Source organism: Medicago sativa, chromosome 7 (assembly GCF_051527215.1).
Source record: "Medicago sativa cultivar Bolivia chromosome 7, Bolivia_mono, whole genome shotgun sequence".
Taxonomy (NCBI): Eukaryota; Viridiplantae; Streptophyta; class Magnoliopsida; order Fabales; family Fabaceae; genus Medicago; species Medicago sativa.
The window spans coordinates 49,592,790-49,664,878 of record NC_140755.1 but is presented as its reverse complement, the minus strand read 5'-3'; the positions used below and the strand labels follow the sequence as shown (position 1 = coordinate 49,664,878).

The window sequence follows — 72,089 nt, the reverse complement described above, 5'->3', positions numbered from 1 at the left end:
ATCTCTTGCCCTAAATCGCCACATGCATTATTAGGGCCTCTCCCAGTAGATAAAGAAAACCCAAAAAGCCTTAGCGTTGTTTTCCTCTGTTTTGAAGAACAACCACCTTTGATCTTCACCAAAGGTCCGTACGACCTGAGTTTCTTAAAATCCAAGTTCAGAACAGCCAAAAATTGATAAAAATGAACCTTACATTGGCTGGTTGGACAAGATAGAAAAGAAGAAAGGCCAATTTTGGAAAGATGTAGGAATTTTTGACCTTGTCCAGCTGTCTAGGCAAGGACCCAAGTATCATAACGAACTGATAATTGCTGCTTTACACTTCTGGAATCCTTCGACTAGCAGCCTCCACTTGAAGTGTGGTATGCTTACACCCACTTTGCTAGATGTCGTCGGCATTACTGGCCTCAAACCTACTAGCCAAACCTTTGATCCTGATAACCATCATCCTGAACTTTCATTTGACTTTGCCAGACCTGCGTATGGCAATTTCATTATAGATCACCATGATGCTTCGACTGCTGAAGTTTCTGACATAGAGCACATCGCCTTTTTGACTTATTGGTTATCTAGGTTCATTTTCTGTTCAAGGTCTATTCAAATTCCTAAAAAATTGACAACCCTAGCCATTCAGTTACATGAAGGTAAAGACATTTGTCTAGGCAAACTCATTTTAGGATCTTTGTATGAGAATTTGAATCAAGCAGTGGCTAGTATTAAAGAATACCCATCCAGGGACAGTCTTATTATACCTGGTCCCATTTGGTTGTTTCAACTGTGGCTTTTGGCCACTTTTAGGATGAAACTGGCAATAAGCCTCCCTACCCATCTTTCAAAAGCATATGAAAGCAGATCTACCGAAGGAATAGGCCTAGCCATGCTTCAATATGGAAACAGGAGTGCTAAGGATCTGTTTTCCATTGCTTACAATGCTCTTCTAGGGTGTGATGTTTTCACCCCTGCCATGGCCCCATTTGCCATTAGATCTCGAGGGCCCACTTAGTTTGTAAAGGACTTCCCAGCAACCTCTATCGAAGATGAGGCAGAAACCAACGCCATATGGAAAGCCTATTTGACTCCCACATTTTTGTCCAGCAGGATCACAGCTGGTAGTCCCTATGGGGTGTATGGCTATCAGTCATATCATGTGGCCAGACAATTTTGTTTGGTTCAACCAAAGCCTACCTCCTTGTATAAAAGTGTAGATAACCTGAGGCAGTTATTGATAGAACATGTATGGAGATCGACTTTGCGCAAGGCTGAGAAACAAACTCTTGCTTTCAAGCCACTTCATTTGTTTTATCTTATGCATGCACTGAGGCATTCTTTCGATGTTGGAGAGATTATTATAAGCGCCAGACCAATCGAGTGAATTCGGACACTTTGCTTCCTCATCTGATTCTTGCTTTTAACATTGTGCAGAGCAAAACAAAGAAGAGCAAAGATACGCATTTTCGAGAAATTCAAGCTTTTCAAAAATACTTTCAAGCTGCATATGACCCTTTGCATTTAAAAAGGACAGTTTACTATGCCGCCCAAACTTTAAGAGATAAAATTTATGACAAACTTCCTTCGATGAAGTTTCCGCCTTTCACTCCCAGTAAATATCTTTTTGCATTACATTTTAAAATGATATTCCCACCATTGCAAACCAGTGAATTGGCGTTAGCTTTTAGGCCACCATATCCAAAATGGCTACCCTGTATTTCTTCACTGGGAATGAAACAAAAACTAATAAAGAAAGATGAGGATAAATTGACTGCATCCAAATGTGATCTATACACATTTAGAGGTCATCTTCATTTAAACCTACCTCACATTAAAATCACTTCTCCAATAGGAGTAGGTATGAAATCTTTCGAAAATTTCTTCTTTTTTTGAAAAACGAACAAACAGTTTAGAGAGAAAAAAAAATTGCTACTTTTTTTTATCCATTTGCTTGCAGCTGTTTCCCTAGAATCAGGAGATGGAGACAAAGGTGATGGTGAGGATGTACAAAAACCATCGAATTCTAGGTTAGGGAAATCATCAAAAAAGAAAAAATCTTCTAAATCAGAGAAAAAGCAGGTTGCACCCTCTCCCGAACCGTCTCCCGAACCATCTCCCAAGGAAACTGGGGACCCTGCACCTGAAGATCATGTAAGTCCCTTTTATCTCAATCAATCTTCGAATACTATATCGTATGATAGTATCTCAACGTTGAATTTTTCTGAGGTTCTTTTCAGCCTGACTCTCCCTCTGAGTCCATCGAAGTTACCACAACCTCAGAAGTACCCAAGACCAAACAAGGCTGAAAAAAGAGGAAACACAAGGTCCGGGAAATTATTGTCGAGACAACGCATACTGAAGGGTCTCCGGCCAAATCAAGCTCCAAGAGAGGGAAACATGGCCACAAGGACTCCAATCACAACAGTGCTCATTCATGTGTATGTGATAATGTATCAAAGGTAATTTATCGAACTAATGCCACACTTGATATATTTTTATTTCAACGTTATTTCGACAATCCCTCACAATATTTGTTCTGTCTCTTTCAGGGTATCGAGCATGACATTGTTGATACATCTCAACAAGGTCAGCTTCTATCCGCTGATGTGGTAACTCCCACTCCTATTGTTGAGGAAGAAGAGGGTGTCGAGACCAGTACTCCTCCTGATGTTGTAGTTACTTCTCCTAATCAACCACCAGAAACACATGATGAGGGTTTAGACTTGGATAGGTTGATTGAGGAGGAAGGGCCAGTTCTTGTGAAGAACGCCTCTGACCAAGGTGTCCATTCATCGAAGAAAGTCACGTCAATGGCAAGCCTCGATGTGACAGATGCCATCATTAGTCAAGAGGAACTCGATCGTCTTGAAAAGGTTAACCCTCTAGACGCCTTCGATTTCATGATGAAAAATGACATGCTCTTCTCGAAAAGTAGTGGAAAGTCCTCAAACGTCTCCACTGATGATCCGTCAGAGACTTCGAAAGAAAACCTCTTAGCGGAGTTCCGAAATAAAGTCTTGAAAATCAACCTGTTGGAGGCCATTGAGCATGCAAGATGAGAGCGTTATCGATGAGGTGAAAGGACTGCTTCATAAACTGGGCAAACTTCCTTCTTGCTTGAAATTTTGAGACCTTTCTCGAGCGTTGGAACCTCTTCTCGAGGATATCAATCAAAGCTTCCAAAAAAAGAAAGCTGGTCAGGCCTAACTTGAAGAACAAACGCAGCGTTGCAACCAACTTTTGGCTGACGTTTCTACTTTTCAAGTAAAGTTCGAGGCCTTTCGACAGGAAACCCCATCTACTCAACAGAAGGTTGAAGAGATTGATGCTACCGTTGCAAAATATAAGGCAGAAATCCAGAAACTGGAGGCCCAAAAAGCTAATCTCTTAAACAAGGAGGAGCTCATGAAGCAAGAGGCTCTTGCTGTCATACAAAAGGCCAAGGATTCGAAACGGTCCCAGCAACAAATACTGATCCTTACTGACAACGACAAGGCTCTCGATGAAAGGCTCTCTGAATTTAAAAACCAACTCGACAAGCTCTTTTCTGAATTTGTCATTTAATACAAATTCTTTGTAATTTTCTTTTTGAAGTGCTTTGTTCCCTTTTTAATTTTGTATTCTATGACGGTATTTCTACCGTTTTAATGGCATTTTCATTTTTATTTCTTAAAAATTTTGTTTGCCAATTTATTTTCTTTGAAATATTACAAAATTACTATTTGGAACAAGTCTCAAGAAATAGTAATGATGAGAAACTAAAAAGTTTCTTTTGTTTAACCACACAAGTTAAACTGCCTAGGGAACCGTATAACTTCCCTCTTAATGATGACACTTGAATAAAAATAAAAATAAATAAAGATTTTACAACTTCCCTCCTTTCCCAAGGTACATCCACAGATATTACCATGCCACGTGTATGCATCTTTATTATGTGGGAAACCGTAAAATTGTAACCTCTCACAACTTCTTCCTTTGTTATAAATACCTCAACTTCTCTTGAAAGTTCTACCATCTTCCCTATTTTCTTTCATCTCTAGAACAAAAACTTCACCAAGTTTTCTTCTTACTTCAAAAATGAATTTTCTGGGCGATGATCTCCTCCTTAACATTGCTAAGAGGGTCGCTACTGATAGCTCATACGCTCTTTGCAGTTTCATGAGAACTAACAAACGACATTGTTCTCTTTTCCGAACTGATGAAGTTTTAAGGGTTCTCAACAATAGCTGTGTATGGTTGCTCATTGAACTTGACCTGACCTATGATACTCTCAGGTTCATGTGGCGCTTGTGGAATGCTGCTCACCCCATGTTCTGCCTTGTCCGATTCACTCAACAGATGCTTCATCCCAGACCACACCTTGACATGGTAAAGCACTTGCTCCAGAAGGCTTCGAATGCTGGCTCCAACAGCGCCAAGTACTTCGTCGTTTTGACCAGTGCTACTAGTTATCTTGCCCCTGACTACGAACAACTCTTCAAAAATTTCTTGGAACTCTTGGAGACCAGGAAACTTTTCCAATACCGTTATGACATTTTGGGAATAGGTACTTCCTATCGATATTATTGTCATTGGCACAAACAGAGGTTCCCCCTGCACATGGTTCGTAGGATTTACTGCAACAACTGGCACAACTGCCCTGGTGATGGAAGGAGGGGAGGTTATCGCGGATTCCTCCCTGCTGAAGACGATGAGTATGATTTTCGTAACTTTTGTGTTCGCTGTCGTCTCGACAGCGAAATTAGGTGGATGGTCGATGTCTTTAGCTTTGACCATAATGCCTAGAGTGTTGAACTCCAGTTCTTCGCATCTTCTAGCGTTTTAAACTTTTGCTTAGTTTATTTTCTTACACTTTTTGTTTTGTAATGGCTAGTTTTATCCATTTTGGGACTTATGATGTAACCTGCCCGATAGTTGGCACTAAATTTCCAATGCCATATTTCGTTTTCTTTCAGAACTACTCCTGTGCAATTTTAATTTCTTGTAGCATCAGTTTATATTTTTTTAAATACTTTCCGTTTATGCGCATAACTCTTTGATCATCATTCAATTCTTCAATTTCATACACATTATTCGAAAAAACTCTCCGAATTTCCCATGGTCCTTCCCAACTAGGAGACCATTTCCCCAACACTTGACTTTTCTTGTCCATTAGAAAGATGACTTTCCACACTAGATCTCCTTGAGCGAAAAGTTTCGACTTAACTTTTTTGTTATAAGCCTTTGTTATACTTTCTTTCTGTTTCGTGAGAACTTCTAGTGTCGTTAATCTTTCTTCATCTAGATCCACTAACTCATCCAGGATCATATCCCAGTAATGATTCGTTGGAATTTCGAATTGTCTTTGGACTCTAGTCGATTGAAGCAAGATTTCGACTGGTAACACAACATCATGGCCAAATGTGAGTCTATAAGGTGTAGTATTTGTCGACTCTTTGGGAGAAGTTAGACATGCCTACAAAGCCTCACCAAGAAATTCATGCCAACTCTGGGGTTTGCCCTTGGATTTCCTTTTAACGATGGAAATAATATTTTTATTTGCTGCCTCGACCTGACCATTTGCTTGGGCATAATATGGTGTCGAAGTTAATAACTTAAAACCTGTGTTTTCAGCAAATTTCACCATCTTTCGACCAGTAAACACAAATCCTTGATATGTTGTGATAGTCTATGGAATGCCAAATCTGTAAACAATATTTTTCTGGATGAAGCTTATGACCTCATATTGGGTAACCTCTTTTAGTGGGATTGCCTCTATCCATTTGGTAAAGTAATCTATACCAACTAAAATATATTTGTGGCCTTTCGATGATTTAGGTTTTATTCCCCAATCACATCTAAAGCTCAGCCCCTAAATGGCCAAGGTTTGACTATCGAATGCAGTTCGCTTGCTGGTACGCGTTGAATCCCGGCATGTTCTTGGCACCCTTGGCAACCTTTGGCAAATTCTATGCAATCTTTTTGCATGGTTGGCCAATATACCCTTTCTCAAAACAATAACAATTTCATCTTATGGCCTGCTTGGTGCGTGCCACATGCTCCACTCTGAGTATTGGAAATAGCCAAATATGCCTCAGTTTCTCCGAGACACTTGAGTAAAACTCCTCTGGAGTCTTCTTGAACAATTCGTTCCCCATAATTACATAGTTCAAGGCTCTATATTTTATTTTTCGACAAGTTGTATGTTGGAGTAAGCCCTAATAGCCAATCCATGTTGATTGGGTTTGGCTTTGTATCATGATATTGATATAAGTATATATTGTGAATATATAATAATAAGGCATTTCTTTATTGATTTTGTTCTGTTTCAAAATAATAAAGTCCCTAGAATAGTTAGTCCGTTTAATGGAACATTAAGTATAACTTAATTGTGAGACCCCGTTAAACATAAGGAAACTATTATTAAAGTATCCGTAGTCAAGCTTTATTGAGAAGTGGGATATCATTAAAGCATAGAGATTATTATGTGGGTAGACTGATGATCACATCTCACAGATCATGGATAAAAGAGTTATCAAGTCTTCACATAGATATAAATATTAGGAGTAATATTTATATTGGATTGACCCGCTATGAGAATACTACATAGTAAAAGTTATGAGAAGTGTCATAAGATATTCTCATAGTGATAGTGGTGTATTCCACCCTTCGACCTGAAACCGCTATGTACCCTAGATGTTGAAGTCGAGTGCTTTGTCACCATTCAAACGTTGTCCGTAACAGGATGACTATAAAGTTGGTTGATGGGTACTCCATGAATCATGCTGAGGGACATGAGTGACCTAGATGGAATTTGCCCCTCCTACATAATAGGAGAAATGTCTACGGGCCCAATATTGAACTAGACAAGGATGACACGGTCTATGCCTTGTGTACAATATAGACATGAGGGCAAAAGGGTAATTATACACATGTTCATTATCACAGAAAGGTTTCGTCAGATCACATGACATTCTCGTCACTTGGGTAGCAGTGATGTGTTGCTAGATACCGCTCACTGTTTATGATATTAAATATGTGATTTAATATTATTGCCAACGTTATGAGAACCTATAGGGTCACACACAAAGGACAGATAGATGAGAGAAATAAATAAGTAAGACTTATTTATAAAATAATAAGTAAGACTTATTAGTAATTAAATAATTAAATATGATTTACTATTTAATTTACGAAAATAGAGAAACGCGGTCCACCGTAAGGTACGGTGTGTTTAAGTGAAATATGATGCACCGTAAGGTATGGTGTACTTAAGTGCTTGTCTTGCTGACCACACAAGTGATTCTATAAATAGAACCCTTGTGTTGAAGCATTACTAACCTTTTTTGTGAGTGCTTAACCGAATTCACAAAAGTTGTGAACCCTAGCCGCCGCTCTAAACCTTGTTCTCTCTGAATCTCCGTTGGAATTGGCTAGCACCGGTCATCGGAGAAGTTTTGTTCGTGTGGACTGAGTAGAGGCATCGCTGCTTTGTTTTGCTCGTGATCAGAAATATTTCTTCTACAAAGGTTATGCGCTTCAAGAGGTAAACACGTAATCTTAAAGTGTTTAAGAATGTGTTCTCGTTGATTAATCATGATTTAATCAAGATCTGTTTTCAATGGGATTTGTTCCGCTAAGAGGATAAATTTTTGAAAAACCTCTCTTAAAATCCCTTCAGTGGTATCAGAGCATGGATTGTGATTAAATCATTAGTTCGAATTTCTTTGCTTTACTTGACAATGGCATGATTTAAGAGTTATTGATATTTGATGCTGTGAGTATCGTTTTGAATAGCCCGTGTTTGCTTTTATGTTATGAATTCGATTGATCATTATTTCTGTGGCGATAATTGTTATAGCTGTAATAAACTTATCGATTAATCTAGTTTGTTAACGATTGACTATTTGAGAGCATGTCTCCATCAGTGCAAAACGATTTTAATTAGATTGAAATTAGTTTGCTAAAAATTTCTGAACGCATGTCTCCACGCATTTCTGTTTCTCTATGGTCATGTGTATGCTAATATCATCGCAATATTTTATTTAATCCATGAAATTGTATTCAAGTTGAATTGTTTTTATTGCCCTGCAATGAATTATCGAAAGAAAAAATAAAGGAGCTAATCTGGACATATTTCTTTTGATTTTATTTTGACTTGAATACAATCGAAAATCATGAGATTTTAAATCGGTTTTAATACAATTGAATGACATTAATTCAAAGAAGATATTCCTTTCAATTTTGGAATTGATTGATTTTGTGAATTCTAGAGAATTGTATTAGAACAGTGAATCAGAATAACACATTTAAGTGACCAGTTGTTGATGCAAATTGAATAGGCACAACCAATTGTTTTGTTTGCTTCTGTGTTAATTGGTTCATGGTTAGTGTTTTGAAATTGTTTCAAAATACTAAAGATTTAAGCTTTAAAATTGTTTTAAAAGATATTGTATATGATATTTGGCAAAACTAATATTCCAAAGTTGTTTGTGAAAACGGAAAGTGATCCAAAATTTTCGAAACCGAAATTTGCGATTGATTACATGCGGATTTGACTTGAAAATTAGTTTCTTTTCAATTGATGGATATTATTATAATGGTTATAATAACAAATAAAATATAGTTGGTTTTGAAATACCAAATGTGTATAGACATGATTCAATTGCAGCCATATGGTATTGAATAATGATTAATATACTATTGATTTTGAAATCGTTTCAAAGAATAATGATCAATATACTATTGATTTTGAAATCGTTTCAAAATAGAAATATTATTTCCAAAATCATGAATGATTCTAAAATTGTTTAAAATAATAATAAATAGTTATTATTATTTAATATATGGTATATGGTTATGACCTTAGTTTATATTGGCATTTGTTCATTTATTTAAATATGACATGCGTGTCATAATTTATTTTATTTAAATACGGCTTGCGTGTCGTGATTTATTTTATTTAAATACGACATGTGTGTCGTGTTTTACTTTAATTATTTTATTTAAGTGTTAAATATTGTAAATGCTCAAGTTGAAGAGAAGACGACGCCAAATGATGATTCCAGTTGGAGAAACTTTTGAAACTTGCTCGTGGGTCAAAGAATTGTAATAAAGTAGTTTATTTAATTCTTACGCATTAGAAGGTCATAACCATACTACCTAATTTATTTTATGTATGTGATGCATGAAATGTATGTTTATTTAGCGCATGTATGTGATGTATGCTTAACATGTTTTAGATGTATGTTAGCATGTATGTTTAGCATGAATGTCATGCATCTTTAAAGACGCTTGTATGAGATACATATGTCAATAAGATTAAACTAAATAAAAATCCTTCAAATAGAATATGAAGTAAATTGTTTTCCAAAGTATAACACACTTCAAGACTAATATCGAAATGTGTAGGTTTCGCCTCCGCGAGGTGCACTTTATATACTAGTAAGTTGTTGTGCGGTAATTCAACTTACTGACTGTTATTTTTGGATCTAACTTAACTAGATTATTTTAATAAGATTAAAATATATATATATTTACTTCAAATGAAATATTAAGTTTAATGCTTTCCAAAAGTTTAACACCCTTCAAGACTAATATCGAATATGTGGGTTTTGCCTCCGTGAAGCGCATATTTTATACTAGTAAGTTGCGGTGCGGTAATCCAATTTACCCAAGTGTTATTCTTTTGGGTTTAACTTAACTAAATTAATTTTAATGAGATTAAAATAAATTTAGAAGTAATGTTTGGGAACATCTATATGATAGATTAGAGTAAGGAGTTATTCACTCAAATGATTTGAAAGTTGTATGAGATACAATTGGAAGGAGTTCCTACCTAAATAACTGAGTTTTGAGTACAGCCCCCGTTGACTTAAAGCAAGGTGAAATATGGATTTCAACCCACTAGAAAATCATGATACATTTATTGAAATATGGATTCCAATGAGATTTTCCGATTCAAATGTTGAAGGTCATTTGTTTTGAGTAAAATAGTGGGAGCATATTTAATTAAAGACCTAATTAAATATGTTTTTCAATCATGATACATTTTTTATTTATTTTCTGTATTTAGAATTTCTTCGGCATATACATTTTTATTATACTGTTAAATGTTCTTATGAAGAACAAAATCTTCAGAAAGGAGTTTCTGAATTGGTACAAAATTAAGAATTGTTCTTTAGAATGAGAAAAACTGTTAATGTTTTGAAAGAGTCAAAATAGAAGTAAGACTTCTTATCTACCCATATAGTTATAGAAAGTTAAATTTCTACTTCTGCATCATAAGTATATGATACTTGATGATTAATCTCATATTTGTTGAAATATAGAGAGTTTTAAAGAAGCGGGACATTAACTATAAGTGAAGTCCACTTACGTCTAGAATGAAACAAATTGTTTCATTGACATAGGAACTAATGCTTGGACTTAAATTTAACTTGATATGAACCAAATAATTGTTATTGAGTTCCATGTAAAATAGAAGCATTAATCTTAAATCTTGTATTTACAAGTGAAGGATTGTGTAGTTGAATAATAGACAAATGTTGTCCGATTATTCCAATAATGTTTTCTATACAAGTATGCTAATCAAGTAATGAATTTGAGTTCCATGATCTTGATAAGCTGATCTATGACATATGTGAACAGAGGATCAAATGAGATTTGAACCTTTTGTATATCATTGGCATTATTGTTTAGTACAAACAGGTGTGATTCACATTTCCAAAATCCGTGGATATGGACTATTGGACTCATTTGATTTTATATCATTTGAAGGATGTGAATCCCACCTTTCAAAATAGATTAGTATACCGGTCACCAACAAAGGTGAAAGGACACATAATTTATTTGAGTTTATATACATATGAGATGTATATGCAGAACTAAACATATTTGCTAGATATTTTGTTTGTATTACTTCATCTAACATTACTAAATCATTTAGTAGATAAGTGTTTTATCTTGGTTTTCGGGTGTCAAACATTGATTATGTTTGAACCTTTTTAACCGGTGATATCTTATTTTTTTCTTGGGAAGGGAAAAAGTAAGCAAAACCCTTGAGAATCGAGGTCCGGGAGTTGTTTTCGCTACGGGAAGGTGTTAGGCACCCATAACGACTATAGTATCCTATAGGAACCGTCTTTACTTTCTACGCGCGCGCTTTATTTTTAAATGCTATTTTGAAAGATGATATTTATACCTAAGAGTTTACTAAGTGAAGAATTTGAGGGAGAGGAAAATGTTTGAATTTTTGTTTTATTTGAATTTAAGGAATTTTTGTTCCTTGCCTACGTACCTGTTTAAGGGATCAAATCCACCGTAGTTCTCTTCCAAAAATGTTTTTGTTTTTGTTGATTGATTTTAAGTTTGAAAATGGGATTTTGAAGAATGGAGATTGAGAGGCCTTAAAGGCATGAGATGGTGAAAATGTGAGGTTGAATTAGTTATTTTGCAAAGTGAAAGTCAAAGTATGATTAAAATGCATTAAAATTTGATTAAGAAAACAAAAGAGAATACAATGGGATTTTGGACCCCAAGGTTTATTATGAAAAAGATTTGAGTGATGTTGTTCATATTTTTTTTTGAAAAGAGGTTTTTCTAAGTGTAAATCCTAAGCATTCATCTAAACATACAATCCTAAACATACATCTAAGCATGCATATCCTAGCCATATACCTAAAAATATCCATGTGATGTGTGTGCATGTGTCGGTGTACATCATTAGAGTCCATTGTCCTTTACATCATTGGCCTAGATACATTCTATGGTCTTGCAAGAATTAAAAGCATAGGAAAATATTACAAAATTCCTAGGTTTTACATTCTAATTTTTGGTGAAACTTAAAGTGCAAGAAATAAGATGGAGGAGGAGATGAAGTATGGAATGCTTATGAATGAATGAAACATGAAATGAGACAGTTAGTGGCATAAGGAATAATAGGAATTGAAAATGATAAACAAAAGGAATGCTAAAACTTGGCAAAAGTTAATGAAGTTCCTAACCTAAAGGTGGCAAAATACACTTGGAATTTACCATGGCATCCAAACAGATATATGACCTATAATCCTCATATCATGACAATTTTCTAAAGGGTTTACTTACAATTAATGACATGGGAATTACAAGAACATATTCAAGCCAAGATCCATGATATATTTAAGCATATTTGCATCATTTATTCACAAACATAACTTGCAAACCAAGCAATTGAACACAATTCATACACATGCAGCCAAAGCACACACAAACAGTAGCTAAAACTTCACAAAGTCATATGGTATATGTCACAAACATTTATCAAGAAATTGGGACTAGAATCAAGCAACTTTTTCACCAATTTTTGATTCAAAACAACACAAAGTAGCGAGAAAGTCAACATAGTATTTTGCACCAATTTTTAAAGTACAAAGATCATCTCAAAACATTACAAAACTATCAAGAAGCCTATATGAATTTTTTTTAGAATTTTTTAAAGGATTTTTGGGCTTAAAGATGCACAAGAACATCACAAATTTTAACAAGAATAGTAAACAAACTAAAAAAATGTTATACATATTTTTAATCAAGATTTAACGCATAACAACATCATAGAAATATCAAGAAAATGATCAAAAATACATAGGAAATTTTTAGGAATTTTTAAAAGAAATTTTGAGTGAACAGGGGTGTGAAAAGCATGTCACATGGTGCACACAGCAAGAAAACCAAGGAACAAACGAAATCCAGTAAAGAGGAGACCCAGGCCCAAGGTCTTGATGGATCTGGATCATCCAAATGCCTCAGAGGCGTTGGATTGATCCAATCTCATCAAAACCCTAAATCCAAGGGTTAGGAACACACAGCGCATGGTAAGACGAAATGGATACACAGGAAGGGATAATCACGTCCGTACACCTCATCACCAAACAAGATTAACGGCTGAGATTGAAAGAGTGGACTGAACCAAGTGAACCAGCAGGGTTTGGGTGAACCGGCCGGTTCAAAACATTTATAAAAGGAGAGTGAGGCCGGTTCACCTCATTCCTTCCTTCTCACTCTCTCTCTAGGTTTAAACTTAGAGAGAGAGGCTCCTCCTTCTCTCTTCTTCTCCGTCGTCTTCCCTGCCGGTTTCTGGAACGAAACGGCCGGAGAAGATGAAGATTCATCGGAATCTTCATCAACCCCGCCGTGAATTCCAGATTCCGGCGAGCTTCACACTCGAATCAAATGAATCCAAACCCTAATCTATTCTATTTTTCATGCTGATCATGAATTTGAACTTGATTTTACGAAATAAACAGTGAATCATCCTAGATCTACATGTTAGGGTTTCGACTTTGAACTTTTTCAATCTTTTTCAAACTTTTTCGAAAGGATGAGTCTCAAAGCTTGTTGATCTATTCAGTTTCACCGTTTATTTTTTGTTACGAACTTTCGATGATGAGTTGGAACAAAATGAGAAAAGTTCGTGTGTTTACCTGGCTTTTAATTTGGAGATTTGAACAGATAACTCTTCAGAAAGCTTCGTTATGGCTTTAGATTCCTCTGGTAAGTTGTTCGAAACTTCTGAAACCGAAAATAAATCGGTGAATCTTCTTCTCCTTTCTCGCTGGTTCAAAACCTTACTTCGTTCCCTCTTCTTCTCTCTCTGAATCTTCTTCTTGTGATCGCTCTATGCTTGAATTGCAAGAAGAGGATGAAATAAGAGTTCGATGATGAAGATTTTCATGGAAAATCTCTGAGGACTTGGTACGAACTCAATTGAATTTTGACGAACACTTGTTGAATTGAGATGGTTTTTGTTTGGATCTTCTGGAAATTTGCGTTGATTTTGTGCAATTTGTGACGAATTTGGTGAAGATTTGAGTTGGTTAGGGTTTGTTAGATGATGAAGTTCTTCGTGAGCTTCATCATGTTCTTGATGAGAAATGGTGTTTGATTCTGTTAGAGGAGAGAGAATTGGTGGAAACGTGTTTGTTGAGTTGGCCAATTGTGATTGATCTGTGATGATTAGACCCTTTTATAGCTTGACATGTGTTCCTGAGATCAAATGGCATGGTGACATGTGTCCTGGACCCTAACTGATTCGGCCTTGGACCAATTTAGACTCAGGGGTCTCTTTGCAATTTCTGGAAAATTTGGGACCAACCTGCAATTTTTAGAAAAAGGACTGGAAAACAAATTTTAAAATGATAAAGGACTGGACTGCAATTGACCTAAAAGGACCAAACAAAAGTTTGACCTAAAATTAAAAGGACCTAAAATAAAATGACACAAAGGGGCTAAAATGCAATTTTAGAATTTTTTTAGGACTAAAATGAAATTAAAATAAAATTGAATTAAAATTGGCAAAATGGAAAATAACGTAAAGTGAAACGATTAAAATTGACAAAACGGACTAAAATGAACCAATTACCTAAATGAGGTACTTTAAAGTAACCTCTCTCTGCCGAAATTTCGTGTGAAATGACCAAAATGCCCCTGGGGACTAAAACGACTGAAAAAAATGACTCAGATGCAATTTTAAAATGGATTTTTAACAGGGAATTGAAGCAAGAGCTTATACAAGCAAATTAAAAGACTCTGAGACAATTTTTTGGAAATTAAACAAAGTTTTAACACTTGAAAAGACTAAAATGCCCCTAGGGGCTAAACTGACTCAAAATGACTTCGAATGCAATTTTTAAAAGGGATTTTGACATAGAATTGAAATAAGGACTTATTCAAACCAGTTGAAAAGACTCAAACAATTTTTCAAAGATTAAAATGAGCTTGGACACAGGAAATGACTAAAATACCCTTTTATATGAATTTTGTAAGTAATATTGAAATAAAATGCAGAGAAAGATGTAATTGATCAGAGACAGTTCAAATGACTTGAAATGCAAGAAAAGAAGAATTGAACAAGTATTTTTAGGTCCAAAATTAGGGTATAACAGCTGCCCCTATTTAAGTTTCTTTGTCCGGAGAGTCAAGAGACGAAGTCTTTGATTTGACGGGACGAAGATACTTAAATATTAACATTTGCACTGTTTTTGGACATAAAAATACGTTCTTAGATTTTCAAAATTATGAATGCCATGCAATACTATGAATGTAAGACAAACAAAACTGTAGTCTATGGAGCATGTCATGTCACTGGGGATTCCGGTGGACACTGACAGGGTAGACAAACCAGGGGATAGAAAATAGGGTACAAGTTGTTCTTTGGATCGAACTAGCCACTTGACCAAGGAATACAAAACAAGAGATAGGTACAAGCTGTTCTTGGGATCGAACTTGACACTTGACCGGAAACATAGACATATAGGCAGACACAAGCTGTTCTTTGGATCGAACTTGACACTTGATTGAAAATACAAATAGATAGACAAGTACAAACTGTTCTTTGGATCGAACTTGTTGTTTGGCTGGAGATATAGACAAAAGGGTAGATACGAACTGTTCTTTGGATCGAACTTGCCGAAATTTCATCACCACATCATGTGGGTAGGTGCAAACTGTTCTTTGGATCGAACTTGTCGTTTGACCGATGACAAAGCATAAGTTGGGTACAAACTGTTCTTTGGATCGAACTTGTTGTTTGTCCGGAAGTATAGGTATATAAGCAGGTACAAGCTGTTCTTTGGATCGAACTAGCCACTTGACCAATAACAAGATACAAATTGGAAGTTGGATTTAGAAAGATACAAATTGAGAGTAAGTTGATATTGACTTGGCTTGAAGATAGACATGACCATTTTTGTTGGCCCAAAAGTAAATTGAGAGTTGATTAATATTGACAAAGACATTGAATTGAAAGTTTGAGATTGAAAGAGAGATTGAAAGTTGAGATTGATCAGAGACATAGACATTGAATTGGAAAGTTGAAATTGAATTGAATTGGAGATTGAAATTGAGTCGAATTGGAAATTGAAATTGAATTGAATTGGAGATTGAAATTGAATTGAGTTTTTTTTTTTTTTAAGGCAAAGGAAATTGTAGCATCAGCTACAACCCCAAAATATATTGAGATAGAAAGTCAAAAGTACAAAAAGATAAAGAGGGGGGACAGGAACCAAAAAACCCTCAAAAAGATTAAGAAACCCTAAAATTAGGTAAACCTAGCTGATTAGTAACCAAGTCTGCCCTAATAATAGAAGGTGCATGATTGAACCAAACATGAGAATCAATGGATAAGCCAAGATTAGCAAGAGCGTCAGCGCATTTGTTTCCTTTTCTATATATGTGGGAGACATGAAAATTCATAGAGGAAAGGAGGTGAAGACAGTTGCTCCATCTATTTTGCAGATGCCAAGGGATGATTTTGGAAGACTTGAAGGCCAGGAAAACAAGCTGAGAATCAGTCTCTAACCAAAGAGAGAGCCAACCTTTATGATGAGCAATTTCAATAGCAAGCATTGCGCCAATGAGATCAGAGCAGAGAGCTGAAGTAATACCAAGATTAACCGCAAAGCCACCAAGGAAAACTGAGTTTGAATTTCTGAAAAGGGCGCCACATGCAGCCTGTCTGAATTGCACTTCGTCCAGTTAAGAATTGCACTTCTGAATTGCACTTCGTCCAGTTAAGAGGCGCCATCTGAATTGCACTTCGTCCAGTTAAGAATTGGAGGATTCCAAAGCACCTCCTTAATGATCTGAGGTTTGGGAGGTTTGATTGAGACATTAAACTGCTTCAGGATGGTAAAATCTGATATGGATGAAGAAGCAGTGAGGGAGGTTAAATTACCAGACAAAGATGTTCCAGCAATTATTAAGTTGATGGCTGATCTGAAGTTGATGGATTTATCATTGAAGATTTTTTGGTTTCTGCAATACCAAATTGTGTGAAAAGAGTGAATAATTGCAGACAACATAACCAGTTTACATTGAGGAGAAGCTGCATTGTTGATGACATCTAGAGGTTCACTGAAAAGGAAAGATTAATGGCGCAATTGAACACTCCACTAAGCCAATTCCAAATCTGAGCAGCAAAGTTGCAATTTAGAAAAAGATGTGAAGAAGATTCTGCTGATGAATTGCAAAGACTACAAATAGAAGGTATAGAGCAACCTCTCTTGATTAACTGATCATCCGTGGGCATTCTATCCAACAGGATTCTCCACATAAGCTGAGATTTTGAGGGAGGGATGGCTTTGTTCAAGATGCGCTTTGCCCAACTAACATTTTGAGAAGTGTTTGAATTATGAAATAGGTAGGCATCCTTGAAAGATAGGTTGCCATCATGTGAGTTTGTCCAGATCCTTCTATCCTCCTTTTGAAAGAAAGGAATAGTAATTAAGTTTAACTTCTGTTGAAGAGAAGGGAAGGCTTCTTTGATAACTTGAGGAACATTCCAGCCACTATTATGAATGAAGTGTGCCACTGAAGAGTGCAGAGAGCTATGAAAATGATCAGGAATATTGAATGCAAAAACAAAAGCTTCTCCGCACCAAGAATCGCACCAAAAATTAATCTTTTCACCATTACCTAACTGCCAAGATGAATTGTTAAGAATGATTGGAAACTTATGTTTTGCGCTGCACCAAATAGAGGATGAGATATGGTGAGATATTGGTTTGTTGGTCCTCAAAACCCTACTCCTGAGAAAGTTAAATTGACATTGAAATTGGATTGAAGGTTGAAATTGAATTGAATTTGACAGTTGAAATTGAAATTGTGATTGGATTGAAATTGGAGATTTGAAATTGAATTTGACAGTTGAAATTGGAATGAGTTGAAATTGAGATTGAATTGAAATTGGGATTTGAGTTGAGTTGGAAATTGAAATTGAGTTGAATTGAAAGTGGAAACTGAGTTGGACCGAAAGTTGAAATTGGAAATGCAATATGTATGTATGGTATAACAAGATTATTGAATGTATGAGCACATAAAATGCATGATTATGCATGTATGAATGCTTGAAATGCATGATTGGTTTGTAGTTTGACAGAGAAATTTCACAGAGACAGATGAAACATTGGAAGATTGGGCACGTAGTGGCTCATGCTGCAACATATTCACATAGAAATCCTCTTTGGAGAGACCGTCGTTGAAAGACGTATTAAAACCATGGCTGAGGGCAATATAAACTTGTAGAGGAGGGAACCTTGGGAGATTCTTGGATACAGGTCGCCGTTGTTAGGCGTGTCAGTGCTGGGTGAACATTGGATGTTCGCATCTGTGGTCAACACTTTTCAATATTTCATTCTTTCATTCTTTTATTTTTCAATCCCATTTTTGCCTGAACCGCCCTTTCGGGTTTTCGATTCAACGGGGAATAAAATTCTTTTCATTGCCCCATTTTTGCCCGAATTGCCTTCATAGGTTGTCAATCAGCGGGGTGCTCATTTTTGCCTAAGCCGCCTTTTCGGGTTTTCAACTTAGCGAGCTTTTTATTTGCATTTTTTTCAAGGATTCACTTTCATTCTGTTTTTCCATTCTTGCCATCGACCACAGATCATCCTGGGAAGTAACCTGCTTGTAACATGTATTGAAATAGACATTGACACTCATTCATTCGTGCATGTTTCATTGAAATGTACCCTATTGCTCAGATTTGCTTTCAAAATAGACAGAAAAAGATTTTTCAATTTTCAAAAATGTTTGTTTCAGACATTGACATCATCAAATAGAAAGAAAATATTTTGCATATAGCATTGAAAACAGAGATAAGAATAGAGTTTCAGACAAATAGCACAGGCTCAAATTGATGTAGAAGAGTGAGGGTCAGCCAAAGGCATGACTTCACGGGTTTACAAGGCTTGGAAAATGGTAATTTTATTGGTTGGTGATACATTGAACACGATGACCACTACATTTCATAGAAATTTTGAATTCACAAGTGCAGAAGCTTCTGATGAAGAAAATCATTGACAGTTGCAGATGCCCCAAGGAGTGATGGTGGTTTGCCAGATATAGTTACTTGTCTTTTATTGTCAACCTCCTTTTTGCATGAACCGCCCTTTCGGGTTTTCGGCTCATCGAGGCGCTCATTCTTGCCTGAGTTGCGTACAACCTCAGCGAGCTTTTTCATATATATATTTTGTCCCTAACTTTTGCCTGGATCGCCCTTTCGGGTTTTCGATCCACCGGGAAGCGTATTTTTGCCTAGGCCGCCCTTTCGGGTTTTCGACCTACCACGCTATTCTTTTCTTTTTAGACAAAGTATTTCTTGACTATATCGGCATTAACAGGATTTGGAAGTTCGACACCATCCATGTGTGTAAGAATCAAAGCACCACCAGAGAAAGCCTTCTTGACAACATAAGGACCTTCATAGTTAGGTGTCCACTTGCCCCTTGGGTCAGGTTGCTGGCTTATTCTTCTTTTCAATACAAGTTCGCCTTCCTTGAATTCTCGAGGTCGGACTTTCTTGTCAAAAGCATTCTTCATTTGTACTTGATACAACTGTCCATGAGCCATAGCATCCATACGTTTTTCTTCAATCAGATTCAATTGATCATACCGAATTTGACCCCATTCAGCCTCGGTTAATTTTGCTTCCATGATCACTCGAAGAGATGGAATCTCCACTTCCATAGGGAGAACTGCTTCCATACCATATACCAAAGAGAAGGGGGTTGCCCCGGTTGAACTGCGCACTGTAGTACGGTAACCATGCATGGAAAACGGTAGCATCTCATGCCAGTCCTTGTAAGTAGTGACCATCTTCTGAACAATCTTCTTGATGTTCTTGTTAGCGGCCTCGACTGCACCATTCATCTGAGGTCTATAAGGAGAAGAGTTGTGATGTTCAATTTTGAATTCTTCACATAAAGCTTGCATCATGCCATTGTTCAGATTGGAACCATTGTCAGTGATGATCTTGTTGGGAACCCCATATCGACAGATGATGTTATTCTTGATAAACTTCACTACCACTTGCTTGGTCACATTTGCATAGGAGGCAGCCTCAACCCACTTGGTGAAGTAGTCAATTGCCACTAGAATGAAACGATGTCCATTGGAAGCTTTTGGTTCAATTCATCCGATCATATCAATGCCCCACATAGAGAAAGGCCACGGGGAAGAGATAACATTGAGGGCATGTGGAGGCACATGAATCTTGTCAGCATAAATTTGACACTTGTGGCATCTCTTAGCATATTTGTGGCAGTCACGCTCCATAGTTATCCAATAATAGCCGGCTCTTAACAGTTTCCTTGACATGGTGTGGCCCGAAGCATGGGTCTCAAAAGTACCATCATGTACATCATGCATCAATTTCTCAGCTTCTTGCTTATCAACACATCTTAATAAGACCATGTAATAGTTCCTCTTGTATAGGATTTCTCCGTCCAGAAGGAATTTGCTAGCCCATCTTCTCAATGTCTTTTTATCCCTGTTGGAAGCACCAAGTGGATACTCATGATTTTGCAAGAATTGTTTGATGTTGAAATACCAAGGCTTTTTATCATTCACATCTTCATCAGCCCGATCTGGTATATTTTCAATAGTAAACACATGAGCGGGTCTATCAAGACGCTGCACCTTGATTACGGGCACGTCATTCCAATGGTTCACACGAAACATGGAAGACAAAGTAGCGAGAGCATCAGCCATCTGATTTTCATCCCGAGGGATATGGTGCAGCTCAACCTTGGTAAAGTATGTCAACAGACGTCTTGCATAGTCACGGTATGGGATCAGTTTCTCATGATGAGTCTCCCATTCACCCTTTATCTGATTAATAACAAGTGCGGAATCTCCATAGATGTCAAGGTGCTTAATTCTCAGATCAATGGCTTCTTCAACGCCCAAGATGCATGCTTCATATTCAGCTATATTGTTTGTGCATTCAAAAGTTATTCGAGCAGTGAAAGGAATGTGGTGCCCCTGCGGAGTTACAATGATGGCCCCAATTCCTTTACCATAAGCATTAACAGCACCATCAAACACCAACCCCCATTTGCTATTGGGATCTGGCCCTTCATCGATCAGTGGCTCTTCACAGTCTTTTGCTTTCAAGTACATAATCTCTTCATCAGGGAAATCAAACTTAATCGGCTGGTAATCATCAAGAGGTTGACAAGCAAGATGCTCAGCAAGGATACTTCCTTTGATTGCTTTCTGAGCTTTGTACACGATATCATATTCAGACAACAACATCTGCCAACGTGCGATCTTTCCAGTGACAGCAGGCTTCTCAAAGATGTACTTGATTGGATCCATTTGGGATATCAACCAAGTTGTATGATTCACCATATAATGACGCAAGCGTTTGGCAGCCCAAGCTAAAGCACAACAAGTCTTTTCAAGCATTGTATACCGAGTCTCACAGTCGGTGAACTTCTTGCTCAGATAGTAGATAACATGTTCTTTCTTTCCGGTCTCGTCTTGTTGACCGAGGACACAACCCACAGAATCATCTAACACTGAGAGATACATAATCAAAGGCCTTCCCTCCACTGGCGGGACAAGGATAGGTGGTTCTAACAGGTATTCTTTAATGCTATCAAAAGCTTCCTGGCATTCATCATTCCATACAACAGGCTGATTCTTTCTGAGCAATTTGAAAATTGGTCCACAGGTAGTAGTCATGTGAGATATGAATCTTGAAATATAATTCAGACGTCCGAGGAAACCTCTGACTTGCTTTTCAGTTTGAGGGACCGGCATCTCTCTGATGGCTCGGACTTTGTCAGGATCAACTTCGATGCCTCTTTGACTGACAATGAAGCCTAGCAACTTCCCAGATCTTACACCGAATGTACACTTGTTAGGATTCAACCGCAGCTTGTACTTTCTTAATCTTTCAAACATCTTTTTCAAATACGCAACATGCTGCTCCTCATCACTTGATTTCACAATCATGTCATCAACATATACTTCAATCTCTTTGTGAATCATATCGTGAAACAGAGTTGTCATACCTCTTTGATAGGTTGCACCAGCGTTTATCAAGCCGAACGGCATCACTTTATAACAGAATGTTCCCCATGGAGTGATCAAGGATGTCTTTTCTCTATCTTCAGGAGACATTCGTATCTGGTTATAGCCAGAGAAACCATCCATAAAAGAGAACACTTTAGATTGAGCAGTACTGTCAACAAGCACATCAATATGAGGCAATGGGAAGTTATCTTTGGACTGGCTTTATTCAGATCTCTGTAATCAACGCACATCCGAACTTTCCCGTCTTTCTTTGGTACTAGCACAATGTTGGCAATCCACTCGGGATATTCAGCTGTCATGAGGAAACCCGCATCAATTTGCTTCTGCACTTCAGCCTTGATCTTAAGAGCCATGTCTGGACGAGACCTTCTCAATTTCTGTTTGACAGGAGGACATTCAGGTCTTGTCGGTATCCGATGTTCCACAATCTTGGGATCTAGACCCGGCATATCTTCATAGGACCATGCAAAGACATCTGGATAATCATGGAGAAGCTGAGTAATCTTCCTCTTTACTTCTGGCTCAAGTGCTGCACCGATCTTGATCTCTTGCTTGTTCTCTTCAGTACCCAGGTTGATAAGCTCAATCTCTTCCTGGTGAGGCTGAATGGCACTTCTTTCTTGCTCAAGCAGTCGAGTGATCTCATACGGTATCTCTTAATCATCTTCCTCATCTTCAGCTTCATATACGGGGAATTCAAAATTTGGAGGAACCATAGGGTCACTGTGTTCAACGGGTTTATTGTGGTTCAATCTGCATAATATGATTGGGATGATTTTAGAAAAATGTTTTTTCATGCAGATTTTTGAAATTAATAAGAAAATACATATGTTTTGGTTTTTTCTGGCATTACCATTATTTCCAAGAAAAAGGCACTAAGAAAAAGAATAAAAACAAAGAGTCGTGAGAAAGACGACAACTTTTATTGATAATGGCAATGCCGAAACAAACATGCCCTTACAATGATATCACTTTTGCCTTGGGCAGAGCGAAAGGATTGTTATTTTGAAAACAAAAGCATGAGCAACAAGACACATTACATGGAAGCATGCATGACTAAAGGAACATCAATGGCCTCCCAATTTCTCACAGTGCCTCCTGGTACAACAAATGTAGGCACATAACTACTTTCAGCAGCATCTTCAGCAATAGCATTAATGAACCCAGCACTGTAGAAAGTTCCTGTTGAAACGCCTGAGGTCGGGGAAAATCAAAGGCCCTCTTTACGCTTGTTTTCCAAAATCTGAATCACTTTGCCCCAGCCAGCAGCTTGCCCCTCTTGAATAGCCTTCTGGGCGTCTTTCAATGAAGCCATACTAGCACCAGCTCTCCGGGGTTCTGCACCTTCAACAGTCAAGCCTTGAAATGACGTCCCTTCAGCGGACCGATTCCTCATAAACTTGAGCTTTTGGTGCAGAGTAGAAGTTACTGCCCCAGCGTCATGAATCCACGGTCTTCCGAGGAGACAACTGTAAGAAGCATTGATGTCCATGACCTGGAAAGTGATCTGGAACGTCTCAGGACCAATAGTAATTGGTAGATCTACCTCCCCAAGAACATTCTTCCGAGATCCGTCAAAAGCCTTAACCAAATAGCTACTTCCCCTTAGAGAGAGCCCATGATGACTCAACTGTCTCAGTGTGGACTCCGGCATTACATTTAAGGATGATCTAGTGTCCACCAGCACATTGGATATCATGTCAGACTTACAGTGTACTGAGATATGCAAAGCTAAGTTGTGATGTTTCCCTGCTTCGGGGAGCTCATCGTCACCAAACCCCAAGTTGTTGCAAGCAGTAATGTTACCCACTATTCCATTGAACTGATCCACAGAGACTTCATGATCAACATAAGCTTGTTCCAGTACTTTCATCAACACTTTCCTGTGAGCCTCTAAGCTCAGGAGCAGAGACAAGATGGATATCTTTGACGGAGTTTGCAGCAGCTGGTCAACAATTTTATAGTCACTCTTTTTAATAAGCCTCAGAATTTCGTCCAGGTTAGACTCGTCAATAGAATGGCCTGATGGGCTGGTATTCTTGTCAATAGGAGGAGCAACTGGTGGAACTATTGTGGCAACAGGTGTAACCACCTTCTTTTGGAACAAGGGTGGACGGACTTTTCCGCTTCTCAGAGCTGTAATTTCTTCCGCAACATTATCAACTGTAGCTGGGGATATCAGAGGCACTTCCACTCCATTCTCAATCATGGTTGCATTGTACTTGTAAGGGATTGCTTTTGTAGAGGCGTAAGATACTAGACCAGGTAACCTGATCACTAAGGGCTCAACATTCCTTGTCTGGGATACACCTTCAATCGGAGAATCATGAAACACTGGCACAATCACACATACATCACTGACAATCAAGTGTTTGTCATCCATCAGGCTTTGTATATCATCTTGTACCACACAACAACCCATAGGATTTTGAAGACATTCTGAACAAGAAGCGTGGTCGTGATTGAACAAAGAAGCTCGGCAAAGTTTGACATGTAATGGTACCAAGGGAGTAATAACATTGCGGACATCCAACATGGGATCCTCTTGAGGAACGGGGGTTCTTTCGAAAGCCTCGATCATGTTAACCGCAGCATGGTTTGGAAGTGGATTGTCAAGAACATGAGGAACACTATTTTCAAAAGTCAACCGTCCTTTTTCTATCAGGTCCTTTACAATATATTTCAGAGCATAGCAACCTTCAACATCGTGGCCTTGAGCGCCCTGATGGAATTCACATGTAAGATCCTGTCGGAACCTGGGAGGCAATGGCGTAGGCGGAGGCTTGCCTGGTCTAGTGACACAGTGTCCCTTAGCAAGTAAAGTTGAGAGCAGCTCAGCATACCGCATTGGTATTGGTGGGAAATAAGTCTTGGGCCGAGGACCCTGTTGTTGCTGCTGTTGTTGTTGAGCAGGAGGCTGGTGTTGTACTTGCTGAGCAATGGCATTGACGGGCACTGGTGGTTGACCCGGTGGCAGAGGATATTGCTGATAGAATGACGGGAAGAAAGGATGTTGAGAGTACTGCATGTATTGATAGGGTAAAGGTAATTGAGTAGCATTGGCAGATGTAGACTGATTACCAGATACCATCCCTACTTCAGATTCTTTCCTCTTATGGTGGCCATTACCATACTTCTTTGGTGCACTGGCTGAAGATTCACCCTTTTCAAGAACAATGATACCCTCTCTGACAGCCTCCTCTAGACGAGTTCCCATAGTAACCATGTCAGAGAAGTTGTTTGGAGCAGAGACTATCATTCTTTCCTTATATTCCTTCTTCAGAGTCTTCAGGAATGTCTGTGTTAATTCTTCCTCATCGAGTCGAGGAGAAACACGGGCAGCTGCCCCTCTCCATCTCTGGGCATACTCACGGAAGGTTTCATCCGATTTCTGAGACAAGGACTTAAGAGAGTCCCTATTTGGCTTCAGACGGGTGTTGAACTCATAATGACTTTCAAAAGCAGCAGCAAGATCCTCGAAAGTATGGATATTGTCTTTGCTCAAACCAGTGTACCAATCTGCCGCATCTTCTGCTAGGCTGTCTTGGAAGCAGTGTATCATCAGTGCATCATTATCTGCATAATTGGCCATCTTCCGGACGTACCGAATGACATGGCTATGTGGACAGGAAGATCCATTGTATTTGTCAAAATCTGGCACTTTAAACTTCTTAGGAATCTCAAATCGGGATACCAAGCACAGATCACGAGCCTTAGCAGAGACATTGTTTCCATGGCTAGCTTTGACCTCACGGAGTTCTCCAGCCAATTCCCTTAACTGTTGTTTCATAGCCTCCATTGCAGGGCTTTGTCCACGCAGAGTATCGACATCAATTACCTGTTGCACAGTGTGGACAATAGGATCGGTAACAACAGTAGTCACTTGAGGCATAGAAGTGGATACGGGAATCTGTCCTTGACCAGCAAAACAAGAGACACCAGCAGCAGTATTAGGAGAATAGAAGGCTGAGAGTCCATAAGGACGCCCATTGGGCATAACAAACCGAGCATCAGACACCACAGTAGATAGTGGGATAGACGGAATCGCTTCAGTAGAAACTGGAACAGATGTGGCTGGTTGTTCTTGTGCAGCCATCATGGTGGACATAGCGTCATGAGCCTTAGCCAGGTCTTCTTTCATAGCAGCCAATTTGGCACGGAGCTGAGCAATTTCTTCTTCAAAGTTAGCCATGATTCTTCTCTTGTGAAATCTTGTTTGATGAACTTTATCTGGTTGGTAAACCTTACGAACACGAGCCACTTTTCAGACCGCGGCGGACAAAACCAGGAGGCAATGAGCACGAGAGAAGTCTTTTGTGACCAATGAATGCATATGATGCATGAAATGTGTAAATGCATATGCAAAAAGACTCTTTTTTGGGTTATCGAAGGGTTTTAGACAAATTGGGGCTCTTGCAAACATTACTAAACAATAACTAACATAAACGGGAAACAAACAACCAACATATAGTTTTACAAGACGATTCCCTTTGAAATGCTAAGCCAAAGGATAGACTTTGAAATGTGAAACAACAATAACAACTGGAAATAACAACAGGGAAGAAGACATCCTCAAGCATAGGAAGTGGAAGCATCATCCTCAGGTTCAGACCCAGACTCATAGCTACAGTATCGTGCATAGAAGTCACGGGCACCCCTAGCCCTCTTGGAGTCTCTCATAAGCAACCTATCTTTCTCTTCAATCTCTCTCTTAGCCTTAGCTAACTCTTTCTTCAGTGTCATCACCTCATGAGTCTTCTGCTCATCCTTTCCATCCAAAGTCATGATCAAGTTCTCAGCCTCATAGTATCTAGTCTTCCACTGATGCTTCTCCCGACTCTCCATAGCTAAATGCTCCTGATACATCTCCTGGGTAGGTGGGAGTAGAGGCAAAGGCATGGTAGGAATGGATGCAGACACATATCTCATAGAGGGGTAAGGCATACCAATCTCCTCAGCTTGGTTTATCACCCACTGTGTATAAGCCTCATGAGCAACACCGGACCTTACACCCATATGCTTCACCTCTTTCTTCCGAAGCTTAGACCAAGCTTCCATGAAATCTTCTCTTATTCCCGTGGGAGCATTGGAGTAGTGGAAGAAATAGGGAGATGTAGCAAGATTGATGGGCTTTTCTTTCATCGGGAAACCAAATTGTCGCAAGGCGAGCTCCGGGTTATAGTTGATTCCACCCCGGGTACCAAGAAGAGGTACATTAAGAAACTTCCCACCACCAAAGATGATTTCCTTGACTCTAGAAGCTGGAGTGGGCCAAACCACTTCATTAGGAGTGAGAGCCATAATCCTCTGTGAAATAGACCAATTCTCCGGATTGTCGTGGAAAGACTTCGGAAGGTGTGAAATAAACCACCTATAGAGGAGAGGCACACAACAAAGAATGTATCCACGACCCTTGCCGGATCGATCGTGAATAGCATGGTATGTGTCAGCTAGCAAAGTAGGAACCAGATTCTTGGAGTGAAAGATCATAATAGCATTCATATCCACGAAGTCATCAAGATTTGGAAAGAGAATAAGCCCATAGGTGAGGAGTGCAAGAATAGCTTCAAGAGTGTCCTGACAAGTGGTGTTGAGGTTGGCTTTCTCAAGTAGATACTTCGAAGTGAACCCTCGGATGCGAGCCTTAGTGACTAGATTCTTGGAGACATCAGAGGTCATAAGATGGAGATCCTTAGCAATAACCAATGGAGTAGGAGGATTCTCAAGTCCCGCGAAGGGCACCCCCTTAGCAATAGATAGACCCATCAAGTGAGAATAAGCCTCTAGAGTAGGCACCAACTGAAAGTCGGGAAAAGTAAAGCACCGATACTCCCTATCATAGAATTGCACTAGAGTGTACACAAGCTTCTCATCCACATTAGTCTGGAGAATAGTAAGTAAAGCCCCGTAACGATGTCGGAAACCAGTCGGATCCTCAACCTTGAGTGCCAAATCTCTCAAACTAGCCAAATCCACTTCCTTGAACTTGTAGGACTTAGTCTTCCCCATTCCTACAATGTTTACAAATTCAATTTGTCTAAGCCCTTCGATAAATGCATGGAAAAAAGTTTATGCATGAATGCATGATTATGTTCAAGTTCAGAGAAAACATGGTGGGTTGAAGTTCAAAGTCGAGGAGCCATGGGTGGACACGGTGTCCGGTGAAACTAGGGCTTTAGGATAATAGTAACCGGGTTCTAAAAAGGTTCCCAAGTTGCAACCTCTCCGACGTATATCATGGTGTCACGAGACAACACTCGCTCCATGATTATGCGTAAGAAGGTCTAACTTGAGTGTAGTATCGCGTGTTAACTAAAACTCGAGACAACACTCGGTTTAGCCTCCACACTACGTCCTAGGAAATGGCCATGGATGGGTTCGGTTATCTACGGTTCATAGCGTCATAGAACAATTAGAAGTAAAGTGCCTAAACGCGACAACACGCGCCGACAACATCACCCCCAAAATGCCTCAGCTATCTGGGATTGATCGCATAATCCAAAACACGAGGCAACCCCCGGAATGAATTGTCGATTATATCCCTCCTAAATCCTAAGTTCACTCAACCCGGGTGCAGGACTTTTGATATTCTCACCCCACACGTTTGCAAGAAATTAAACATTTATTCATATAAGAAAGCAAGTAAAGGAAACAAGTAAAAACGAAGCGCAAGCGTGGAAATAAAGACTAGGCGTAACTCTCGAATCTCCCCAGTGAAGTCGCCAGCTGTTTTATCTTGGTTTTCAGGTGTCAAACATTGATTACGTTTGAACCTTTTTAACCGGTGATATCTTATTTTTTTCTTGGGAAGGGAAAAAGTAAGCAAAACCCTTGAGAATCGAGGTCCGGGAGTTGTTTTCGCTACGGGAAGGTGTTAGGCACCCATAACGACTATAGTATCCTATAGGAACCGTCTTTACTTTCTACGCGCGTGTAGACCAAGATTTTCGGGTGTCAAGCCATTGATTGGACTTGAACCTTCAATCTACCGGACTTGCTCGATTTTATTCTTGGGAAGGGAAAAAGAGATTGAAAAACCCTTTTTGGATCCGGGGGTCGGTTACGATTCGGGAAGGTGTTAGGCACCCGCGTCGTTCACGGTACTCCGTGAGAACCTCTTTCTAACTTTATTTTTATTTGGAAAATTATTGCTTAAAGTATAAGTGAAAGAATGGAGGGAGAAGAAGTTGGAGTTTTTCGTTATTTTTATTTGATCGATTTGAAAGGATTAAAGCCTCTGCCTACGTACCCTTAAAAGGGATCAAAACCGTCGTAGTTCACTCTCAAAAATATTTTTGTGGGTTAGGTTGATTTTAATTTGATTTTGAAAATGATTTTGAGAAGGGTTGCGAGACCTCAAGGTATAGAAGAATAAAATAGAAGTGAGGTTGTTTCATTTTATTTGAGAAATTGAGTCTAAGTTTAATTAAAGTTCAATTAGGAATTTGATTAAGAAAATAAAGAGAAAATCTCTTGGATTTGGATCCAAGGTTTATTAAGAAAATAATTTGACTTTTGCTTATTTGATTTTTTGAAGTAAAAAGGTTTTACTAAATTAACGATAAGCTAGCGTAACGACGTGAAAAATTAAAGCGAGCGCGAATAAAATGGTGTAGTGTCGGTGCTAGTGTCGGTGCTTGTGTTACCTACATTATTACAAAAATTCCTAGATACATTCTATGGCCTCTTTGCCAAGCTACAAACCAATGGAAAAAATATACATCCATTTCCTAGTTATACACATTAATATCATGGAATTTAAATAAATTGCAAGAAGAAGGAAAATGCAAGAGATCATACTAGAATTAAAGCAAGCAAGATAATAAGAAAGCTTAGAGGTATGACCTACTAGGATGACTTATCAAATAAAATGCGTGATGTTGAAGTTTTAAGGAAATGTATGAAGAAGAAATTGAAATATTAAAGCAAGATTAACATAAGATATTATGGAGTAAAAAACATTTAGGATGCATGAAATAAAGCCTTTTAAAACACTAAAGCAAAATAAAAGCCATGGAGATTAAAGTTTTAAAATGCTCGGAGCAAAGCCCCCAAAATGAGTTTAAAAATGCATGAGATGATTTCTGTGTTTAGAAGCCTGCATATGATGAAAATCACGTTGATAAACAAAACATGTAATGAAACAAATGCGTGATATGAGAAATAATTTAAATTAAGAACGCACGGAAGCATTACTAAAATTAAGCAGATTACGTGACGAAACGATGCATGACAAAAATTATTTGAAACGCAGGCATGAGAGCGTAATTAAAATCAAACAAATTTCGTAGTAAAACAATACATGATATATAAAAAATGATTTGAATAAAAAAAAATGCCTGATACTAGATAAATAAGATAAGTAAACCAATGCATGATATGATCTTGTTTAAAGCCTAAAATGCATTTGGTGTGAATTGGACGCTACATAACTTATATGATAAAGAAATGCATGCGTAAGATAATGAAAAGGAAGGAAATAAATAACAACAGAGGGGGTGCGGTACCAAAATCAAGGGTGACAATCAGCAAACAGTAAAGAAATTGCAAAAACATAAACGGGCTGATGCAAAGAGTGAACTGGGCTAGGGTTAAAGCCTGCTGGGTATTGGTATTGGAGCGGGTCAACCAAGCTGGACCGGTTCAGGAACGGGTCGGTTCAACTGAACCGGTCCAACAAGAGTTATACAAGCTCAGCAGCAACGCTGCTCTTTCTTTCCTTTTCAATTGTTCATAAGCTTCTTCCTAAAATGATTAAGCCAAAGACTCTCTTTCTCTCAAATATGAATTTGGATTCCCACAAGAACAATGAAAACAGTGTAGGTTTAACAAAGAAGAATTATAGAAAAAACAAAATCCCTTTTAGAAAATTTTCGAATTCAGTACCCTTCCTCCTTTCTTCTCTGTTCAAACCTCAAATTATTCTTCAACATGTACATATAAACGGAGCAGATTGGAAGAAGAGAAGAAGAACACGTGTTACCTCATCTGATCTAATGACCTGGAGATTTTGCTTTGAAATAGAGGGAAAACTTCACAGATTCGTGCTTCTGGAGAAAGCGAAATGCGTTGCTATTCCGATTCCATCTTTCGCTATTCTTCACGATCTGATCTGTATGCTTCTTTCCTTCTCGACTCTTTTGAAACGGTTCCCACTTGTTACGGTTGTTGGAATTGAACCCGTTTTGAGTATATGAGTGAACCGAAGTTGTGTCAGAGTTGTTGTTCTTTGCTTCAGCTTGTACCGCCGTTGTATGTATGTTGTGATTCTGAATTTGTATTCATGAATGGTTTGAAATAGTGTTAAGACTGATTTGGATTTTGAATCAAAGGTGATGATAATGATTGTGATTCTGGAGATTTGTTTATGAATTGTTGGTGTTGAAAGAAGAGAAAACAAAGATCTGTTGCATTTGGGTGATGGAATCGGTTATGAGTGTGATGAAGATTTGGTGACCTTTTTTTATGGAAATAGCTTTGCTGCAAAATTATTCATGTGCGTGTTCTTGAGAAAGCTATTGAGAAGAAAGGGTTTGATTCAATTTTCAGGGTCTGCCGAATTTGAGCTTTGTTTTCATGAGAGTTTGTGCAGCCCCCTTCATCAATGATTGGGAGCCTATTTATAGCCAAAACTAGGTTAAAAAAAGGATGAATAGACTAAAGACTACACTACCCTTGATGAAACTTGGAGAGAAAGAAAATGCTTTGGATGCTCTTTGGACCAATAACAATGTAACAAGTGGACTTAAGACAAAACAAATTGTTGATAAAAAAATAAAAATGACATAAAAATGGAATAAAAGAAAATAGAGTTGTAAAATAAGATAAAAGTAATAATAAAAAAAAAGTAATAAAATTTAAAGTTGTCGAAATCTCGACTGAGACGACTAAAACTTGCGGTGTTTTAAAACACGAACAAAACTTTTTAAACGGTTTAATCATGCGGACAAAAGGAAATTAAAGAAATGAATAAAAGACTTTAAATATTTTAAAAGCACGCGTAAAAATTTAAAATGCCTGAAAAGACAAATAAAGCAATTTCAACTGGACAAAATTTTACTTGCAAGATCACAGACTTTGGATGATTAAACAACGACTGAGAAAGGTTTTAACTCGTTAAAGCGAAAAGAAGAGAAATTGAGCCGTTTTACAATACGGACAAAAATAGGTAAAAACAGAGCAAAGTGGTCAAAATTTGGGGTATGACAGATGCCCCTATTTAAGTTTCTTCGTCACGAAGATTTGATAGAAAACTTTTAAATCGATGGGTCGAAGAGACTTAAATACTAAGTACACCGAATTTTGACCAATTGAAAAGCTGAGAATGCGATGAATACAATAATATGAATGCATGCGATGCGAGTATGAATGCAAAGACGACGGAAATAAACTGACTGGGGAGCAAACTGATAGGTATCACTGGGGAGATAAAGCCTGCCTATTACCAACTGCCGTGATAAAGACGAACATACGGAAGATAAAGCCTGAATTTTACCAACTGCTGTGGTAAAGACGAAAATACAGAAGATAAAGCTTGGAACGGGCAATAAAGCTTAAGACGGAAAATAAAGCTTGAGACGGGAAGTAAAGCTTGTCTATTACCAACAGCCCGTGGTAAAGACGGAGATACAGAAGATAAAGCTTGTCTATTACCAACTGAAGCGGTAAAGACGAAAATACAGATGATAAAGCTTGTCTATTACCAACTGACGTGGTAAAGACGAAAATACAGATAATAAAGCTTGTCGGAATATAAAGCTTGAACAGACGGTAAAGCTTGGAAGATAAAGCTCAGACAGCAAATAAAGCTTAAGACGGGAAGTAAAGCTTGAGACGGAAAATAAAGCTTAAGACGGAAAATAAAGCTTATGACGGAGAGTAAAGCTTGAGATGGAAAGTAAGCTTATCAATTACCAACAGCCCGTGGTAAACGATGACAATGCGGAAGATAAAGCTTGGACTGAAGATAAAGCTCAGACGGGAGATAAAGCTTGAGACTGAACATAAAGCTTGAGACAAAAGTAAAGCTTGAGGTGGAAAGTAAAGCTTATCAATTACCAACAGCCTGTGGTAAATGATGAAAATGCGGAAGATAAAGCTTGTCTACTACCAACTGCCGTGGTAAAGACGAAAATGCTGATTAAAGCTTGTCTATTACCAACTGCCCGTGGTAACGACGAAAATGCAGAAAATAAAGCTTGTCTTTTACCAACTGCCCGTGGTAACGACGAAAATACAGAAGATAAAGCTTGTCTATTACCAACTGCTCGTGGTAACGACGATTAAACAGAAGATAAAGCTTGTCTATTACCAACTGCCCGTGGTAAAGATGAAAGAACGGAAGATAAAGCTTGTCTATTACCAACTGCCGTGGTAAAGACGAATATACTGATAAAGTTTGTCTATTACCAACTGCTCGTGGTAAAGACGAAAGAATGTAAGATAAAGTTTGTCTATTACCAACTGCTCGCGGTAACGACGAAAATGGAAGACAAAGCTTGATTATTATCAATACCGGAGTACTTTAAGGAGGGTACTGGGAAACTGATTAGCATTAGTAAAATGATCATTTGATGGGACCTGCCACTTGAACACAAACTGATTGGTACACTTTGGGATTGACACATTTTTGTATTGGAGTAAGACACAGGAAAATAATACAACTATGCATGAATGATATTTGTATGCGTGCTATGTATGCATGGTTGAATGAATGCATATGAGGCTTATTTGACAGTATAATGGTGAAACTGTTGAGACAATATTGGGCAGGTTCGAACAAAGTGGCCCGACATCATGTTGCAAGCATTCAACACTCTTCATTGGGGATAACATCACTGGGGATAAACCAAACACTAACGGGGTAAAACCCTTCAAACCACTGACGGAGTAAAGCCTTTCAAACCACTGATGGGGTAAAGCCCGCATTCTTAACCATTGATGGGGTAAAAACCTAAATTCAAACCAAGCTGATGGGGTAAAGCTCATATTCAAACCAAACTGATGGGGTAAAGCTCATATTCAAACCAAACTGATGGGGTACAACCCATAATCAACTACTGAAAGGGGGAAGAGCCCAATAACCAATTACTGAAAGGAGAATGCCCCATAATCAAACCACTTGAAAGGATAACAACTCATTGATCATACCGCTGAGGGGAGAATGCCCCATGATCAAATCACTTGAAGAGAGAATGACACATTGATCATACCGCTGCACGGGTAACAACCCATTAATCAGGCCAGTGAAGAGGTACCAAATACCCACCCATTAATTGAAACACTGAAGAGGTAACGAACTCTTTAAACAGGCCACTGAAGATTCCGACCACTGGAGGGGTAACAACCCATTAATCATACCGCGAAGGGGTAATGACACATTAATTATACCGCTGATGGGATACAACCCAACAAACAAAACTGCTGATGGGAATATGACCCAATATGACGTCTCAGTTGATGGTGAAGTAATCATTCCTTGAGGTAAAGCCCGCCAATCAGAAACCTGACAGAAGTCGCCATTTCTTGAGATAAAAACCCATCAATCAAACCACAGGCAAAAGATGTCATTGATCGAACCACAGGCAGCAGTCACTATCAATCAAAGCACTGGCAGATGACGCCATTTCTCAACCCACAGACAGAAGTTGTCATTTCTCGGGATAAAAACTCATCAATCAAAGTCTGGCAGAAGTCGCCATTTGTAAGCTAGCACAAAGTGCATTCTTCCATTTAACCCCCTTGAAATTGTGATGCCTCTGTCTTTGTGTTTTTTTTTGTTCATTTTTTGTATTGTTTTTTTTTTGAATCCCTAATTTTTGCCTGGACCGTCCTTTCGGGTTTTCAATCCACCGGGAATATACTTCTTTTTTGTTTGCCCCTAATTTTTGCCTGGACTGCCCTTTCGGGTTTTCAATCCACCGGGACGCTCAATTTTGCCTAAGCCGCCCTTTCGGGTTTTCAACTTAGCGAGTTTTTTTTTTTGTATTCTTCTTTTTTCTCTTTTCTTTTTTTTTTGACAGAGGTCATCTCACAACTTTTGGTCATGTTTACCTTGCAGAGTTTAACTGTCCTTGAGACGAATGTTGATGTATGTTCCTACTGCTCATAAGTTCAAAGAAGATGTACCTGTTGTTTATGCTTTTCAAAAGACAATTAAAAAGTTTTAAATTTTTTCTTTAAGTATTCACATCAAAAATAGAAGAAAATTATGCAAACAGAATAAATGAGAATTTCAAATAAATGGGCACAGGTTCAAATTAAATGTAAAAGAGTGGTGACCTGCGAAAGGCGTAGCTCCACAGATTTTAAAAGTTTGGAAAATGGTAATTATATGGGAAAGGTACATTGAACACAATAACCGATATGCTCTCTAACAACTTTGAATTTCACTGTTCTGAGTCTTTGATTTTGCAGATGCTTCGTGTCGAAGGTTCTTTTGACAGTTGAAAATGCCCCAGATGAATCATATCTGATTTGATGCAGTTACCTCGCCATAAATCGGAAGAAGCTTTTGACGACTGAACTGCCCCAAGTGAATCATACCTGATCAGATGCAGTTACCTCGCCATGAGTTGGCGGTCTTTTGTTGGCTGAAGTGCCCCAAGTGAGTCATGTCCGACCAGATGCAGTTACTTTGTCATAATCCTTAACTTTTGCATAGGTCGCCCTTGCGGGTTTCAACCTATCAGGATAAACACATTTTCATTTTTTTGCATGTCTCTAACTTTTGCATGGACCGCCCTTTCGGGTTTTCAGTCCATCGAGACGCTCTTTTTTGCCTAAGCCGCTTTTTTAGGTTTGCGACTTATCGAGCTTTTCATTTTAACAAAGTATTTCTTGACTGCATTGGCATTCACAGGACATACAAGTTTGTCACCATGCTTTTGTGATTAGGCATTCCTTTGCTCCTGGAATCAGGTAACATATTTTATTTTATTTTTGAGCACAAAGCCACCTTCTTGATATTCATGGGGACGAGCCTTCTTTGTCGGCTATTTGATATAACTGTATGTGGCGCACGATGATAACACTTTTGAATTCTATCAAGCTTTGTTTTCATTGAAGCCTCCGTTGACGGGACTTTGACCTCCATGTGGGGGCACTGCCTTTATACTGCATACTGAGGGATGGTGGGGGGGTTGCCCCTGCTAAAGTGTGCACTTGAAGTACAATATTCTTGCGAGGCAGATGGAAACGTCTCGTGCCAGTCTTTGCCTATGAAAGTCCTCTTCAGAACAATCTTTCTTGATATTTGTAGCTTCAATGGCCAAGATGCCCCAGTAGGCGATAAATCTTATTGGAAACTTCTTCATGATCCCTTTTTCAGCCTCAGACACAGGGAACTCAAAGTCGAGAGAGAGTACCGGGCTAAAGTGTTCAACGGGTTTATTAATGCATGATTTGATTATTGATATAAACATTATGATTATGCAGATATGTGAAAATGATTTAAAGAAAAATAATTTTTGGTTTTTTGTATTACCATTTTTCCAGAAAAAGCAAAAAATAAAAACAAAGTCGGGATCAAAGCGACTTTTTAATTAATGATGAAAATACATAAAGCAAAAAGCCCTAAACAAGTTCACTTTCGTCTCAGGTAGGACGAAAGGATTTTTTTTTGAAAAACATAAAGCAACAAACAAACATATTAATTAAACAGATGAGTAGTAGAAAGAAACATCAGCAAAGACCCAATTGCAGCTAAAGATCCCAAGTGTCAACCTTAGATACCAAGATCCGATAGCGGATTAACTTGCACATTCAGATTCAAACTCGTCGAAAGGTATGAGGCTTTTCTGGATCAACTTCTGAACTATCTTCTGCAATACAAAATAGTGCTCAATATCATGACCTGGTGCCCCTTGATGGAAAGCACAAAAGAGGTCGGGCCTGTACCGGGCTGACAATTTTGTTGGCATTGGCATAGGTGCCTTGGTATAGACCAAATTCCTTTCAAGCAACTTTGGAAGCAACTCTGCATACTTCATGGGAATGGGATCGATCTGCTTCCTTGAAGTCCGTTGTCGAGGCTGTTGTTGATATTGCTGAAACTGGGGTTGATAACCCGAACTTTGCAGAGCATTTGTGACAGGCATAACAGTGGCGACAGGGTGATAAACCAGATACTGTTGTTGAGGCTGACTCTCCTCCACACTCATTTCCTGGTATTCCTCCTCTGAACCATCAGTGGGAACACTTTCTTTCACCAGACGTTCTTTTCGGACCCAGTCTTCAATACGCATGCCCGCGGTCATCATATCCGCGAAATCGCCAGATGCACTTGCAAGCATATGCTCAAAATAGAACATATCCAGAGTTTCCAGGAAAATCTCGGTCAACTCTTTCTCTTCCAGAGATGGACGGACTTGTTCGGCAACATCTCTCCAACGTTGGGCATAAGCTTTGAAGGATTCATTGTCATTATTGGTCATTGCCTGCAGTTCCTTTCTGTTTGGGGCCAAGTGCAAGTTGTAGTTATATCGTTGAACGAAAGCCTCGCACAAATCCTTGAAAGTTTTGATATCATCCTTGCTCAGACCCATGTACCATATTAGTGCGGCACCGGTCAAACTATCTTGGAAACAGTGGATAAGGAGTTCATCATTACTTACTTGAGCAGACATCTTTCTCACGTACATTATCAAATGAAGCTTAGGGCAAGTGTTCCCTTTGTATTTCTCATAATCAGGGACCTTTAATTTGGGTGGTATCACGACATTGGGAAGCAAGCAAAGATCATAAGCATTTTTCCCAAACCGTTCTTTCCCACGAAGAGCTTTCAATTCCAACTGTATTCTGTCAAACTTTTCTTCCAGTTCAACTATCCGGTCGTATGCAACCACATTTTCAGAGTGATAGATTGGCCCAGGGCCCTGCTGAGTGGCATGAATCAAAGGAGCTGAGTAGGTCATAGCAGCTTGAGGGATCAAAGGGCTCAATTGAGGGATAAGCGTTGTCGGTTGCACAAAAGGAGCTTGAACCTTAGAGACACCATGACGGAATACTTCACCAGAACTTAAAGGTGTGCTCCAGAGATAACCTTCAAGCATTGCATGTTGAGGAGTACTAGCAAATACTGTTGAAATCGGGGTAGTGGAAGCAACCGTCTGAGCTTGAGTACTGACAATAGGAAGAGATGATGGTTGACTCTGTGCAACCGTAATCAAAGACACTAAGTTCCTCAAAATCTCATTTTCGGCCCGGAGGGCTGTCACCTCTTCACGAAGCTTGTGGTTCTCTTGTTCAAAATGATCCATTCTGATTTGCCTGAGTGTTGTAGATGCGAGTGGACTGATAGATTGACCTTTTGTAGAAAGAACCAAAGTATGAGACACATGCTAGAAACTATGAATGCTAAATGATGCATGATATGCTTATGCAAAAATGTACAATTTTTTTGTTATCGAAGGATTTGTCAAGGCGAATTGGAAACATTACAGATGAACATGGTTTCATTTGAAAGTTTGTAACAGTTATCGCAATCGGTTCCTTTTTCAAGAGGTAAGAACGAAACCAAGGACAAAGTTCATTAACAAAAGCAAAAGCTTAGTTAAGATTGTGTTGCTTGGTGTTCATTCCTACAAGGTCCCTACCTTTGATGTTTACAAAAAAACTTGGCTAAATCCTTCAACACATTTTTTTTAATGGATGACAAAAGGTTTATGGATGAATGCATGCAATCCATGGTTATGCTAGAATACATAGAATACATGATGAGATTTAAGGTATACAATGTTGGAGCTTAGGGACAATAACGCCATTTGGTAAGGACTATGGTTTCCATTTGCAAAAGTGACAAGGGTTCTATCAAGTTCCCAGAGTTTTCAACCACTTACGAATTTTATCGGTTTACGAAATTACTCTCGTTCCAATATCGTCCGTAATAAAGTCTCGTCTGAGTGTAGTATCGCGTATCAACTAAATCAAGATTGACTCAAGATTAGCCACCGCACTACGTCCTAAAAAGGCCAAGTGGGGTTAAAAGTAACTAAAGGTCCTCAACTTTTAGCGGTCACTTAAAAATAACATGTCGATCACGAATACTCATGTCAACATAGTATATCTCTAAGATCCCTAAGTTGAGTGGGGTTATCACATGTGCCACAACCAAAATTCACTCTTGGCAAGACACTATGATTATACCACCGTCCTATCCTAATGTTTCTCTCAAGTCTGGGTTTTGGACTTGTCTCACCACTCACGTTAAAAAAAATAAACAAGTAAACACGTATTTACAAGGTAAAAAGCACAAGTAAAAAGGGAGAAAGGTGGGCTTAACCCGCGTAGGATCCCCAGTGAAGTCGCCATTTTTGTAGACCAAGATTTTCGGGTGTCAAGCCATTGATTGGACTTGAACCTTCAATCTACCGGACTTGCTCGATTTTATTCTTGGGAAGGGAAAAAGAGATTGAAAAACCCTTTTTGGATCCGGGGGTCGGTTACGATTCGGGAAGGTGTTAGGCACCCGCGTCGTTCACGGTACTCCGTGAGAACCTCTTTCTAACTTTATTTTTATTTGGAAAATTATTGCTTAAAGTATAAGTGAAAGAATGGAGGGAGAAGAAGTTGGAGTTTTTCGTTATTTTTATTTGATCGATTTGAAAGGATTAAAGCCTCTGCCTACGTACCCTTAAAAGGGATCAAAACCGTCGTAGTTCACTCTCAAAAATATTTTTGTGGGTTAGGTTGATTTTAATTTGATTTTGAAAATGATTTTGAGAAGGGTTGCGAGACCTCAAGGTATAGAAGAATAAAATAGAAGTGAGGTTGTTTCATTTTATTTGAGAAATTGAGTCTAAGTTTAATTAAAGTTCAATTAGGAATTTGATTAAGAAAATAAAGAAAAAATCTCTTGGATTTGGATCCAAGGTTTATTAAGAAAATAATTTGACTTTTGCTTATTTGATTTTTTGAAGTAAAAAGGTTTTACTAAATTAACGATAAGCTAGCGTAACGACGTGAAAAATTAAAGCGAGCGCGAATAAAATGGTGTAGTGTCGGTGCTAGTGTCGGTGCTTGTGTTACCTACATTATTACAAAAATTCCTAGATACATTCTATGGCCTCTTTGCCAAGCTACAAACCAATGGAAAAAATATACATCCATTTCCTAGTTATACACATTAATATCATGGAATTTAAATAAATTGCAAGAAGAAGGAAAATGCAAGAGATCATACTAGAATTAAAGCAAGCAAGATAATAAGAAAGCTTAGAGGTATGACCTACTAGGATGACTTATCAAATAAAATGCGTGATGTTGAAGTTTTAAGGAAATGTATGAAGAAGAAATTGAAATATTAAAGCAAGATTAACATAAGATATTATGGAGTAAAAAACATTTAGGATGCATGAAATAAAGCCTTTTAAAACACTAAAGCAAAATAAAAGCCATGGAGATTAAAGTTTTAAAATGCTCGGAGCAAAGCCCCCAAAATGAGTTTAAAAATGCATGAGATGATTTCTGTGTTTAGAAGCCTGCATATGATGAAAATCACGTTGATAAACAAAACATGTAATGAAACAAATGCGTGATATGAGAAATAATTTAAATTAAGAACGCACGGAAGCATTACTAAAATTAAGCAGATTACGTGACGAAACGATGCATGACAAAAATTATTTGAAACGCAGGCATGAGAGCGTAATTAAAATCAAACAAATTTCGTAGTAAAACAATACATGATATATAAAAAATGATTTGAATAAAAAAAAATGCCTGATACTAGATAAATAAGATAAGTAAACCAATGCATGATATGATCTTGTTTAAAGCCTAAAATGCATTTGGTGTGAATTGGACGCTACATAACTTATATGATAAAGAAATGCATGCGTAAGATAATGAAAAGGAAGGAAATAAATAACAACAGAGGGGGTGCGGTACCAAAATCAAGGGTGACAATCAGCAAACAGTAAAGAAATTGCAAAAACATAAACGGGCTGATGCAAAGAGTGAACTGGGCTAGGGTTAAAGCCTGCTGGGTATTGGTATTGGAGCGGGTCAACTAAGCTGGACCGGTTCAGGAACGGGTCGGTTCAACTGAACCGGTCCAACAAGAGTTATACAAGCTCAGCAGCAACGCTGCTCTTTCTTTCCTTTTCAATTGTTCATAAGCTTCTTCCTAAAATGATTAAGCCAAAGACTCTCTTTCTCTCAAATATGAATTTGGATTCCCACAAGAACAATGAAAACAGTGTAGGTTTAACAAAGAAGAATTATAGAAAAAACAAAATCCCTTTTAGAAAATTTTTGAATTCAGTACCCTTCCTCCTTTCTTCTCTGTTCAAACCTCAAATTATTCTTCAACATGTACATATAAACGGAGCAGATTGGAAGAAGAGAAGAAGAACACGTGTTACCTCATCTGATCTAATGACCTGGAGATTTTGCTTTGAAATAGAGGGAAAACTTCACAGATTCGTGCTTCTGGAGAAAGCGAAATGCGTTGCTATTCCGATTCCATCTTTCGCTATTCTTCACGATCTGATCTGTATGCTTCTTTCCTTCTCGACTCTTTTGAAACGGTTCCCACTTGTTACGGTTGTTGGAATTGAACCCGTTTTGAGTATATGAGTGAACCGAAGTTGTGTCAGAGTTGTTGTTCTTTGCTTCAGCTTGTACCGCCGTTGTATGTATGTTGTGATTCTGAATTTGTATTCATGAATGGTTTGAAATAGTGTTAAGACTGATTTGGATTTTGAATCAAAGGTGATGATAATGATTGTGATTCTGGAGATTTGTTTATGAATTGTTGGTGTTGAAAGAAGAGAAAACAAAGATCTGTTGCATTTGGGTGATGGAATCGGTTATGAGTGTGATGAAGATTTGGTGACCTTTTTTATGGAAATAGCTTTGCTGCAAAATTATTCATGTGCGTGTTCTTGAGAAAGCTATTGAGAAGAAAGGGTTTGATTCAATTTTCAGGGTCTGCCGAATTTGAGCTTTGTTTTCATGAGAGTTTGTGCAGCCCCCTTCATCAATGATTGGGAGCCTATTTATAGCCAAAACTAGGTTAAAAAAAGGATGAATAGACTAAAGACTACACTACCCTTGATGAAACTTGGAGAGAAAGAAAATGCTTTGGATGCTCTTTGGACCAATAACAATGTAACAAGTGGACTTAAGACAAAACAAATTGTTGATAAAAAAAATAAAAATGACATAAAAATGGAATAAAAGAAAATAGAGTTGTAAAATAAGATAAAAGTAATAATAAAAAAAAAAGTAATAAAATTTAAAGTTGTCGAAATCTCGACTGAGACGACTAAAACTTGCGGTGTTTTAAAACACGAACAAAACTTTTTAAACGGTTTAATCATGCGGACAAAAGGAAATTAAAGAAATGAATAAAAGACTTTAAATATTTTAAAAGCACACGTAAAAATTTAAAATGCCTGAAAAGACAAATAAAGCAATTTCAACTGGACAAAATTTTACTTGCAAGATCACAGACTTTGGATGATTAAACAACGACTGAGAAAGGTTTTAACTCGTTAAAGCGAAAAGAAGAGAAATTGAGCCGTTTTACAATACGGACAAAAATAGGTAAAAACAGAGCAAAGTGGTCAAAATTTGGGGTATGACAGCGCGCACTTTATTTTTAAATGCTATTTTGAAAGATGATATTTATACCTAAGAGTTTACTAAGTGAAGAATTTAAGGGAGAGGAAAATGTTTGAATTTTTATTTTATTTGAATTGAAGGAATTTTTGTTCCTTGCCTACGTACCCGTTTAATGGATCAAATCCACCGTAGTTCTCTTCCAAAAATGTTTTTGTTTTTGTTGATTGATTTTAAGTTTGAAAATGGGATTTTGAAGAATGGAGATTGAGAGGCCTTAAAGGCATGAGATGGTGAAAATGTGAGGTTGAATTAGTTATTTTGCAAAGTGAAAGTCAAAGTATGATTAAAATGCATTAAAATTTGATTAAGAAAACAAAAGAGAATACAATGGGATTTTGGACCCCAAGGTTTATTATGAAAAAGATTTGAGTGATGTTGTTCATATTTTTTTTGAAAAAAGGTTTTTCTAAGTGTAAATCCTAAGCATTCATCTAAACATACAATCCTAAACATACATCTAAGCATGCATATCCTAGCCATATACCTAAAAATATCCATGTGATGTGTGTGCATGTGTCGGTGTTTGTGTCGGTGTACATCATTGGAGTCCATTGTCCTTTACATCATTGGCCTAGATACATTCTATGGTCTTGCAAGAATTAAAAGCATAGGAAAATATTACAAAATTCCTAGGTTTTACATTCTAATTTTTGGTGAAACTTAAAGTGCAAGAAATAAGATGGAGGAGGAGATGAAGTATGGAATGCTTATGAATGAATGAAACATGAAATGAGACAGTTAGTGGCATAAGGAATAATAGGAATTGAAAATGATAAACAAAAGGAATGCTAAAACTTGGCAAAAGTTAATGAAGTTCCTAACCTAAAGGTGGCAAAATACACTTGGAATTTACCATGGCATCCAAACAGATATATGACCTATAATCCTCATATCATGACAATTTTCTAAAGGGTTTACTTACAATTAATGACATGGGAATTACAAGAACATATTCAAGCCAAGATCCATGATATATTTAAGCATATTTGCATCATTTATTCACAAACATAACTTGCAAACCAAGCAATTGAACACAATTCATACACATGCAGCCAAAGCACACACAAACAGTAGCTAAACTTCACAAAGTCATATGGTATAGGTCACAAACATTTATCAAGAAATTGGGACTAGAATCAAGCAACTTTTTCACCAATTTTTGATTCAAAACAACACAAAGTAGCGAGAAAGTCAACACATTATTTTGCACCAATTTTTAAAGTACAAAGATCATCTCAAAACATTACAAAACTATCAAGAAGCCTATATGAGTTTTTTTTAGAATTTTTTAAAGGATTTTTGGGCTTAAAGATGCACAAGAACATCACAAATTTTAACAAGAATAGTAAACAAACTAAAAAAAATGCTACACATATTTTTAATCAAGATTTAACGCATAACAACATCATAGAAATATCAAGAAAATGATCAAAAATACATAGGAAATTTTTAGGAATTTTTAAAAGAAATTTTGAGTGAACAGGGGTGTGAAAAGCATGTCACATGGTGCACACAGCAAGAAAACCAAGGAACAAAGAAATCCAGTAAAGAGGAGACCCAGGCCCAAGGTCTTGATGGATCTGGATCATCCAAATGCCTCAGAGGCGTTGGATTGATCCAATCTCATCAAAACCCTAAATCCAAGGGTTAGGAACACACAGCGCATGGTAAGACGAAATGGATACACAGGAAGGGATAATCACGTCCGTACACCTCATCACCAAACAAGATTAACGGCTGAGATTGAAAGAGTGGACTGTACCAAGTGAACCAGCAGGGTTTGGGTGAACCGGCCGGTTCAAAACGTTTATAAAAGGAGAGTGAGGCCGGTTCACCTCATTCCTTCCTTCTCACTCTCTCTCTAGGTTTAAACTTAGAGAGATAGGCTCCTCCTTCTCTCTTCTTCTCCGTCGTCTTCCCTGCCGGTTTCTGGAACGAAACGGCCGGAGAAGATGAAGATTCATCGGAATCTTCATCAACTCCGCCGTGAATTCCAGATTCCGGCGAGCTTCACACTCGAATCAAATGAATCCAAACCCTAATCTATTCTATTTTTCATGCTGATCATGAATTTGAACTTGATTTTACGAAATAAACAGTGAATCATCCTAGATCTACATGTTAGGGTTTCGACTTTGAACTTTTTCAATCTTTTTCAAACTTTTTCGAAAGGATGAGTCTCAAAGCTTGTTGATCTATTCAGTTTCACCGTTTATTTTTTGTTACGAACTTTCGATGATGAGTTGGAACAAAATGAGAAAAGTTCGTGTGTTTACCTGGCTTTTAATTTGGAGATTTGAACAGATAACTCTTCAGAAAGCTTCGTTATGGCTTTAGATTCCTCTGGTAAGTTGTTCAAAACTTCTGAAACCGAAAATAAATCGGTGAATCTTCTTCTCCTTTCTCGCTGGTTCAAAACCTTACTTCGTTCCCTCTTCTTCTCTCTCTGAATCTTCTTCTTGTGATCGCTCTATGCTTGAATTGCAAGAAGAGGATGAAATAAGAGTTCGATGATGAAGATTTTCATGGAAAATCTCTGAGGACTTGGTACGAACTCAATTGAATTTTGACGAACACTTGTTGAATTGAGATGGTTTTTGTTTGGATCTTCTGGAAATTTGCGTTGATTTTGTGCAATTTGTGACGAATTTGGTGAAGATTTGAGTTGGTTAGGGTTTGTTAGATGATGAAGTTCTTCGTGAGCTTCATCATGTTCTTGATGAGAAATGGTGTTTGATTCTGTTAGAGGAGAGAGAATTGGTGGAAACGTGTTTGTTGAGTTGGCCAATTGTGATTGATCTGTGATGATTAGACCCTTTTATAGCTTGACATGTGTTCCTGAGATTAAATGGCATGGTGACATGTGTCCTGGACCCTAACTGATTCGGCCTTGGACCAATTTAGACTCAGGGGTCTCTTTGCAATTTCTGGAAAATTTGGGACCAACCTGCAATTTTTAGAAAAAGGACTGGAAAACAAATTTTAAAATGATAAAGGACTGGACTGCAATTGACCTAAAAGGACCAAACAAAAGTTTGACCTAAAATTAAAAGGACCTAAAATAAAATGACACAAAGGAGATAAAATGCAATTTTAGAATTTTTTAGGACTAAAATGAAATTAAAATAAAATTAAATTAAAATTGGCAAAATGGAAAATAACGTAAAGTGAAACGATTAAAATTGACAAAACGGACTAAAATGAACCAATTACCTAAATGAGGTACTTTAAAGTAACCTCTCTCTTCCGAAATTTCGTGTGAAATTACCAAAATGCCCCTGGGGACTAAAACGACTGAAAAAAATGATTCAGATGCAATTTTAAAATGGATTTTTAACAGGGAATTGAAGCAAGAGCTTATACAAGCAAATTAAAAGACTCAGAGACAATTTTTTGGAAATTAAACAAGGTTTTAACACTTGAAAAGACTAAAATGCCCCTAGGGGCTAAACTGACTCAAAATGACTTCGAATGCAATTTTTAAAAGGGATTTTGACATAGAATTGAAATAAGGACTTATTCAAACCAGTTGAAAAGACTCAAACAATTTTTCAAAGATTAAAATGAGCTTGGACACAGGAAATGACTAAAATACCCTTTTATATGAATTTTGTAATTAATATTGAAATAAAATGCAGAGAAAGATGTAATTGATCAGAGACAGTTCAAATGACTTGAAATGCAAGAAAAGAAGAATTGAACAAGTATTTTTAGGTCCAAAATTAGGGTATAACAATAAGCAAAGTGTATTTTGACACGATTCAAGAAAACTTTGAAATTGTTCAAAGATTTTAACAATGAAGTAAAAGGAATAAGTTTGAAAAGTATAAAGACTATACGAGTAAGTCGTGATGGTAAATGCTTGATTAATGAGTATAATGATTATTTATATCGCTTCGTGTTTGTCATGACTCGATCTAAAATAGTTTGATTATAACTCAAAGACTCTTGAAATTAATGAAATTACAGTTATTCTTCACCCACAACAAGTTCTAATTGAGTAATCATAAAGGCACCATATTAGATATGGAGGTAAGAGTACCTATTTTTGACTTTATGATAATTTGAGGTTATATGGTTTACTAGATAAACTAAACTTCAAATTAAATGAATGTATACTTGTGGAGGTTCCTTTAGGAAACTAGAGGATACTATTTCTACATCTTTTTCATGACAAAATGTTGTTTGTCGTTAAAACTGGAGTATTCCTTTTCAAGGAGTATGGCTCTACAAGAGCCAGTGGGAGTGATGTAGAACTTGAATTAATTCAAGTACCACAAAATACATGTTTCTCTAAGAATGGAACATGAACTGATTCAACAAAGGGTTGTTGGTAAATCGATAGTTCGAGTAACACATGATCTAGATGAGTCTGATATGTCATAACACTAGGATGAGAAACATGATTTTATCATGACTCAACAAGGTGATATGATGCTCATGGAAGATGAGCACCTGATTTACTAGAAGGTCGCAAATGACATGATTTTGAGAAGTGGCTAGATGCCATGGGATCTTATAAAGAATCCATGTACACAAACCATATATGGATATTGGTTATCTCATCCAAATGAGTATGACTCATAAGATAAGTGTGAGTTTTCTTATAGAAAACTGACATGGATGGTATTATTAATACCTTTAAGATGTGATCGATTGTATAAGGTTTCATGCAATTCATGATGCATATCATGACGAAACCATTCCATCTTCATAATGCTTAAATCTAGCGATCCCAATTCCCATTGTTTTATAATACATGTTCTAGAAGATGGATAACGATGTTGTATTACTTAATTGGAATAACATTATATATGTATTTGACATATGTATGATTTCGTTAATCCAAAGGATACTAGAAAGGTAGATGTATTATAAAATTCATTTATGAATTAAAGAAAACTTCTCAAAGTTGAATTTTTATTTTATTAATGAAGTTTTATGAAAACTTTTTAATAAAGAAATCTTGTGCAAATAAGAAGATTAGTGGGAGCATTGATATTAGTTTGGTGGAGTATGTAGATGACATACTAGTCACCAAAACAATTTATCTACACATGTAAGACATGGTTAGAAAATTATTATCCTTGGATGTCTTAAAGGACATTGGATTGTTTCTTAAACACGGATGAAAGAAACATTGTAAATGAGTTACAATGGTGTTGACTTTCATATTGGTGTACAGTATATCCATATCGTAATTTGGAGTAAATGTTATGCTAGGATATCAACTATGAAATTTGTAAAAGTACAAGCTTCAGATAGTTGTTGTTTCTATTACAGATGTTAAATATATACGATTTGGATTGTTTAGCTCATAACTTAGTGAAAACATGTGTTTCTTGCGTTGCGGATTCCATTGATCTCGTCTGACGTAAAATTGGTTTAAATCCTGCAAGCAATGAAAACTTGATCTCACCAATGATCCAAATGTATACTTTGACACTTCAATTTCTTTTCGATGGAAAATCGAAAGTGTAAATTGAAAGTAGTGTAGCCTACCAACATAGGAAAGGGTTCCTTATCTACTAGAATAGTATCATGCTCAGAGTGTGCTTGATGCTAACACTTGACCAATAGATATTGAGTTAATATTTGATTGGCTTTTAGTGCTAGTGGGAGATTGTTGGAGTAAGCCCTAATCGCCAATCTATGTTGATTGGGTTTGGCTTTGTATCATGATATTGATATAAGTATATATTGTGAATATATAATAATAAGGCATTTCTTTATTGATTTTGTTCTGTTTCAAAATAATAAAGTCCCTAGAATAGTTAGTCCGTTTAATGGAACATTAAGTATAACTTAATTGTGAGACCCCGTTAAACATAAGGAAACTATTATTAAAGTATCTGTAGTCAAGCTTTATTGAGAAGTGGGATATCATTAAAGCATAGAGATTATTATGTGGGTAGACTGATGATCACATCTCACAGATCATGGATAAAAGAGTTATCAAGTCTTCACATAAATATAAATATTAGGAGTAATATTTATATTGGATTGACCCGCTATGAGAATACTACATAGTAAAAGTTATGAAAAGTGTCATAAGATATTCTCATAGTGATAGTGGTGTATTCCACCCTTCGACCTGAAACCGCTATGTACCCTAGATGTTGAAGTGGAGTGCTTTGTCACCATTCAAACGTTGTCCGTAACAGGATGACTATAAAGTTGGTTGATGGGTACTCCATGAATCATGCTGAGGGACATGAGTGACCTAGATGGAATTTGCCCCTCCTACATAACAGGAGAAATGTCTACGGGCCCAATATTGAACTAGACAAGGATGACACGGTCTATGCCTTGTGTTCAACATAGACATGAGGGCAAAAGGGTAATTATACACATGATCATTATCACAGAAAGGTTTCGTCAGATCACATGACATTCTCGTCACTTGGGTAGCAGTGATGTGTTGCTAGATACCGCTCACTGTTTATGATATTAAATATGTGATTTAATATTTTTTTTTGACAAAAACAAAAGGATATTCATTCATTCAAATCGATAGAGTACATCAGATACAAACATCGCTAAAAACGTAAAAGGTGAATCTGTGAACAAACTCACAACACCCATGTTAATAGCATACAGCGGCAAAATGCCTACAAACAATATGATAAAACCTAAATCACCGAAATACTCATGCTTCCGGATCTGCAACGTTGAAGTCCAAATCATTGGTTGAATTTGTAATTGACTGATGTAGATCTTTCAATAGGAATTAAACGAACACCGTGACAAGACGAGAAATCAAACGCCGCACAAGACGACGAACAACACAACGCCGCACTTAGACGAAGAAATCACACAAAACACAAAAGGAAAAAATTGATATATGTGAAAATCACTTATTTAGATTGAAAGGAAAGGGGTAAAAGATGTAGAGGGGTGATTCTAGGTCAAAAAAATGACCTAAAACCACCTCTCCTAGATGAACGAAAGAGAAAGAAAGTTTAGAGAGAAGTTGGAGTTTCTCTCACTAAAAAAACTAGAATCGTATGTGATTTAATATTATCGCCAACGTTATGAGAACCTATAGGGTCACACACAAAGGACAGATAAATAAGTAAGACTTATTTATAAAATAATAAGTAAGACATATTAGTAATTAAATATGATTTACTATTTAATTTACGAAAATAGAGAAACGCGGTCCACCGTAAGGTACTGTGTGTTTAAGTGAAATATGGTGCACCGTAAGGTATGGTGTACTTAAGTGCTTGTCTTGCTGACCACACAAGTGAATCTATAAATAGAACCCTTGTGTTGAAGCATTACTAACCTTTTTTGTGAGTGCTTAACCTAATTCACAAAAGTTGTGAACCCTAGCCGCCGCTCTAAACCTTGTTCTCTCTGAATCCCCGTTGGAATTGGCTAGCACCGGTCATCGAAGAAGTTTTGTTCATGTGGACTGAGTAGAGGCATCGCTGCTTTGCTTTGCTCGTGATCAGAAATATTTCTTCTACAAAGGTTCTGCGCTTCAAGAGGTAAACACATAATCCTTAAAGTGTTTAAGAATGTGTTCTCGTTGATTTGTGATTAATGATTTAATCAAGATCTGTTTTCAATGGGATTTGTTCCGCTAAGAGGATAAATTTTTGAAAAACCTCTCTTAAAATCCCTTCATTGTACCATCAGGATTTTCTAGATAATTAACAACGGGCTTTCGCCAATCATCATCGGTTAAATTGTTAATAACCAAAATTTCAACTAAGTTCGTACCTTGTATATGTCTGTGAGATGCCTCCATGCCCCCAAATTTTGGTGTTAACAATTTCTTAGGAAGAGATTCTTTTGAACTGCGCTTATTCCTGATCTCGATTGGCTCCTGCTCTTGATCTTTCGAATCTTTGTACCCAGAAGCCATCTGAGCAAGACCATTCGCTTCTTGATTCTCTATGCAGGGAATGTGTTTTATTTCAACATGAATAAAGCATTTGAGTAATGCGTTCGCTGTGGTGAGGTATAAGAGTAGACTTTCCTTGACACATTTGTATTCTTTTGTTAATTGTCTCAGCACTAACTCTGAATCTCCTTTTATTTCGACATTTTTTGCCCTCAGTTCAAGTAAAATCTCCAAACCGGTGATTAAGTTATTTGGCCTCATTAGTTATTTGGCCTCAGTTCAAGAAATCGGCTATTCGCTCCATCTGGGCAGACAGTGCTTGGTAACTGTTATTAGTATCTCGAATTAAAGGATTAATTATTGCACCCATCTGTTGTGTCACCAGATTGGCCATTTCATGATTGGCCTCATCCATCTGTTGCCTTAAGGCCATCATGGATACATTAGTTAAAGATTGTTGGGGCGTTGCAAAAGGAATGCTCACCCCAGGAGTAAATAACTGGGGCATTGACATGTTTAAACTTTCGGAGAATGCGGACGGGTTCATATGTAGGCCTTGCATCAAGGAAGTTGGCATGCCATATTGCATATTTCGACGGCCTGTGCCAAGATTAAAAAATCCTTGACTCGATCTATTTGGGATGGCATGCAAAGTCTGTGCGGCCAATGTAAACGCTGGAACGGCCTGAGTAGTTTGGGTGGACACAGTTGATCCCACCGGAGCGGCCTGAGTCGTTTGTGCGGCTGATGTGACCGCTGGAATGGACTGAGTAGTTTGCGTGGCCATCGTCGATCCGATCGATTCTATCACAATCTGCATGGTACTTTTTGGGATCGATTGTGTACCACTAGATGATACGGGTGGGTTGGTTGCTGTTCCAGATGAACTAACGGCGTTCGATGCCGCTGTGTTCGGAATGGAAGAGGGACGCGTCATTTCAGGAAGTTGTTTTTTATTCCTTAATAGCATGCACAACGCAAACCAACTATGTTAATCGAACAAATTTCACGGGGACATTTAACACAAAAGCACAAAAAGGTCCCACCGGGCGTGCCAATTTGTTTGCACTGATTTTTGGTAAACAACCGCTGGTTTAAAAATATTTACTTGCAAGATTAACCAGTAAATCTTAATGGCATATTTGTGCTTTTGTTGTTTCTAAGAGAAGTTGTTATTGTTCTTTGAAGAACTTAAGTAAATAAAAGTAAGTAAAGCAATCGAATTCAACCCAGTTGAATCCAATCGAAATTTGTTAAGTAAAAAATAAGATGAATTACTCAAAAGAAACAAGTAAAATGCAAAGTCATTTAAGAACATGAACTTAAATTGCATTGATTGTGTAATATCCCGCCTGTCAGTATTAGAATATTACCAGTCAATCGTGCCAGAGGATTAATATTACGGAAAGAAAGTTTAATGGAAATATTTATTATGTGATATCAGCTAAACACGGATAAAGTATCAGTGTTGTATTTAACACGCTTAAGGCAAGGGCAAATTGGTAATTGCACTCAAAGAGATAGTTATTGGATTTTGGCACAAAATATCTTCATAACCATTTTTCCTTTCTCTCTCTAGGGTTTGAAGTTGGGAACTTCTCTCCCTTCTCTCTATCTCCCACGCCATCTCTCTCTTCTCTCCCTACCTCATCAAATCATCAAATCTTCTTCCTCAAGGATTCCTAAGTTAGGGTTGGATCATACAACATGGTTTTCTTCTTCTCCTCCCTCAAGAACAACTAGAAGCCTTGGTTAATTTCACTACTTCTTCTCCTCACCAAGAGAAGTCCTTGAGGCTAGGGTTTGTTTATGTTATGGTTTCTTTGTTGATTCAAGTAAAGCAATGTTTCTTTTATGAGATCATAAGTACAATAAAACAAGTGGATCAAAGTTAGGGTTCTTTGTGAAGTGATGATTATGCTTGAAAGCTTGGTGGATCATTATGGATGTTAGCAACTTATCTAGCAAGGATTAACCATGGGTTTGATTCGAAGCTTGAGGACAAACTTGGAATCAAGATCAAGATTTAGGGTTTGAGCTTGAGCAAGAAGGTTGTAAGTTTGATTGATACTGCAATATTAGGTGAGTTCCTTAGTTAGTTCTCCACCCTTGGGATTATGTGTTTTACTTGTGTAAGATAACTATGATTTCTAGGGTTTTTACATAAGAGTTTAGTTACCCCTTTTTATGCCATGCTTGCTAACCATGTGAATACTTGCTATAAAGATGTTTTACAGGTTTTCTATGACCACTAGAGTCATAATATGCATAGAGATACTTGGTTTTGAGGCTTTTGGGTCAAAAACACCATTTTTACAAGTGTTGGACTGTCACAACTCGCCACAGCGAGCTGGTAGCTCGCGAGGCGAGCTGGAAGTCAGAACAGGGGGTCCTACTCGCCGCTGTGAGTGGTTACTCGCCACCAACTCGCCATGGCGAGCTGACAGCACCAAAGCGTGTTGTTGGCTCGTTTCGGGCAGTTTTTTGGCAGTTTTGCGTGCGTTTTTTGTCGTGTGGTATTTTTATAAGATTTAACCCCTCAAACCAAGGTCCTATTTGATAATCTTTTGCAAGGTTTTCTTAAGAAAGAAGCAAGTATTTGATAAGTTAACAAAGCATGGCAAATGAGAGAATAGTACGATAAGAATCGGGTAGCAAGATAATCATTCAGGAAGAGAATGAAAGTAGAGCCTTGACATAGCTTGTCAAGAACTAGAGTAGTTAGAAAGAAATAGAATGATATGCATTAGAGATATGTTTGATAAGACGCGAGGTGATAAAGAGTATTATCTTCTCATAGAAGCAAAGTGTCATACGAGTATGGCAAGACGTGAATCGATTGATATCTATTCACGAAGTAAGTTAAGCAAGCATATAAGTTTACCTCTAGTGGGATCGTTTAAGGATCCGAGGTAAAAGAGATAGTATGAATAGGTTTAACCATCATACATGCATAAGACTAAGATTCTAATAAGAGTGTCATGTCTCTTGTTATCCAAAGTGGATTCATGGGGTTCCACAAGGGGAATGGTTAAGCCGCAAGTGAGCCGCATTTCACTAAGTTAACATGTCATGTCTTTTATATTCCTTCCAAGGTTGGATATAAAAGGTTCTCCAAGGGGAACGGGGTAAGCCGTAAGGGACCCGCACGTCACTAAGGGAGTCCGGTGCGCTCTTGCTAAGTATTTCACCGGTAGTAAGGGATTAACTTCCGGGGTTACTCCACCCGGGACTAATCCGTAAAATGAACTCAGATAATGTTGTTTGTTACACGCTAACATAATCAATGAAGCTGACTATGCATATTTATTATACATGTATATGTATTTTATAGAGCCTTGACGTAGATCGTCAAGAACAAATAAAGACTTGGTGTAGTTCGTCAAGAAGTAGTAAGATAGTAAGAATCACTTTTGTGATAAGAGATGATATTTTTTAGATACAACATATTAAGCAAGTAGAAGCAAGTAAATAAAGATATGTCGGTGATGAACCTAGGTTTCCCCTAATCGTCCGGTTTATAAGCGTGTCATGATAGTAGTATGTGTTAGGCCTCGATACGTATAGCGTATTCTTGGCAATGCGGTTTTAGTTTCCCTTAACCGCCATGATACGTATAAGAAGAGAAGCCTATAACAAGTTAAGAATATTAAGACGGCCCTAGCAAGCACAGTCGTCTAAGAAAGCAAGTCCCCACACATGTATAATCAACCGACAGGTTGTATTGTAGACACGTGGTGACCATAGGTTTCCCTCGTGGTTGCCTATAGCCTAGGGTTAGGTGGAACTCGCTGAGACATTATGTCTCATCCCAATCCTATAGCCTAGGGTTAGGTGGAACTCACTGAGCATATAGCCGGATGGATGTTTCAGCAAGTGTTCGTTCGTACCAGCTGCAGCAAGATATGGATATTCAAGGATGCCTTTATCATATTTTAGAAAAGTTGAGTTGTAATCTTATTGTACGAACGCATTTGTTGTATACGATATTCATTCGAAGTTTTTATGTTGTAAATTTTTAATGAATCTAGTACTAAACTAACGCACATGCTAAACTTTCTAGATACGTCTAGTATGGGTGTTACAGATTGAATGTAAATTGGTAAACAGATTCATACATTGCAACTTGTGACTCGTTTCTCACTTCCATACGAATAATTTGAGTGTTAGTTTTTTTGTATGATTGAATTGTGACCACTTTTCCTTGGGAAAAACTACTATTTATACAAATAGAAATAACCACCTAAATTCGAATTCAAACCTATAACTGCAGAAAACTAACAAGTCCTATCCATTCAATTTGAATTTCGAACGCTCCTTTTGAAAATGGCTGCTGCTTACCTTTATCCAAAGCAATAACTGCTCTTCGATAGGCTTTGTCCGTCGAACTGAAACACGTGTTCCCAGCAAGTCCAACTTCGATAAAGACCCATGAGCAATCTTTATTTCTTTGATTATAGGGTCAACTTACTTTGACTACGTTTAAAGATAGTCTTCAAAAATATAGTCTAACAACTGGATGAGTATATTTATACTTACTTATTCATCATTTCAATTATACCCTTAAACAAATTTTTCTATGATAAAATTGTTGTTGGTGTCATTAAAAAAAAGAATTTAAATTATATTTTTTTGTTATATTGTATTATTGTCGGTGTCGTTTTTTTTTTACAAAAACAAAATGATATTCATTCATTCAAATTGAGAGATTACATGTCCTTATGAGCTTAGCTCAGTTGGTATGTGTTGAAAGCAAAATCCTCTTTTGATGTTTTAAAGATAACAAACAAATTTTATCTTGTTATCTACTAATGAATTTTGTGAGCATGTTTCATAAGAATGATCCTGAGAACGTTCTTGCCTCGCAAAATGATCACAAAAAGTGTTTCCATCGAAATATCAAGAGCAAGCAAATAGACAAATGGGAACTTTTGTACACATTCAATATCTACATCAATGGAAATTGATTCTTTGTCTCACTAAAGATGGGAATAAAAGATCTTAAGGATAAAGACTCTTTTGAAGCTTTTAAAGGCAAAAATAAATTAATACAATCATTGACAAATATGTGCACATGGACCACAAGACTACAAAGGAATAAAATCTAAATAGGCCCCATAAGATTTTCGACCCATTAAGGAATGAATGGAAAAAGGTCCATTAAGGAAAGTTTCTTCAAATGATATTTTCACATGACATCATCAAAGGAGTCACTCTATGACATCATACAATGACATCAAGAAAACATCATCTCAAGTGGCCGCCAAGTTTCTGAAAGAAGGCAAACAGCTCATAGACACCTTGCAAAAACGTGTTGCTTCATGCCCAAGTTTTGGTTGATCACTGAAAAACGTTCTTGAGAACGTTCTCTGAAGACAGCTTGCACACTTGTTCCCCAAGCAACTTTTGGAGCGCATTTTTTAGTTTGAAATGGATTCAAACAGCTCTTTTGTGACCTGTCCTCAAAGGCTATTCGTGCTCTATAAATAGAAGAGGTCATTGAAGGTTTAAGGCAAGAGTTTGAAATAAAAAAGCACTTATCTCTCAAAAGCAATCAATCTCTCAATCATTCTCTCAAAAAGCACTATATTTATTTGTACCATTATCCTTTTGAGTTTGTGTTTGTAAAAGTTTCATGTGTTGAAATATCAAGACCAACACAAAACCAATCACCATACAAAGCGTGACATTAGTTCTCAAGTCTATTGGGCTTAATAGTTTGAGATAGAAAATTCCAACCTTTCTTTTGCTAGTGCAAAGAATTGTAAGAAGCCTGTTGAGGTTGATAATACAAGGGTTACGGACTGATCTGGTGTGATCAAGACCTTATAGTGTTGGTTAGAAGTTTCTACCAACTTAATACTATAGTGGATAATCTCACACGAAGTGTGGGGACTGGAAGTAGCCGAATTTGGTGAACGAGGATAGCTTTCCTGTGTTATTCTCTCTTCCTTACTCTTGTCATTTATTTTACTTTATAATCCAGAGTGCTCTGGAGAATGATTATATAAGCAGAATGAGAAAAATGATGTTAAGCTAAATTATGAAGTTATTTTAACACGGACCAGAATATTCTGGAGAAATATAAAGATAAAAAAAGTAGAACAATATCATTGATAAATTTTGGACCAGAGAACTCTAGATTAATTTGATTATTAATTAGGACCAGATTATTCTGGAGAGTGATTTAACTTAATTGCAAGATAATATTAAGATTTGGTTAGGACCAGAGCACTCTGAATTAATTTAATTAACAAGAACCAGATTGTTCTGGAGAATAATTAAATTAAACAAAAATATAATATTAACAGTTAGTTTAGGACCATAACACTCTATATTAAGATGTGTGTATTTAGTGTAAAATAAATGAAAAGATAGAGAAGGAAATAGGAAAGGAAAGAAGAGAAAATGAGAAGAAGAAGGAGGAAAGAGGAAAAGGGAAGATGATATACCTTTGTGGGGAGAATAGGAGAAAGAAAATAAAAATGAGGGTTGTTTTGTTTTTGGTAGTGATAGTATGTCTTTTTTTTGTGTTGATTTATGGTGGTTTTATGTTGATTTGTAGTGATGATTGTGTAATTTTTATTGTGGTTTTAATGGTGGTTTATGTGGTGTTTTTTTTTTTTTTAATGGTGGTTTGAGTGGTGGTTTTGTTGTTGATGGTGAAGAAAAGAAACATGTTAAGACTAAAAAAATGTGTAGTGGTGTGTTGCTATTTTTTTGTTCTCTATCTCAAAGCTTCTTCTCCTTTTTTTTTTCTCTCTCCAAAACTCTCTTTATTTATAGATGTTAAGACACTTGGGGATCAAGCTAAAATGGAAGCTTAGAGATTAAGTTTTTGAGCTATTGGGAGCAAGTTGTCATGTGATGTCATCTTAGTGATGTCACTTGATGATGTCACTTTGATGATGTCACTTTATTTCATTTGTAGTATGACTAGAACGTTCTGGACAATGTTCTAGAGAATGTTTTGGTTTATGCTCTAGATCTTTCTTGATAAAGCCAATCTCATTTTATGTTTCTTTTATTTTCCTCTTTTTTGGGGGAAATTAATAACGATCAAAAATAATAAAATTAAACAAATTAAAACCTATTTTTGTGATTTTTGAAATTTGTCCTTGAATGAAAAAAAAAAACGAGGTATTTTAAAGACAAAAAAAGTAGAACAACATTATTGATAAATTTTGGATCAGAGAACTCTGGATTAAAATACCTCTCCCAAAATTTTTCCTAAATAGGCAAAATAATATTCTGGGCCAAAAGACAAAAAAAAATGGGGTCTTAGGTCAAAAATTGGGGTATGACAAAAATGTATTGTTAATGAGTGCTCCGGGCACTCTTTAAGCATCCCAAATTTAATACTCCCTCCGTTTCAAAATGAGTGTCGCTTTAGCCAAAAAAAAATGTTTCAAAATGAATGTCACTTTCAGTTTCCAATGCAATAATAACTTTTTCTTTCCAATTGTACACTCCAATTAATACTCTGCACACTACTTCCAAAGTATTATTTTTAAAACTAACCAATAGTTAATAAGGATAATTTGTTAAAATAACAATTCTCTTTCTTCTAATCATTGCATTTCTTAATATGTGTGTAAAAGCCTAAAACGACACTCATTTTAAAACGGATGAAGTAATTATTTTAATTAAAAGTCAACTATTACAATTTTCAATGTATTCAATACACAACTTTTCATTAAAAAAATTATTTAAAGTGTCTTGAGAGTACCCGTTAACATTTCCAAAAAAATAAAAATACCAAAGAAATAATGAAAATGCTAACAAGTTCCCTAAGGGCATTGTTTAAGCATCTAAAAGTGGCAATTTTTGCATTGGAAATTGTACAGTTATGACTTTTAAAAGTGTTTGACATAGTTTCATTTTTTGGGTTCCTTAAACAATGCTTTTAGGGCACTTGTTAGCAAGACCCAAGAAATAATTGCAACAAAAGACCCTTCTTTAATGAAGGTCTGCGATGCCTCCCTCCACTCTCTGATTGTCTTTCTTTCATTTTTTTCTATGACTCTCTAAGTTTTCTTAATAAATGTTTTGCAGCACCTTTGTGGCATTAAACATAGATCTAATGCTATCATGTTAATTCTCTCTTCATTTTCCTGCTTTTTCCTATTTTTATTTTGTAAACTAATTTTATCGATAGAAAGTAGGGTTAATTATGTTTCTAGTCCCTATAAAATAGCGACCTTGTATGTTTAGTCCTTACTTAATTTTAATAGCATTTTTAGTCCCTAATTTTGTTTTTTTGCCCTGAGTATTAGTCCCTACTCAATTCAAATTTGTTTAATTTATGCTTAAACTCTTAAATTTTTGAACAATTTTTTGCAGACATGTTTAGAACATTACTAAAAGTTCATCCGCAAAAAATTATCGCAAAATTTAATTTCTACATCCAGATTTTATTACATTTTATCTTTAACTTTTGTCGTTTTAAAAAATTCATATTTAATTCATTTCATGTCTGAAAATTCTAAATTTTAGTAAACGAACCTTTCATAGTGTTCTAATCTTGTCTCAAAAAAATCGTTCAAAAATTTAAGAGTTTAAGGATAATTAATCAAACTTTGTTTTAGCAGGGACTAAAATTATAAGTAAATTTTTTCTATAGGGACTAAAAATGCTATTAAAATTAAGTAAGGACTAAACTTACAAGGTCGCTATTTTATAGGGACTAGAAACATAATTAACCCTGGAAAGTATGATGCAGATCCGTTTTTTTTTTTAAACAAGAAATTATTAATGATGTGTAGTGTCCAATCTCTCCTCATTGGTATTGAGAATATGTTCCTATCAATCAATAACTACTAATTTCATCAAGTAGATTTAACTAGATTGCTCCGGTCAGTGATACCAATTTTTAAACTCACAAGCTAATCACGATATTTGTCTCTATTATCAGCGATTTAAAATTTAAAGAATAGGGTGAGTGTTTTGTAATTATTTGGTTCACGGTACATCTTTATTTTTTCTTTACTTAATCCTTAAATTAATAAGTCTATTAACAAATGACTTATCAACTTCCTCTAAAAAAATGACTTATCAACTTAATTAATAAAAATATTATTAATGATCACATTCTTTTTTGACTAAAATGATCACATTCTTAAAAAGTGAACGGCTATTTGACAAAAAATATTACTAATGATCACATTTACTTTTCAAAGCTTGTTCAAAAAAAAAATGATCACATTTAAAAAAAATTATGAGTTTTTAAGCTTTTATCATATCGATATATAAAATTTACAACAAGTGCAGCGCAAATATTTAACGGTGTTTTTCATATAAAATAAAAAATATTTAATAAAAAACATTTATTAATGTTGATATTTTGAAATGGTCATGAGTTTTTAAAATTTTATCATATCGACTTTCTAATATCGGTACATAAAAATTTTCTTCTTTCAAAAAAATAAATAAATTTCTTTTGGAGATATTTTTAAAATAATAATGAACTATTAAAGGTTTGTCTTCGGTGTAAGCCGATCTGACAAACTATCACATTTGAAACCTAGTCAACATGGAAGGACATTGATCCAACGATCAAAACGGACCAAATAGACTAACGATATTAAATATAATCAATCAGACCGTTGAGTATGACCATATTAGAATATGAACGAAGTAGGAATTGGAATTTCGGAAATCAGAATCTTCGGTGTAAGTCGATCTGAGAAACTATCACATTATAAACCAAGTCAACAGGGAAGTACGTTTGTCCGACGACTGAAAAGAGTCTAGGTCACAAACGGAAACAAATATAATCAATCAGACCTTTGAATATGACCTTAATAGAGTAAGAAGGAAGTAAGAACTGGAATTTTTCAGATCGGAATCTGATTGGTAAGTTCATCTGACAAACTATCCCTTCAGAATTCTAAGCATTGCAGAAGACTGGAAGTGTAAAGCAACGATCATTTTGAAAGGATTTGAAGGCATTGGATGCTTGTTCTTTAAAGAGCGTTGACAAAGTACAATTGTACGAAGTGTACAACCACTACCTCCACTACTCTGTTTTTGTCTCTGCTACAAGACAAGAAAAACAGCTCTGCCTGCAATGATGTTCCTTCACAATGGGAATAGATTTGAAATTGATCCTTCATAGGACAACAACCATATCAGGCAAAAGATCATTAATGATTAATCAAAAGCTTCAAACGACTCTTTTTGATGTGCTGGCAATTTCACAACGTCTCTTTCACACCTCTATATAAAGGAGTGAAGACTTAGAGTTTGGTGTGTAGAACATAAGGACTCAACAACAATTTACAAGTGCCAAAAATCTGCTGAAATTGTTCTGCATTCAAAAGTTCACTTAGAATTTCTTATAAACTTTCATATCTTAGAAATTCTAGAGTCTTAAGAGTCTGTATCTGATTTGTATTGTGAACACCACTGATTGTATATCAAGTGTTCCATCTCAAACATTTTTCTTTGTAATTTTGTTTGATTAGAAGTCTCTTGCAATTGTGATTGAGCATTAGAAGTCTCTTGATTGTGTTCAGGAGCATATGAAGTCTCTTGCAGTTGTGCTTGAACAATTTGAAGTCTCTTGCTAAGTTTAGCAGTGAGCAGTTGTAATCAGATGTGCAAGGGGGACAGGACTACTTCCGGTTTGTGGAAGGAACCTGTATAATTGTTTTGTGTCTTTCTTCTCTCTCTCTCTCTCTGTTCTTATCCGTTGCAAGTTAGTCCTGAACATCACCTCAGAAGCAGAACTCTATTTGCTTCTTATCAGTGTTTTCAGCTTAGGAGAAAACGAAGAAAAAGCTAACATAATTCAAGTCGATCTGACAAAATATCCCTTTAGAAACCTAGTTAACCGAGAAGTACACTTATCCGACGACTGAAAAGGGTCTAGGTCACAAATGGAAACAAATATAATCAACCAGACCGTTTAATTAGATTAACTTTTTTCTATAAAGCTATAGAAGTACAAAATTTACTTGTCAATATTTTTATTATTTTTATTTTTTAAAATCAATATTTTATTTCAAATAAATATCTCAACAAATTATTGATCTTATCTACAAAATATTTTATTTAATCTTTTTATTGAATTCCTAATATTTTATGTAGAGTAAATATCTCAACAAACTATATGTAATACTTTCAATCATATCCATTAAATATTTCACTCCATTTGTTAAATAATTTTTGGTTTAATAAATTAACGGCTACTTCAATTTTAGCATTATTTGTTTCAATAAATTTAGTTTTATATTTGTTTTCGAATTTACAAACTTTCAATAAGTAGTAGTATAAATATATAATATATTTCACTTGATTACTAAAATAAGTACTTGATACAGTGGTTAGTTTTTAAACTTTTATGTACACGGTTCGAAACCTTAATCCTTCAATTTTTATTTTTTTCAAATTCTTTCAATTTTTTCAAATTCTGATTTTTTTTTTCTATAAAAATCAAAAGTCAACTCAAAGCTGTTCCAAAGTAATTGCGCATTTATTTCGGTATTTACTATTATTAATAGGCATAACAAATCTAATAAATGCTTAATTATGTCTATAATGAAAGAAACCCACACGTTAATTTTTTTATCATGATTTTTTTCTTAGCTTTCCTTCAAAAAAAAAATTGCTACCATATTAATTGGAAAGGAATTGGAAAACATGTCAAAAAATATAGAGAGCAGGGATCGTACACGCAACCACAAAGGAATTGGAAAACATGTCAAAAAATATAGAGAGCAAGCAGGGATCGTACTCGCAACCACAAACCTTTTTAAAATTCGCTAAACCACTGCAATGCATACAATCTATTTGGACTTTTCTTTGCTCTTTTCTATTTGTAATAAAAAGTCCGATTAAAAAAATGAGGAAGTCGTCTTCAACCTCCAACCGGGTCGTTTAAACCCGAATCAGACCATTGGCACCCGAAATTGAACCCGATGATTTATACTTATTTTGAACGTCGAAAATGATGATTATAATTCGTTTTCAATACTCTTCTAATTCTCCTCTTCCTTCCTACCTATTTAAATCACAAAATCAGGTGTTTGAAAAAATGTTGTGTGTTGTTCAAACAACTCTTAAACCATCGCCGGATTACTGCTGCCATGGTCGCGTTCATCCTATCTTTGTGCCTATTGCTGAATTTTACGACATAGATCTGAAAACTTTAATAACACAAATCAGGACTATTTTGTTTTTTGTTCAATAAAGAAGATGATGAAGGCATGAAGATGGTGATGATGTTCATAATCTTCCAGGGTTTATTTATTTTTAATAATGAATTTTTTTTTATAAAAAGGATTATCATAAAAAAGTTTATTTAAATATTTTTTGAAATAGAAGGAAGAAAAATTCAAAAAGGATAAAATAAATAAATATAGTGTGAAAGGCAACACAATAACACTAGTGAGGTGCTTAATCTGATGGTTCAAAAAATCTAAGGGCTAAAATACAATTAAATTTGACTGAAGGTACACGGTACATACCATGCATCCGCCAGTATGACATGACATAACTAACACACGTGGCACGTTCTTATTAGCTGTAGGGTTGACTTCACCAAAGAAGTCATTTTCGCAACTTCACCATAGAATTTTCCATGAAAGCTTCATGTCCATTGGATTTAGTATAATTGTTTGACTAACCACTTAATAACATACTTAGTAAATAAGAACAACATCCCCATGTTTTCCGGACAAATACGATTTTAATTACCTAAAAAGTAATGCTCGTTCGCGAGCATTTCGTGCATTTCGTTAGATAATATTTTGGGATGTATAGCACCGTTCTTTTAGTGCTTATTATAACTTATATAAAATTAAAACAATGAAAAATAAGCTTATAAACAAATTTAGAGAAAGTATGATTTTGTTTATAAATAAAATGAAATCAATGAAAAATAAGCTTAACAAACTTGAACCTTGAAACGTCTTCACTTCAACTATGTAACTATTGTGCCCCTCGTGGGAATACTTGAAAGTTGAAACTGAAACCGAAACCGTTTCTGTGTCAGCACTGTTTTATTATCTGAACCCTCACGCGTGTGCATTCTGCAACCAAACCCAAACCAAACCAATTTTGCACATTTCTGTTCAAACTTGATAGTTCAAAGAGTTAGTTAACGGTAAAAAATTAATGCGTTTGATTTTTTTGGTGGATTTTTATGTTATTCAGATTTGGACCAATGAAAACGAGATCTTTCATTGGGTGGTGAGGCTCTGCTAGGGCTAGGGTCTGAAACTCGTGAAAACCAAAAAGAAGAAGATGATCTCAAGGAGCGCAGCACTAAGAAAGTTAAGGCAGGAGAACATAGTTTTACAACTGATGCATCCATGCCAAGTGCCTATGAAGAATTTGGGCATAAACAGTTGGAAACATGTAGTCTAGCAAAAACAACATCTTACAAGGAAATGGTTACGGGAGAGAGGGTGACTAAGGAGCAACCAGAGGAGGAAGCTGATGAAGATAACGAGGTAGAGGTGGTCGATGAGGGCTATGTTGCAATGAAAATAGAGGAAGGAAAGGTGGGAGACTATGACTGTCCAGAGTTTATCTTTTCTGACAAAGAAGAGAAAAGAATCTTCAGGCCATGGAGGAGGGGAGTCATTGTGAAGATGTTAGGAAGGAAGATCGGTTACAAAGCTCTAGAGAACAGACTTCAACAAATGTGGGCTAGGTCTGGTGTGATCAATATTGTGGATTTAGGTAATGATTATTATCTAACCACCTTTACATGCAAAGAGGATCAGCACACGGCGTTGATGGAAGGTCCGTGGTTAATTTATGATCATTACTTATCAGTCAGAGAATGGAGTCCAAATTTCTGTCCAAAAAGTGATGCTATAGAGAAAGTTGCAGTTTGGGTGCGGTTTTCTGGACTGCCTATTGAATACTATGATGACAGAATATTAACCTTCATTGGTAACCGTATTGGCAAAACTGTGAAGGTGGACAGAAACACACTGATGTGCGAACGAGGAAAGTATGCTAGGCTATGCGTGGAAGTGGATCTCACCAAACCCTTGTTGGCTATGTTTAGTATCAAAGGCAGACACTATAAAGTGGAGTATGAAGGGCTCCATCTTCTCTGTCTAAATTGTGGGAAATTTGGGCATTATAAGGAAGGGTGTGGAGAGAAGACTATCAACTGTGTGGAGAAGGGAGATGGAATAGACGGAGCCCAAGGAGTCACTGTGTCAAGGATAGAAGCTGCTGATATGCCGGGACCTTGGACGGTCGTTCAAAAACCAAGGAGAAGCCGCCGGAGTAAGGAGGTGGAGGCACCAACGCCGGGGCAGGGAGGTGGTAGGGCTCCATCTACTGCAGTTAATGCTGGCGTTACAAATCATGGGTCACGCTTCATTACTCTTAATGAGGAGGTTCCTGAATTAAATGAAATTAATATGGAAAATGATACCATTGAGAATATTGGAACAAAGGGTAACGGTGAGGCTATTATTGTGGAAACAAATTATGAGGTGCAAAAATATCCAAAGGAGGTCTTGTTGCATGGAGGACATAGTGGAGTAATTAGTGGAGCAACTAATGTGGAGCAATCAAAACAAAGAAAAGGTACAGGTAAAAAAGGTAATACACAAGTCAACAATAATAGAATCATCCCAGCAGTATCACGTGGCATAGTCAAAGAAAAAAGAAGGAATGTTTCAGGTGCTAAAAACAAGGCAATCATCGCTGACTTGGTTGACCACACCAGAATTGAAGAACTTATTCCTAGTACCATCAAAGCATTGCAACACGTGGAAAAAACAAGACACATGATTCATGAGCAACCAATTGTTACGTCAGTTGGGCCTTTGATTCAAAAAAATTCCGCCTTGGGCTCTGACAAAAATAATGAAATGAGGCCAAGTGCAGAATTACTACCACACCCCCCTCGACCTCCAAATACTGCAGCAGCTCCCAATCCCATAATGCATGTAACAGAACACATCCAGTATTTGCCAGACAATGAAGTTTTTGAAGATGCAGATGATCGTGGTGTCTCTGGGACAGACGACTCAGACATGGTACTTGTTGAAGAAACACCAAGTAATTCCAACTTGGAGACCAAGGTTACTTCCTCACAATAAATCAGTTTTTGATGATTTTACAAAATAACAAAATTTTGATTTGGAATTGTAGAGGAGCTGCAAGTAATGCTTTCTATAGGTTTTGTAAGCAGTATGTTGTGGCTAACAAACCTGATATTTTAGTTATTTTGGAGACTAGATGTGACCCTGAGAAGTTAAGGAACACTTTTAATTTGTTGGGGTATAATGGTTATGATTTTACTGAAGTTAGGGGCTATGCTGGGGGAATAGCTTTTGGGTGGAAAAGTGATATGATGGATGTGAATGTAATTCAAAAACATTTTCAATTCATGCATGTTAAAATTTGTCTTAAAGGAGGTAGTGAGTGGTTTTTTACACCGGTCTATGCTAGCCCGAATGAAGATAATAGAAGAGTGTTATGGGAAGAGTTACAAAATATTGCCTCAGATATGAGGGAGAGGTGGCTGGTTGGAGGAGACTTCAACGACATTGCTGATATAAATGAAAAGAAAGGAGGGGTGCCGGCTTCTTTTTGCAAATGCAGCAAGTTCAAAGATAGAATTGATGGCTGCCATTTAATGGATATGGGCGTGGTTGGCTCAAGATTTACTTGGAGAGGCCCTGTTTTTCATGGAGGGGGTCGAATATTTGAGAGGTTGGACCGAGCTTTATGCAATGAGTATTGGAGGCTTGCTTTTCCTAATGCGTATGTTAAGACTTTGTCGCGTCTAGATTTTTCCGATCACCATCCAATTCTCATTTTGCCATACGGAAATTGCTTTTCATCGGTAGTCAAGCCGTTTCGGTTCGAGAGCGCATGGCTGTTAGAAGAGTCTTATAATGATATGATCCGATCTGTGTGGAATAATAACAATACCATGATGCAAAATTTAGATAATTTTCAAAGTCAAGTGTCTTGTTGGAAGCTACAAACAACAGACAGCCTTAAGCGAAGGAAGAATGAGTTAATGGCAAGGATAAATGGTATTCAGAAGTGTATTCAAAATGGCAGAGGTCATAATGGCTTGGTTAGATTGGAAAAAAAACTCCAAATTGAAATGTCCAAAACTCTTCACCAAGAAGAACTTATGTGGTTCCAAAGATCTAGAGCTAAGTGGTTGGTGGATGGGGATAGAAACACCCGCTATTATCACTTGAAAACAGTTCAGAGGAGACGTCGGAATAATATTACTATGCTTAGAGACACTGAAGGGCAATGGATAGACAATGTGGAAGAGGTGAAAAATATGGTAAATAATTTCTACAAAGATCTTTTTACCACTAATGTAGAGACTAGTGATTGGTTTCAGACTTCCTTTACTTTTCCGAGTTTGGATTTGGAGGTTATAGATCAGTTGCGTCAACCGTTGGATAGTGAAGAAATTCGTGCAGCAGTGTTCAATATGGCTCCCTGGAAGGCTCCTGGTCCAGATGGTTTTCCGGCTGGATTTTATCAAAAATCTTGGTCTATCATAGGAAGCAGTACCTGTAAGTTTATTAAGAATTTGTGGTTGAATCCTGATCAATTGACTGCTGTTAATTTTACAGATATTTGCTTAATTCCGAAGGTACAAGACCCCCAATTTGTTAATCAGTTCCGTCCAATATCTTTGTGTAATACTATTTATAAGATCTTAAGCAAAGTCATTGTGAATAGGCTTAAAGACTGTGTTGCACATATTGTGTCTCCTTATCAAACAGGTTTTATTCCTGGAAGGAGTATTCATGAGAACATTGTTGTGGCTCAAGAAATGATTCATAGTATGAATAAAATGAATGGTAAAATGGGATACTTTGCTGTCAAGGTGGATTTAGCTAAGGCTTATGATAAATTGAGCTGGAGCTTTATCAATAACACACTCATCGAGGTTGGTTTTCCAATGGAGTTGATTAATGTTATTATGCACTCTGTGAAGTCAGTGCAAACAAACGTGCTTTGGAATGGTTCTCGTTCTCGGTATTTCTCTCCTAGCAAAGGATTAAGGCAAGGTGATCCTATCTCACCTTACTTATTTGTTATTTGTATGGACAAGTTGTCCCATCTTATTAGTGAGGCAGCTGAAAAAGGTGAGTGGCTTTCTTTAAAAGCGGGCAGAGCTGGTCCTATGGTTTCACATTTGATGTTTGCAGATGATTTATTACTATTCGGCCAAGCTACTGAGTATCAAATGAAAGTAGTGATGGAGGTGCTTAATAAATTTTGCCTCCTTTCTGGTCAAAGTATTAGCATTGAAAAGACTAATGTTTTCTTCTCTCGAAATGTTACTAGAGAGACTAGAAGATTGCTCGTTAGCATCTCTAGTTTCAAAGAAACTACAGAGTTGGGGCGTTATCTTGGTGTGGCCCTCACCGGAAAAGCTCCAAGAAGAAAGGATTTTTATTATCTTATTGACCAAGTAAGGAACAAGCTAGCTTCATGGAAGAGAAGCCAACTTTCTTTTGCGGGTAGAGTTACACTAGCTAAATCAGTTATTGAAGCCATCCCCACATATCCGATGATGAATTGTGCTATTCCTAAATCTTGTTTACACGAGATCCAAAAATTGCAAAGGGCCTTTATTTGGGGTGATAGTGAGTTAAGAAGACATATTCATGCTGTTAATTGGAATGTGGTAACGTGTCCAAAGCAATGTGGGGGTCTTGGTATTAGAAGGCTAGAAGAAATGAATCAAGCTTGTCTCTTGAAACTAGCTTGGAAGTTGAAGAATGGAGATAATGCATTGTGGTGTCAAGTTCTTAAAGGTAAATATGACAGGGAGAACATGAATATGGATTTAGTGGTGTCTAAACCCAATGATTCTAGTCTATGGAAAAATTTGGTGTACTTGTGGCCAAACCTTCGTGACATGGTTTTTTGGTCCATCAGAAATGGTAACTCAGTGCTAGCGTGGGAGCAATGTTGGATTGAGGCGGGGTTGCGTGTTATTGATTTAGACATCTCCATTCCTACTAGTTTGAGGTATGCAAAGGTTTCAGACCTTGTTGACGATAATGGGGAATGGAACTTCCAACAGTTATGTCATTGGCTGCCTAATGAGGTGTTGCGCAAAATTCATGCTATTCCGCCTCCTAGTGTAGAGCATGGGAGGGATATTGGTATTTGCTTGGGTGGTTCAGTTGATGATTATTCAGTCTCATTCGCCTATAATTATCTTTGCAATTTCAGTTTCAATTATGATAACTCAGATTGGAACCGTGTGTGGAGGATTAAAGCTCCGGAACGAGTTCGATACTTTGTATGGCTCATCAAGCATAACAGATTGTTGACGCGTAGCAGACTTAGCAGCATGCATATGGGCTCTCCATATTGTTATCATTGTGCAGATATTGAAGAAACCACATTGCACGTGCTTAGAGATTGCCCGATAGCAATGGTTGTGTGGTTAAACACCGTTCCGGAGCAGTTTCGTACTGATTTCTTTGAGGCAGATTTTGATGCATGGATTGATTTTAATCTCAGCAAACCACATTGGAAAGATTTTTGGGCAACAACAACTCATACTTTATGGTATTGGCGCAACAAAATGGTTCATGAAGGGAATTTTGTTTTGCCTCATTCTCCTTGGCTGAATATTCATGTTCACTCCCAACTCTATAATTCTCATATTTGTAGCAGCAGGGCAGCGAGTGTGAGTACTTTTGTAGAAGAGCATATTCGTTGGCAGCCTCCGGAAAATGGTTGGATAAGGCTTAATACAGATGGAGCTTCTAAAGGTGGCCTTTTTGCTGGTTGTGGAGGAGTTATCAGGGGAGAAAATGGTGATTGGATGTGTGGTTTCTCAAAAGGTTTGGGCTGCTGTAATGCTTATATTGCAGAATTATGGGGAGTCTTTGAAGGTTTGAAAATTGCTAGTGCACGTGGGATTCAAAAATTGGAGCTTCACGTGGACTCTTCGGTAGTAGTCTCAACTATTACTTCGACAAAAGGGGGTTCAGCTGCAGCTTGGAGTCTTTTGCAAAATATTAGGACGCTGCTAAGTTTGAATTGGGAGGTCCGAATTCGACACTCCTACAGAGAAGCAAATGCTTGTGCAGACGCATTGGCAAATATGGCTTGTGAGGGGGGTTTTTCCTTGGTTTTATATGAGCATTGTCCTGCTCAAATTAGTTTGTTAATGTTAGCTGACTCTATTGGTATTTCCACACCGCGGTTAGTTAAGCGGTAGTTGTTTTTTTTCTTTGGGCATTAGCCCTCTTGTAATCCAAAAAAAAAAAAAAACGAGATCTTTCTTTTCTGATAGGATCTTTTCTCTGTTATCTTCTCCCTTCAACTTTCTTTTTCACTCTGTTTCTTCGACTAATACCTCAAATTCGTCTTTGAATTTTAAAAAATCAGGCAAATTCGTCCATGAATTTTGCGAAATATCTATTCAGTCCTTGAATTTTACAGACGTCCATCAAAATGGTCCCTCCGTCCAAAAGCTCCGTTAGTGGTGATGTCGTGTCCGCTTGCATGTTGTGTTGTCATGTACACGTGTCAACAAGGCAGCCACATGTACAAGGACTAAATTGATGGAAATGGTAAAAATTCGAGATTTAACTTTTCAGTGTCATTTTTTATGTGTTTTCAATTATACCCCTCTATGATAAGGATCGATTTGATACTTATTGTGATAATTTAAGGACTGATTTGATGGATAGTGTTATAATTTCAGGTCTGATTTGATTGATTTTATTTCAAGGAATGAGTACAAGGAAAAATGGCATGAGATGACCAGTGATTTCAAATGACAGGCATAAACAAACACCACTGAGGGGTCATGCTCCACAAAATCCAACTGCTCCTAGAGTTATTAGAGTTCCAAATCCAAATTACGGGTCATCCGCTTCTACTTAATCCCAATACATGGAGTTTATCCCAACTCCAGGATTTCCAAAGCATTGATGCTTGTTTAAATTATGCTTTTGGACAAGTTTAATTATTGTTTTTTGGACTTGTTTAGTTTATGCTTTTTTGGATATGTAATCACTTAAGAACATCAAATGATTTGATGACTTGATGGCTATGTAATGACTTATGAACATCAAATATATGACTTATGATGGTATGCAAATGTTTGTCTTTTTATAATCAAAGTGTCTGTCTATTACTTTTTACTTTGTTCAGCAAATGTATGCACCAAGGATCACAGTGATATCTGTTGTGAAAATTCAAGGACCTATTTGATGGTATTTTCACGAATTTTAGGATCGATATGATTGAAGCACTCTCACCTCATCATTGTACATAGAGCTTGGAGATGAAGACCGACTGTTGTAATTGTTTTTGCCCATACGCCCACCCCCCATCATTTCTGAACACCGAATCTTCAACAATGACCACTGATTTTTGAATTTCAAATTGAATAAAAAAATTAGGGTTTTAAGTTTTTTGAATTGGGGAAGAACATTGACATCAATTCATGGAAGAATTTTGGGGGATTTTGAACTCTAGGTGACAAATTATAACATTATGGTTCCAAATTTATATATTCGGGGAAGAAAGAGACGTTAATGAAGAAGACGAGAAAGAGCCGTTAATGAGAGAGAGGAGAAAGAGCCGTTGGCAATTTTCTGCTGAAAATCCATCAATTTGGTCCTTTGGCAATTTTCTGTAAATCAATCAATTTGATCTCTGCTTGCGTGGCATCTGACGTGGTAAGCTTTGTAAGAGGTTAACGTTACACGTCACCTCCGTTAACAGACCAACTTAACGGAGGGACTGATTTGATTGACATTTTGTAAATTCAGGGACTAAATAGCTATTTCGCAAAATTCAGGGACAAATTTGGCCGATTTTATAAAATTCAAGGACGAATTTGAGGTATTAGTCCTGTTTCTTCCGGTCAATTATTATCATCATTATTTTTATACACTTAGGGGGTGTATTGGATTGAGATTTTAAAAGACTATTTTGGCAAACAAAATCTTGAAGATTTTAAAAGATTTTGTGAGATTATATTGATTTTATTGGATTTTAAAAGACTTTTTTCGAAGGACTTTTTACAATCAGGATTTTGAGCACATGATTTTAATGGATTTATAATACAAATTTTTAAGATTTCAACGGACTTCATGCGATTTTCAGATTTGAAATTATCGTATCAATTTTTAAGAAAAATTCAAAATGACCCGTGGATTAAAAAATATTATAAATCTATAATATCAAATTGACTAATAATAATAAAAAAAATGTCTTGTCCCGTAAGTGTAGCTCAGTTGGTAGCTGCTAGAGATAATTTCTGCAGAGGCCGAGGTTTGAACCCCGGATTCCCCACTTCTCCACACATAATGTATGTGAATCTAGTCATTATTACTTGACAAAATAATAATAATAATAATAATAATAATAATAATAATAATAATAATAATAATAATAATAATAATAATAATAATAATAATAATAACAATAATAATAATGCCTTAAAAAATAATGGTCACTTAACAGTAATAGGCATATAACAACAACAAAACAATCCGCTAAAAAAATAAATAATAATGAGAATATTAGTAGAAAAAAATGACTTGAACAAAACTTCAGTAAAATCACCGAATTATTTTGATGCTTGAAATAGTCTCTATGAAACTATAGCAAAATCACTTGAAATGAATTACGTTTGTTACGTATTTCCTGTAACACTTGAGATTTCGTTTGTTACGTATTTCCTGTAATACATGGATTAGGATTCTAAGGGATTTTAAAAGACTTTTTAATTATGAAAAAGTCTTGTGGTATTCAATCAAGACTCTTTGCAATTTAAAAAAAA

General features: G+C 36.9%; 3 protein-coding genes across 3 annotated transcripts; 1 reads left to right on the top strand and 2 right to left on the bottom strand.

Moving 5' to 3' along the window:
- Window positions 1–16,026: 16,026 nt before the first annotated feature.
- Window positions 16,027–22,510, bottom strand: LOC146906446 (uncharacterized). The gene is made up of 5 exons (XM_085728830.1): window positions 22,439–22,510; window positions 20,133–21,423; window positions 16,890–17,313; window positions 16,575–16,758; window positions 16,027–16,455 (listed from the first exon to the last, which is right to left on the bottom strand). Exons 1-5 carry the CDS (start codon window positions 22,508–22,510, stop codon window positions 16,027–16,029), a joined length of 2,400 nt encoding a protein of 799 aa, XP_085584956.1.
- Window positions 22,511–36,575: 14,065 nt separating this feature from the next.
- Window positions 36,576–38,084, bottom strand: LOC146906445 (uncharacterized). The gene has a single exon (XM_085728829.1). It carries the CDS (start codon window positions 38,082–38,084, stop codon window positions 36,576–36,578), a length of 1,509 nt encoding a protein of 502 aa, XP_085584955.1.
- Window positions 38,085–53,128: 15,044 nt separating this feature from the next.
- LOC146906444 (uncharacterized) lies at window positions 53,129–69,509 on the top strand. The gene is made up of 3 exons (XM_085728828.1): window positions 53,129–53,165; window positions 63,488–65,364; window positions 65,475–69,509. Exons 1-3 carry the CDS (start codon window positions 53,129–53,131, stop codon window positions 69,507–69,509), a joined length of 5,949 nt encoding a protein of 1,982 aa, XP_085584954.1.
- Window positions 69,510–72,089: the final 2,580 nt, after the last annotated feature.

Bases quoted from the DNA above. Each gene is read 5' to 3' on its own strand.
- LOC146906444 (XM_085728828.1), top strand. From the start codon at position 53,129: ATGGCAAGACGTGAATCGATTGATATCTATTCACGAA. The intron at 53,166-63,487 runs GTAAGTTAAGCA...AATGAAAACGAG, and splicing joins GATTGATATCTATTCACGAA to ATCTTTCATTGGGTGGTGAG. The intron at 65,365-65,474 runs GTTACTTCCTCA...TTTTGTAAGCAG, and splicing joins ATTCCAACTTGGAGACCAAG to TATGTTGTGGCTAACAAACC.
- LOC146906446 (XM_085728830.1), bottom strand. From the start codon at position 22,510: ATGAAGCTGAAGATGAGGAAGATGATTAAGAGATACCGTATGAGATCA. The intron at 17,314-20,132 runs GTACTTTTGAGA...TGCACTCTTCAG, and splicing joins GATGCATGATGTACATGATG to TGGCACACTTCATTCATAAT. The intron at 16,456-16,574 runs GTGCTTTGGAAT...CAATTCAGACAG, and splicing joins AACCTCAGATCATTAAGGAG to GCTGCATGTGGCGCCCTTTT.
- LOC146906445 (XM_085728829.1), bottom strand. From the start codon at position 38,084: ATGGATCATTTTGAACAAGAGAACCACAAGCTTCGTGAAGAGGTGACA.